The following is a 60,948-nucleotide window of genomic DNA, read 5'->3' on the forward strand; positions in this document are numbered from 1 at the left end:
TGACACCAACAGTGGGGCACTATTCCTCCCCCCCACTGACACCAACGATGGGGCACTATTCCTCCCCCCACTGACACCAATGATGGGGCACTATTCCTCCCCCCACTGACACCAGCAATGGGGCACTATTCCCCCCACTGACACCAATGATGGGGCACTATTCCTCCCCCCACTGACACCAACGATGGGGCACTATTCCTCCCCCCACTGACACCAACGATGGGGCACTATTCCTCCCCCCACTGACACCAACAATGGGGCACTATTCCTCCCCCACTGACACCAACGATGGGGCACTATTCCTCCCCCCACTGACACCAACGATGGGGCACTATTCCTCCCCCTGATACCAATGATGGGGCGTTATTCCTCCCACTGACACAAATGATGGGGCGCTATTCCTCCCACTGATACCAATGATGGGGCGCTATTCCTCCCACTGACACCAATGTTGGGGCGCTTTTCCTCCCACTGACACCAGTGATGGGACACTTATCCTCCCACTGACATCAGTGATGGGACACTTTTCCTCCCACTGACACCAGTGATGGGACACTTTTCCTCCCACTGACACCAGTGATGGGGCACTATTCCCCCCACTGACACCAATGATGGGGCACTATTCCTCCCACTGACACCAATGATGGGGCACTATTCCTCCCACTGACTCCAATGATGGGGCACTATTCCTCCCACTGACACCAATGATGGGGCACTATTCCTCCCACTGACACCAATGATGGGGCACTATTCCTCCCACTGACACCAATGATGGGGCACTATTCCTCCCACTGACACCAATGATGGGGCACTATTCCTCCCACTGACACCTATGATGGGGCACTATTCCTTCCACTGACACCTATGATGGGGCACTATTCCCCCCACTTACACCTATGATGGGGCACTATTCCCCCCACTGACACCAATGATGGGGCACTATTCCCCCCACTGACACCTATGGCGGGCACTATTCCTCCCACTGACACCAATGACGTGGCACTATTCCTCCCACTGACACCAATGACGGGGCACTATTCCTCCCACTGACACCAATGATGGGGCACTATTCCTCCCACTGACACCAATGACGGGGCACTATTCCTCCCACTGACACCAATGACGGGGCACTATTCCTCCCACTGACACCACTGACGGGGCACTATTCCTCCCACTGACACCAATGACGGGGCACTATTCCTACCACTGACACCAATGATGGGTCACTATTCCTACCACTGATACCAATGATGGGGCACTATTCCTCCCATTGACATCAGTGATGGGGCACTATTCCTCCCACTGACACCAATGACATGGCACTACTCCTCCCACTAACACCAATGATGGGACACTATTCCTCCCACTGACATCAATGATGGGGCACTATTCCTCTCACTGACACCAATGATGTGGCACTATTCCTCCCACTGACACCAATGATGGGGCACTATTCCTCCCACTGATACCAACGATGGGACACTATTCATCCCACTGACATCAGTGATGGGGCACTACTCCTTCCACTGACACCAATGATGTGGCACTACTCCTCCCACTGCAAAATTACAGTTATGAAGTAGCAACGAAAATAATTTTATGGTTGGGGGTCACCACAACATGAGGAACTGTATTAAGGGGTCACGGCATTAGAAAGGTTGAGAACCACTGCCTTATCAGTAGATAAGAGGGGGACACTGAAAGAAGGGGAGGATCAGAGAAGACAGGATCAAACACCTTTTTTTACACAATGCAGAGGATTAAGCCCCTTAGGTTCCACAGTGAGTATAACAAGCTTGCTTTACTGCATATACAGACTGATTTTATTGTTGTGGGTTTAGGAACACTTTCTGGACAGTGCTGATTGGCTCTGTGATGATCACATGAACCTTCCCAAAGAAAGAAAAGCTCTCTAGCCAATACACACCAAACTGCCCATGTGTAGAGTGACTGCTAGAGCTCTGTACTATCAGCAGATGGGTTGGGGACAGTAGAAGAAGGGGCGGATCAGAGAAGACAGGATCAAACAGCCTTTTTACACAATACGGAGGATTAACCCCTTAGGTCCCACAGTGAGTATAACAAGCATGCTTTACTGCATATACAGACTGATTTTACTGTTGTGGGTTTAGTAGCACATTAAAGTTGAACTTTAGGCAAAACTTTTTTTTAATTTTGGGTAGAGAAAGGGAGGGTTATAATCTCTGTCAGATTTTGTTCAACTATCTGTCTCCCATTGTGGACATTTTTCTTCACTTCCTGTCCTATAGACAAACAGGAAGTGAGAGGAAATCCCTGCAAATTAAGGGAGTTCCTTGGGGAGCCCCAGATCACCGGAACTAGTGTCCCCATTGGAAGATTTCCCCTCTGTTACTTTTCTGGGGACAACCCGAAATTCAGGATTTTCTTTTACTTTCACTTTCAATAATAATGGAGAAACAGGACAAATAGAGAGAGTGAACCTCCCTAATAGGGGCACACACTGCAATAAAAACCTGACAGGTATTCTAACCCATCTCAACTCTATCCAAAACTTTAGAAAAAATGTTACATTTAGTTACACTTTAAGGCAGAAACTAAACTCACCTATAGTTTTCCGCCAAGGAAGCTGCCATCTTAGCTTCTGATTGATCTGCAGTTGCCATGGTGCTGAACATGTGATCAGTGATGACACCAGACATTTGATGGCTTGACAGTTTGACAACACAAGTAAATATGACGGCAATTCTCGCAAGCGCCAGGAATATAACTGTTAAATTGGTGGGTTTAGTTCCACTTTAAGGCTCCATTTACATTTGGGCCTTTGTGATCTTGGGCAGAATCACTGCGATTCTGCCCGTGATCCCAAAATGCTCTGTGAAAATGACAAATCGCAAAACACCTGTTCGTTGCCATTAATTTTCATTGGCATCAAAGCTCGGCGCGATTGTCATGTGATAAATCGTGCTGCAATCATGGAAAACTACATTACACAAAGCTTGCCGCTCAAAAAGGAGCAGGAGCTTCACAATGTGGTTTGCCTCAATTTATCGTGCAACAGTTGCAGTAGAACCATACCGTGTTCCGGTGCCATTGAAAATGAATGGCACCCGTACAGGCGAGCAATTTGTCATTTTTGCAGAGCGTTTTGGGATCGTGGGCAGAATTGAAGGCATTCTGCCCAAATTGCAAATGCCCAAGTGTGAAGGATGCCTGACGCAGAACTAAACCCATCAATTTAACAATTTCAAAAAACAGTTATATTCCTAGCTTGTGCCGGGATTGCTAACCATCACATTTGCTTGTGTTCTCAACCAAATTGTCAGACCATCAAATGTCTGGTGTCATAACTGATCACATGTGCAGTACCATGGCAGCTGCAGATCAAACAAAGGCTAAGATGGCAGCTTCCTTGGCGGAAAACTATAGGTAGGTTTAGTTCTGCTTTAGGCTCCATGCACACGGGGCGTTTCAATAACGCTGGTAACGTTAGCTGTGTAAAGTCACATTAAAAACGTGAGTTTTTCAGCGTTTTTGTATTAGTGTTTAGTGGTGTTTTTTCGCATTTGCATTTTTTAGGGGTTTTTAACCAAAAAAAGCTATTTCTTTTAGTCACAAAAACATCCAAAAATGCTGGTTTGCTGCGATTTACCACGTTTTTCCAGCATTAAAGCATTTTTAAAGCTAAGAACTCCTCTAGAAACCCACTAGTTCTGGGGGGCTGGGGAGTTTACTGGCTGTAGAAAGAAATGTCAAAAGCCAAAAACAGCCGCTGTAAAAGTGTCCAGTGTGCATGAGGATTTAAAGTGTTACTAAACCCACAACAGTAAAATCAGTCTGTATATGCAGTAAAGCATGCTTGTTATACTCACTGTGGAACCCAAGGGGTTAATCCTCCGCATTGTGTAAAAAGGCCATTTGATCCTGTCTTTTCTGATCTGCCCCTTCTTCTACTGTCCCCAATCCATCTGCTGATAGTATTGAGCTCTAGCAGTCACTGTACACATGGGCAGTTTGGTGTGTATTGGCTAGAGAGCTTTTCTTCTTTGGGAAGGTTCATGTGATCAGCAAAGAGCCAATCAACACTGTCCAGAAAGTGTTCCTGCACATGAGCAGTTTGGTGTGTATTGCTACAGTTTGTTTTTCTTTGGGAGAGTGCATGTGATCAGCACAGGGCCAATCAGCACTGACCAGAGGTCAGGGGTTCTGCATCCTCCTAGAGCAGAAAGAAAACTCCTCCTACAAGCTTTAACCAGTGCTCTGCTGAAGTCACAAGACTGCTCTAACTGCTGATGAGAAAAGGTATTTAGCAGTTTATATTTACTAAAATAATTGTATTTCCATGTTGTGTGTACTGTGGGAGACCAGATATAGTGAATGCAGGGTCCTGGGTTTAGTAACACTTTAAGGGTTCTTCAGGGGTTCCTTAGCTAAATGCCTAAAAATTGCCCAAAAAGTGTTTACAAGCCAACAAGTGGATGAAGTCTGCCTGTTAGTTACACAAATCCACAGATTTTCATTGTGCACCATTACAACCTTCCAGATACTAGCATCCTGACAACCAATGACATTATCAATTTATAAACAGGACATCGGGCTCCTGCATTGCATCCTTGTTTGCCCCTACCCTGCCCCTCTCAGTCAGCACTGAGGTCACATTAGCTGAGCCAGGGAGAAGAGAAACATTGGAATACTAGCAGGGGCGGGCTGACAACTCATGGGGCTCCCGGGCAATAGGGGATCATGGGGCCCCTGTGTCCTTGCCCAAACTCAAAAAAGCCTATGAAAAAGGTACCAGGGGCATCTCATGGGGCCCCCTACTGACCCCGGGCCCTTGGGCAGCGCCCGAGTTTCCAAATGGTCAGTCCGCCCCTGAGTACCAGTGTGGAAATGTGTATTTGCTTTGGAAGAATAAATCACCTCTAATGTTGGCTGTTCTATGTATGTGGAAGTAAAATTATTAGTTTATTTTCTTTCATATTAGAATGGGGTGCCTCAAAGCTTTGCAGAATTTTAATGGGTGCCTTGACTGAAAAATGGTTGAGAAACACTGAGCTACACCAATCTCACAGCACAGCTCACTCAGTATGGGAGGAAATAGGTGGGGTGGGGTGGGGGGGTGCAGGTAAAAGGACAGCATGTGGTTAGCATGTCTGCCTAGCTCCCATATCTGTGGTCTACGAGTTCAAATACCAGCCAAGACACCATCTACAGAGGGATTGCATGTCCGCACAGTGCTTTTTGGGGTTTTAGGAGGATCTTCAATCCTCCCCAACAAAAAATAATTAATAGACAGCAGCAACAAATAGCTGCTGCCTTTTAATATAAGGACACTTACCTGTCCAGGGATCCAGCGCTGTCCTCACCCGAGCCGATTCTTTGCCGGTCTTTGGGTCTCCGACGCTGGCATGTCTACTAAGGGAAGCCAGCTGTGATTCCTTGTGTCTTCCCAGCTGGCTTCCCACTGTGAATACATGAGCCACGCCGAGCTTTGTGATTGGTCGCGCAGGATGTGTCCCAAAAGGCTGCAGGCAAAGGGGGGAGGGTACCTTCTGCTCAGACAGCCTATCCAATAGGTAGCAAACAGAAAACTGTGAAAACCAGGTACCAGCTCCCCCCCCCCCAAAAAAAGTGTCTAAAAGCGGTGGTGGTGGGGAGGCGATAAAACAGAACTTCCCTTTTTGGGTCTTCAACACTAGCTGTGATTCCTTGCGTCTTCCCAGCTGGCTTCCCACTGTGAATACATGAACCACGCTGAGCTTTGTGATTGGTTGCACAGGATGTGTCCCAAAAGCGGCCCAAATAGAAAACTGTGAAAAACAGGTACCAGCTCCCCTCCCCCCCCAAAAAAAAAGTGTCTAAAAGTGGTGGTGGTGGGGAGGCAATAAAGCAGAACTTCCTATTTTGGGTGAAGTTCCACTCCAATTGGATTCTCTCTAATATGGCCCTAGTGTGCACGTGGGATCAAGTTTTTCATTGTATGCTTCTTGTCCTCAGGGAGTAGTGTAAATGAATAGTATGTACAGCACTGCATACAATTGGCAATGCTATAAAGATAACTATAAAACATTTTTAAAAATGCCATGTAAGTAATGATTTCATTATCTGTACAGCTACAGAGGACTGATTGTTTCTACAGATAAGTATAACAAGTTTTACAGAGTTACATTGTCCCGGCTTAGACCAATTTAACTATGTATGTGCCATACATACAGTAGTTAAGATCCCTCTAAAAGCTGGAAATCACTGTAGAAGGCACTGTTACTGCAGTGATCTCTGCTAGCATCCAGGTCACAGTGCCCAGCAGCTGCCCTGCTGTATTCTGAACACAGGTCACTGACTGAGCACAAGCACCAGAGGACACATTGCATTCTTTTTGCAAAAGCAAAGCATTCTCTTATTCAGGGGTCTCCAAACGTTATAAATGAAGGCCAATTTACTGTGGGGTGGCCAGTGGGAGAAGAAAATGTCCTGGTATCAGTGGGAGTAAACAATGCCTCATGATTGGTATTAACGGGAGATATAGTGCCCCATTACTGGTATCACTGGGAGGAATTGTTTCCCCTTTTTGGTGTCAGTGGGAGGAATAGTGCCCCTTCATTGGTATCAGTGGGAGGAATAGTGCCCCATCATTGGTGTCAGTGGGAGGAATAGTGCCCCGTCACTGGTGTCAGTGGGAGGAATAGTGCCCCGTCATTGGTGTCAGTGGGAGGAATAGTGCCCCGTCATTGGTGTCAGTGGGAGGAATAGTGCCCCGTCATTGGTGTCAGTGGGAGGAATAGTGCCCCATCATTGGTGTCAGTGGGAGGAATAGAAACCTGACATTTTAACAGGGATGTATAGACTTTTTATATCCACTGTAAATGTATGCAAGTATACATTTATAAATAAAAATTAAAGTAAAAAAAAAAAAAAAAAAAAAATTTGCAAAGCATCCAGTCACCCCAAAAGTGTCCTGCAAAAGTTTTATAAATGTTTAACTGGTTTATTAAAATGGATACAAGCCTCCTCACCTTGGCTGACGTGTATGATTATAATGTTTTGCATTCCTTCATAGAATTACAAGGGAAATATGAGCTACACGTGGGTTTTTATAGGTTCCTGCAACTTCGACATGCATTGCATGCCCAATTTGGTACTGATACACGTAGTTTTTCTATATACCCACTAATAGGCATTCTAAAGTGTCAGGAACCTAAGGGAATGATTTCTGAAATGTATGCTACCCTCATTAACGATCCAAACTAAATGGCAAACACCTATTTCCAGCCTCTGATGAAAATTGGGAGGAAGCATATTCTTCTCATTTATCACTTAATCCAGCTGTTCATAATAAATTGATACAACTTTATATGCTACACAAATCTTATTTGACCCCAGTTAGACTTCACACTATGCACCGTATACCTACCCTAAACCAGGGCTTAAAATTTCAAGTCCTGAGCTACTAGCCAGGCCTTAAGATTTACTTGCCACCAACAAAACACACACAAACAGAGACACCTGTATACACACACACAGAAACATGTACACACACACACGTAGAGACACCTGTATATACACACACACACACAGACACATGTATACACACACACACACACACAGGCACGCATACACACAGACATGTACATACATACACACACACATACATGTACATACACGCACATACACAGACATGCACACACAAACACGCTGTTAAGTGCTCTCTCCTCTCCCCTGAAGCCACCACTGGCTGACGAAGAGGATCATGTGACCAGAGTGAGTTGAAATTAGGTACACACACACACACCCCTATAAAAAGTTGCAGTACTTCGTTGTTCACTCACAGAGCTGGGTACTGCACTCTAGGGGGAAGCAGAGAGCACAGCACACACTCCTTCCTTTGCTTTCACTGCGCTCAGCTATTGAGCAGTCTGACGGCTCCCAGTGCCACTGACAGATCTGGCCTGAGCTCCAAGCCTGCTCAGCAAGACGGCCCTGGGGGACACACTCGCCCCCACCATAATTTCCACTCGCCATTAGCGAGCAGGCGAGTGGAAATTTCAAGGCCTGCCATAAACTGTACTAGGTGTAAATGTCCTAGGGTAGTTTTTGCTCATGTACTTTGGCCATGTCCAGTGATTGCCAGATACTGGCAACAAATTGCTGATAGTCTCTCTACAATACTGTCTATACCAGTACCTCTCACCCTGGGAGGTATGTCTCCTAGGCATCCTTGATGAGGAGCACTGGTGGAGATATACAAGGATTTGTGAAACACTTTTCCTAGCCCGTAAATGTATCTTACTCTGCTAATGTTGAGCATTACCTTCTCTTTTACTGCTGTCTTTGCATCTTTCCCAATAACAAATGGATAAAAAAAAAAAAATAGTTGATACAAAACTGTCCTTCAGCTTTATCCAGAAAAACAACTGCAATATACACACATATTAAAAATTTAAGCAATGTGACAGTTTATTTTATAAAACAAACTAAAGGCACTTCATATTATGGAAAAATATAAGAACAGCACTTGAACAAAAGGTACATTGTCTGCAGCCAGTATAATCACCAGAAACTGATTAGCAAAAAAAAAAATATCTATTGACAAATATTACATATTCTGTCTATCGGTATCATTTATAACACTGGGTCAAGTTTAGTGTGTATAGTAAATCCTTCCTGAACTTATAGGAGAATGAGCTGTTTGTTGACAGCATGAACTGAAGATGGAAGACCTACATATATGGGAATATATACAAAACTGTACTGAGAGGGCTATTATGACGGACCTCCTGGAAATGCTGTCTATCCAGATGTTCAGGTGGCTCATTGTTATCAATATTTTAGGAGTCATTGACTCAGAACAAGTATGCAGATTTGGAAAGACCGATGTTCTTACCTGCATATTTGTTCCAGGTAAGTGATTCAAAACACTGAAGCAAAATGGTCAACATAACAGCCAAAAAGTTAGTATTTGCAGAAGGAGAGGTCAACATTGGCAGAATCCATTATGTTATTACAAGTTTCTGTTAAAAATTCTTCTTCAAATAAAACAATTTTTGTCCTGTGGTAATATTATTGTGCTCCAAAAGGATGGCATGAAACAAATATGCAGAAGTCCAGATTAAATTCCATCAACGTAATAGCTAAACAAGAGCGCTGTCTGTGTTACTGGTCTCCGGGGTCACCTCTTCCATAACCACATCCTGCTGAGGTTTCTTGGATTTCGTTTTTGCGGTGCTGCTTCCAACTTCCATGTCCAAATTGGCCTTTTGAGGTTTTGATTGAGGTTCAACTAAGGAAGAAAGAACAACAACTTGTTGGCAGCCCATCACATCTGATCAATATAACAGATGGTGAATTTATGACCATTCCGTACGTTTAGTAATTTTTACTACTCTAATGAACAGCCAAATTAAAATCAGTCTCCTATCAACATTCAGACAGCTGATTGAGTAAGAGGAGGGACAACCCTCATGTTTATTTGTATGGTGTGGAGGGTTGTGAACACTCATTTAGACAGCAGGAGTGTGAAAATGTTTGAAGAAAAAAAAAAAAATACTTGTCCAAGGGACTAAATCAATGTCCCAATCTACATGTCCCTCGTGACAACATTTTTTTTTAACCAAAACCATATGTAAAATCGGAGGTGATTTTTTTTTTTTTTTACTTAATTGTTTTTTCCATCACATAGGGGACAATGTCTCCTATATGATGAATTTTTGGCAACAGGTTCTCTTTATTGAGATATCCAAAGTCTAAAAGACCCTGGATGTCTCCCCTCTGCTCCCCTGAATGTAATGCGGTGCACATCGCACTGCATTACATTCTTTCCTGGGCTCAATTACCGGGAATGTCGTCACTTCCGGGTCAGGACAAGAAGGGGAGTGGAGTGGATGTGTCCGCTCTTCTCCCTCCCCTCTAGCCGCTGGCAGTGAGCCGGTCCCAGGCCCGCAGATGGGCAAGCGGAGCCTGGGAGACAGTGGGCAGGGGGGAGCTTCACACAGGGGTGGAGAGGCTGGCACTGTGTGGAAGCATTCGGGCAGTAGCACTGCCGCCCAAATGCTTCCACCTGACAGGTGAACCCTGCTGCTTGCCCGCAGCAGGGCTGAAGGTAAAAAAAACAAAAAAAAAAAAACTACCTGCCCAAAGCCTGGAACTGCATGTCGGGAGATAGGAATTCAACATCCCTGGAAAGGAATTCAATCAAAACCTGAGCATTCAATATATACTGTATGTACACACCCACTCTATGCTTATTTGTTGTGTGTGTAAGTGTTTTTTTACCTGTACTTTCCTATCTTTCAGGCATAATGACACTTTATATCCACTTAAGCACTCAATCTTTTTAGCATAAAAATTTAGCAATCCTTAACCCCTTTACGTCTAAGGGTAAAACAAATCGTATTGCCTAAGCAGAATTTTGCAACGTTGACATGTGTTAGTAAAACCGTACATATCATCACAACTACTTTGTACATTCAGGTGGATTATACCGTGTTTTTTTCAGGACAACTTGGGCTTTCATTTGGTGGTAAATGGTAATGGATATCTCCTGATTTTTTTTTATCAAAGGAAAACTGGCCCAAAATAGCTAAATTAAAAAAATATTTTTTTTTTTACTGAGTGTTTCTTGTTACTACCATAACCTACCACCAAAGAACAACCCAAAATAAATTTTCCAGCTCTTGACGATCGCAGCAATACCATATATGTGTATGTTATTTGTTGTTTGTACCCGTAGTACAGCCCAGAAACAATAGTACGCATTTTTTTTTTTTACCTAAAATACACTGATACCAATTTCTAAAAAAAAAAAAAAAAAAAAAAAAAGTCCTGACCTTTGACCCTGACCCAAACACTAACTCTGGCACTTAACTAGGTCAAACATTGATCTAGGTATTTTTTCTTTATTTTTTAATATTTGTTTATCTCTTTTTTTAACAAACATTTTCCCCTCCATGCAAAGAGCTAGAGAGATACAATGCATCTCTCTCCTCCATTCATAGAGAAAAAAAAAACAAGGGGGGCGGGCTATACAGTGACTGATCACTGTGATAGCTTATCAGAAGCTATCACAGAGATCATGTGACCCAGAATCAGGAGTCCCGGGTCCTGATCGTTAGAACGGGACCCAGGGCTCTCAGCGACACCCCAGTCTTTCTGCTGGGAGCGCGCTGTGTGGTGCGCTCCCAGAAGAAAGACAGGTACGCAAATATGCGGCCCCACAGAAAAAAAGCCCAATTCTGTGAGGCTGCATATTTGTGTGAAGTCGGCACGAAGGGGTTAATAATGCCTAGTAGGCATATAGAGGGCGGTTGCCGGGATGGGACACAACCCTAGAGGTTGAACTGACACAGGAGCTATGGTCAGAGCCTCTAGGTTGCTTTGTGGCATTGGAGTAGGAGGGTGAGTAGGTGAACAGAGTTCCAGAGGCCAAGGATTAGCCTTAGAACCTAATGGGGAAACTCTCTACACCTAAACATCTGAAAGGCATCCAACTCATGCCCTGCAAGGCTTAATAACCATCCCCTCCACTTGGCAGAGTGGGGGCACACCTTTCATGCTTAAGGTTTCTCCAAGGTTTTAGCAGGTTTGTTGCTTCCAGCCTTGCAACCTGTCTGAGAATGGCTTTGATACAACTGCTCTGGAAGCAAATGAAGGGAATCAGTAAACTTTTCTTTGGGCTTTTTACACTGAGGCATGAGAATGCTTTGGCCTCTCATGACATCCATGATGACAAGGGTAGCTCCAAAAAACAGCATCCCTCATAGACCCAGAGTCAGGTGCTCCTTGGATAAAGCATCTGCTTCCCAGCACTGTAACCAGAGTGCTCTGAGCAGTTCAATAGACAAGTTTCCCATATGAGGTACAAGTTTAGTTGCTTCTATTAAGCTACCACAACTGACATCTACTCTACTAAGAATAAGCAGTCTACCACAGTGTTTGAGAGATCTCTTGACCTCTTAAAGTGGTTCTAAAGTCTCATTCTCTGCATGAAGGTAAAAAAAAAAAAAATTCTGTGTAGCTGTCCCCCAAGCCCCTCCCTAATACTTACCTGAGCCTTCCTTTGATTCAGCGATGTCCACGAGAGCCTCAGTTCTCCAAGGACTCACACTCCTGATTGACTGAGTCTATCACACCCAGTGAGCCAATCAGGGGTGGAAAGGGGCGGGGCCGAGCCACAGCTCAGTGTGTGAATGGACATGCAGAGCCCCGGCTTGAGAAAGTGCCTGCTCGGGTGTCCCCATAGGAAGCTGTTTGCTATGGGGACACCCAAACAGGAGGGAGGGGCCAAGAGCGCCAGCAGGGGACCCGAGAAGAGGAGGATCCAGGCTGCTCTCTGCAAAACCACTGCACAGAGCAGATAATGTCACATCCATAGTAGGGTGAATGGTAACACCCATCAGTGAAACTGAGTGTCAAGGAGGGATTCCAACTGGTCAGCAGAATCCTTAAAAGGAAAGCACGTTCTCTACTGGTCTGGTAATTTTTCTGCTAGGGTGGATCAAGGGCCATTCTACAGCGGGTATAGGCCATTGTTTAACAAAATTCCCTCTCAATGGGGTTCTCAGTTCCAACACAAGCTAAGGTAGGATCCAGGACCCTTCAGGTTTCTTCCAGTCTGCATAGAATAAATATCAGGTGTAATGAAAAGGTGTTTGCAACCATAGGGGCTCTAAAAGATCAAAGAAAGGACACAGAAGGCTGATCCTCAAGATGCAGAGTAGTAACTACTGCATCAATAAGGGACAAAAAGGTCACTGGTACGTCTGAGGTAATGGCAGAAGACATCAAAAACAATCTCCTCAGAAGGAGACTGAGTTTGAGTTAGAGATAGTCTCTCCAACTGGTGGCACAGCCTATTCTTTATCTGCATGGAGATCAGACAGACTCTGCAGGGGTAGGTACAGAAGCGCTTAGAGCCTCTGTGTCACTATTCTCAAGGAATTGGATGGATCTGGCCATATGTATTGTATGACTGCAGTAGAGGCCCCTAACAAACCCATGTAATTGTAACTGTCACAGTCATCATGTGATCTCGAATTAATGGAAATGGTTTCCAAGCATGTGTGTTGGACAAGTGCTGCCAGTGCAGGTTCCTAGTTCCATAATAGAAAGTAAAGTCTAACTCCAGGCAGTGATATAATGGTTTAAACTATTGTCCTCCCTTCCCAGTTTATGAACAATATAATGCTAATTTTTCCAAAGATTGAGACAACAGAGTAATAGACTGCTCAAAATTTCTGGCGATTCCTGCTGAATCTGCTTGAGATTGAAATGATCAAATGGCCATGCCAGCGCTGCCAGGCTGGACAAACTTTAAACAAAAAAAAAAACAAAAAAAACAAACAAAAAAACAGAGGCCCGGTGAAAAATAGTCAGCCAATCAGTGACTACATACAATCAAACGCAGTCACAGATTGGGTATTCTGACTCAGGTGTTGCGGCTTTCTAAATAAAACAGCCGACAGGGAGATTCCTCCATCCACATTGTGAAAGGCTGAACAAGAGAAATCAAGGACTGTTTGGCTAGCCCTACCACATAACAGTCTTCTTTTATGCTGGGTCTAGTTGTGTTGAATGGTCTTCTAAATATGCTCTTTTGCTGGTCTTATTGTCCCTCTCTCTCACTGTGTACAATGCAGGATCAGTGGCCACTTACCACCCTAATGATGTGGCCTGAAGTCTTGCATTGTATGTGATGACACAGGATTGGTCACCTCTCAAAATATGCACTCATTACAAATACCCTATACTCTCTCATTAAACATAAATATAATCGTTGTGTGGATAAAAATCCTCAACAGTACCATCCATTTGCTCTTTTGCCTTTTGAAGATGCTGAAGTTGCTTCACTAATTTTCTTTTCTTCTTCCCGGACAGTGTGATATTTGCTCTTGCACTGGAACTAGAATAAAAAAAAAAAAACAATAGAACACACAGAGTGAGCCATGCTGTACAATATTAAAAGAATTTTGACAAAATAGCACAAAACACTAACAAAGTTCAAGGGCCATTTTTATAACATATTTATGCAGGCTAACCTTGTACTGCAGGAAAGCCAACATGTAGTTGTGTCTATAGCATACAATTCATCAAAACTAGCCAAATATGATGTGAATGTACAATATATATATATATGTATAAAGCCCTGCGAAAATTGACGGCGCTATATAAATACCTGAAATAAATTAATAAATACGGTTATCAGGTTACACACCAAACTCGTGTTTACTAAAATTTAATACATGTATTCAAAGGGATCTGCATGACAGCCAGGCAACCAGCATTTTCAGGAGAAGAGTCAATAGTAGTAGCCACTATGTTTCTCTAATTAGAGGATCCCTTAACTGGAGTTTTTTTAAACATGAAAAACACACAAAGTGGAACTTTAGTCCAGAATTAATAAAAGGGCAAACAGGCAGGAATTTTAATGCAGATGAGACATGCTTTGCCTGCATTAAAAAGAGAAGTACAGCCAAAGCTCCTTTGGCTGTACTCCTCCTGTGGATCACAGGAGTGAAGTTCGTTCTGCACTCCTGTGAACTGCTTTCAGCTGACGGCTGACACTGTCACTCAGCCAGTCCAGGCTGGGGAAAGATCCTGACTTTAAAGTTGGGATCCACCCCAGAGTCTGGAGCGGCCCCTGGCGATCCTCTGATAGCCTGAGCCAGCCGCTCCCTCCCCCTCCACAGCTCAGTGCTCTAGTGAGCACGGGCCGCAGGCAGAGCAGACTGACAGTCACCACTCACCTCAGAGCAGCTGTGAGAACGCATTGATTAGCAGTCATGTGATCACTGAGTTCTCACATTTAGACCAGACCGATGCTGCATCCACCTAGGTAAGTATAATTGGGGAAAAAATCCAAACCCCTACTTCTCTTTTAAAGTTACTCACCTGCAGGTGCACCCTTGTACAGTGAGCTGCGCAGCTTACTGTACAAATGCGCCAATGCTGAACCTGACTGAACTCCCGCGCATGCACAGGAGTGACATCATTCCCCCCCCCCCCCCCCAGAAGAGGTCAGTGGCCAGGTGGGGAGCTCAGGGACGCTGCACTGCTGGAGCCAAGGGGAGTATAGTTCCGCTTTAAAATCCCAAAACTTTATTTATTTTTACATTTTCCTGAAAGCAGAGAGCCTGCAGAATCAAATGGCGGTAGTATTTTTTAAAATTTCATACTATATTTGTGCTACTGCTGATCAAATCTACATTTATAGTAAAAAAACAAACACACTCAAATTACTTTTAATGAACTCAAACAATATAATTTCCAATTCCCAAAAAAAAAGCAAACAAACCCACAACTGTCCACAGCTTTAACAGCCTTTACAGGACATCATTTAAAGTTAACTGTGAATGACAGTTCTAGAAATATTGCTCCCACTTTAGCATGTGTGACAATACCTAATTTGCATTGCCCCTACAAGCTCAACAACCTGTGATCCAGTGCTGCATCTCTTCCGGGATGAATGTTTGGAGTCATTCAACCCATTTTGTGAACCCAGGTCATGAAGGACCCATCACCTAGGGATGTGTCATCAAGCTGCCCTGGGCTCATAGGAAACTGCTGCAGGGAAAGGTGCAACATCATTATTTCGTGCTATTTTCTGCAGGAGGACTTGTCTATCAGCAGAGGAAAAGAACCCGTAACCTCATGCGAGTAGATAAAAGACCCTTAGAGAAAAAAAAAAAAAAGTGTGTGTATATATAATGTTTTAAAAAATAAAGAGTGAAGGGGGTGTTCTAAAGAAAGTAGGGGCGGGATAGAGGTTGGTTTTAAAGCTGAATTCTGGGAAGCTATTCCAGTACAGTCTCACTCCAAGATAAGACAGTATGCTTTGTCTCCTACCAGGTCAATTCACACCTCTGCTATGTTCACTGAAAACAGTATGCTGGGGGCCAAGTTTAATTTTTGCGGCCAGCTCATCCTGTCTAGGCTTTTGTTGAAGGGTAATAGTGATCATAAAGCGTTAGGTTAATTGAAAATACATTTATCTTTTAATATGGCAATTTTTTGCCCCAGTATTGGCTGAAAACCAATCTACTGGCCTTTTCCTTGCCAGTAGATTTGGAGGAAAATGTGTATATATTGAGCTCTCTGTTTACCTTGTGCGGTAGCATGGTGCTCTGCAAACATTATAAAAAAGCCTCTAAAATAAAATCTGATTTAAAGAAATAGATGCAAAGTGTCGTATTTACCATTTTTTTTCTATTTCTGAACATAATAAAGTATATAATATTAATAACATGCTTTAGTCCTTTTACCTACAGCGAAGAGCACTTATCAGATATTTTGTACACCTAGTACACATACTCTTGTGAGAAGCAGTTTTGGGATCGAACTGTTCAATGTGTATGGAAAAAAAAAAAAAAAAAAACCCCAGCGATACGTGGATGCAAAAACACCTGATTTAGTGGTTTAGAAACTATACCTTCTCTTCCTGAGGTGATGAACAGTTATTAGTTCCTTGTCGACTATAGCTCCAACTATCTTGTGTTTCCTCCGCTTCTCACGTCTAATCAGGCGTCGCTGTTTTAGCAGATTTTTTTGCAAGTCCTGCAGAAACACACCAAAGGAGAACCATCAAATATACAGTATGTAAAATGTGATAATGACACCCTTCTCTTATTTGCTTCTTTTTTGGTCTGTTAAATTTACAGTTGGAAGCATTTTATTCTTTCTGTACAATAACTGCAAAAACCTGATTTTGTCTCAAATCCCTCAGACAAAAGAGACCTCCTAGTTCTTATCTTGGGTTACACATGGTACAGCAGGCACATAGCAGGAATATGAAATGTTGGATTTACATGTGTTAATTTTGTCATGTTGGCATCTTTCTTTACTATATGAATGTGCATGCCTCATAAACATTTAACTGTAGAATATTAGTTTGCTTTCTCTAATTTTAGCCCTGGTTCACATATATGTGGCCATGCGGGCTGCATTTTGCGCGGGCATGAGAGCCCATTCATTTGAATGGGCTCCCGTGCCCCCTGACAAGCAGGGAAGTCCCTGCACTTCTTCTGAAAACGCAGCCCGCATGGGAAGCTCGGTTCCCAGTACGGTTGCGTTTTCCAGTGCGGGCAACGTGCCAATAGAATAGGAATGCGAGTCCGCATTCCTCCGTGCTGGTGGTGCGGCTGCACGGATTTTCGTGCTGATCCGCAGTGGCACCACCCGCACATATGTGAACCTAGCCTTATAGAAGTACTACAAGTAAAAAAAAAAATCAATCAGAAAATGTAGTGTATGTGTTTGCATTTTTTCTTTACATTTACAGCTAGGTATAATGGCAAAAAGCTGGTGATCAAAGCTCAAACTTGTAATCACTCCAATACTGTGTACTTTCACCGCCTTCCTGGCCAGGCCAATTTTCAGTTTTCAGCACTGTTGCACATTGAACGACAATTGTGCAATCATGCAAAACTGTACCCATATTAAATTTCTATAGTTTTTTTCACACAAATAGAGCTTTCTTTTGGTGGTATTTAATTACCACTGGGGTTTTTATTATTTGCTAAATTAACAAAAAAAAAAAAGACTGAAAATTGGGAAAAAATACAAAACATGTCTTGCTTTGTTTCTGTTATAAAGTTTAGCAAAAAAGTAATCTTTCTTAAAAAATTTAGGCCAAACTGTATTCTGATACATTTTTTTGGGTTTAAATAGTTTTTTTCAATTTCAATTTTTTTTTAAAATACATTTTCTTTTACGATTTGTTAGCACACTATGACCTGAGAAATATGCTACCATAGTAACTCTGGAGAAGTGATCAGGATTTTATTTTATTTTTTTTTTTACACATTATGATTGCTTATACCAGTGAATTTCACTGGTATAAGAAACCATTTTTACTGAATTAAATTGATTCATTCAGTGTTTACTATTTTGGTTAGCTGTGCTTGGCACTTCAGCAAGGAAGCAAGAGAGATGGTGACACGGTAGCTCCTGAGACCCAGAAGATGACCACTTCAGAAAACCAGCAGGCTAAAGCGTTTTTTTTAGTATGGCTGCAGTAAAGGAAATCTAAAACTTACATTTTTATTTCAAGTCTGCTTTAAATGGAGTTCTACTTAAAGTGGAATTAAACTACAAAAATAAATAAATGCTGTCAGGAAGGATTTTTATGACAGAAGAGACTCTATTGATGTTGTTTGTCATAAATGCCATGTCTGTCTGTCAACGATAAAGTACACCGAGTTGTACATGCACAGCACAGCGTGCATTTATGCCGTGTGCAGGGAAGGGAGATACAGTGGGTATAGAAAAGAATCACCCCATTTAAAATAATCATATTTTGTTGCTTTGCAGCCTGACATGAAGACAGACACAGTCTTTGTTTCATCCAGTGCAACTTATAACATCCAAGCGAAAGATATAACAGCAATATGTCATAAAAAAAAAAAAAAAAAAAAAAATCAAAAACTGAATCACCAAGTTGAAAAAAGGATCAACTCCTTGTGTCAGTATTTTGTTGAACTACCTTTTGCTTTTATTACAGCCTTTTGTTTGTTGGGATATGTACACTATATTACCAAAAGTATTGGGACGCCTGCCTTTACACGCACATGAACTTTAATGGCATCACAGTCTTAGTCCGTAGGGTTCAATATTGAGTTGGCCCATCTTTGCAGATATAACAGCTTCAACTATTCTGGGAAGGCTGTCCACAAGGATTAGAAGTGTGTCTATGGGGATGTTGGGCCATTCTTCCAGAAGCACATTTGTGAGGTCAGGCACTGTTGTCGGACAAGAAGGCCTGGCTCACAGTCTGCGCTCTAATTCATTCCAATGGTGTTCTAACAGATTGAGACCAGGACTTTGTGCAGGCCAGTCAAGTTGCTCCACCCCAAACTCGCTCAACCAGGTCTTTATGGACCTTGCTTTGTGAACTGGTGCTCAGTCATGTTGGAACAGGAAGGGCCATCCGAAAACTGTTCCCACAAAGTTGGAAGCACGAAATTGTACAAAATGTCTTGGTATGCTGACGTCTTAAGAGTTCCGTTCACTGGAACTAGGGGGCCAAGCCCAACCCCTGAAAAACAACCCATGCCATAATCCCCCCTCCACCAAGTGTTACACTTGGCACAATGCAGTCATGGAAGTACTGTTCTCCTGGCAACCCCCAAACCCAGACAGAGAAGCACGATTCGTTACACTAGAGAACACATCTACACTGCTCTAGAGTCCAGTGGCAGTGTTTTACACCATTGCATGCGATGCTTTGCATTGCACTTGGTGATGTAAGGCTTGGATGCAGCTGCTCCGCCATGGAAACCCATTCCACAAAGCTCTCTACAAACTGTTGTTGTGCTAATCTGAAGGCCACACGAAGTTAGGAGGTCTTTAGCTATTGACCCTGCAGACAGTTGGCGACTTCTGCACACTGTGCTCTCTCATTTTACGTGGCCTACCACTTCGTGGGTGAGTTGCTGTGGTTCCCAGTTGCTTCCATTTTGTTATCATACCACTAACAGTTGACCGTGGAATATTTAGTAGCAAGGAAATTTCACAGATGGACTTATTGCACAGGTGACAACCTATCACGGTACCACGCTTGAATTCACTGAGCTTCTGAGAGCAATCCATTCTTTCACAAATATTTGTAGAAGCAATCTGCATGCCTAGGTGCTTGATTTTATATACGTGTGGCTGTAGAGGTGATTGGAACACCTGAATCAAATGATTTGGAGGGGTGTCCCAATACTTTTGGCAATATAGTGTATCTACTAACTTTGCAATATTTACCCACTCTTCTTTGCAGAACTGAATTTCAGTTAAACTTGATGGTGACCGTTTGTGGACTGCAGTCTTCAAGTCATTCCACAGATTTTCAATGGGGGTTAAGTCTGGGCCATGACTAGGCCATGCAAGGACACTCACCTCTTTCTCCTCCAACCATTGTGTGCTCATTTTTACTGTGTGCTTTGGGTCATTGCCATGTTAGAAGGTAAACCTTATTCCCATTGACATCTTTCTGGCAGAGGGCAGCAGATTTTCCTCTTGAATTTGATGGCATTTTGCTCCATTCATTTTTCCTTCTATCCTTACAAGTGCTCCAGTCCCTGCTGCAGAGAAACTCCCATGACAGGATGTTACCACCTCCATGCTTTACTGTAGGAATAGTGTTATTTGGATGGTATTAGATTTCCATCAGACATATCATTTAGAATTGAGGCCAAATAATTCAATTTTAGTCTCATCTGACCAGAACACCTTCCATGTGGCCTCAGAATCTTCAAGGTGCACTTTGGTAAAGCTCAGTCATGACTGCATGTGGCTTTTCTTGAGGAGTGGCTTTTTTCTTGCAACCCTCCTATACAAGTTGCATTTATGGAGAATGTGTGATCTTGTTGTTGCATGCACACAATGACCACTCTTTGTCATAAATTCCTGCAACTGCTTAAGAGTTGCTGCAAGCCTCTTGGTAGCCTCTCTGACCAATTTTCACCTGACTCTCTCATCCAGTCTGGAATGACGTCCTGATCCACAGAGGGTCTGTGTTGTACCAAACACCTTCCACTTCTTAATAATAGACTTCACTGTGCTTCTACACATTGATAAAGTCTTTGAAATTATTTTGTTTCCATCTCCTGATTTGTGCCTGTCCACAACTTTATCTTGGAAATCTTCTGACAGTGCCCTGCCACCCCTAGTTGATTGTTTGCTTCATTTACACTACCGGGACTGAAATACTCCAGGAAAGCTCTTTTCATGCTGAGCTATTCAAAATGTCCACAGCTGATCTTAGTTGACAGTCAAATTGCTTTGTATGCCATTGCAAGGTGATTAACTACACCTGATTGAGTTTACAAGTAATTTTTATGAGGGGGTGATCCTTTTTCAAACTCTGTGATCCTGTTTTTTATTTTTATTTTCTGACATTATGGTGTTATATCGTTCAGTTGGATGTTATAAAGTTGTAAATACAGCTGGATAAAACAAAAAACAGTTTGTCTTCATTTCAGGTTGCGAAGCAACAAAATGTGAATATTTTAAAGGGAGTGACTATTTTCTTTACCCACTGTATGTCATCGCAGCCTGACAAATAAGGCCTCCGAGGAGTCTAAACCTGGAAAGAATATTGGAAGAAGATGAAAGAACCAGCGGTAGAACTGACAGTGCAGCACTGAAGAGGATCATTTGGCAGGTAAGTCTGCCAAAGGAGTTGATTTACTAAAATTGGGGCAGCGGTGCATGGTAGCCAATCAGCTTCTGACTTCAACTTGTTCAATTAAGCTTTGACCAAAAACCTGGAAGCTGATTGCTTTCTATGCAGAGCTGCACCAGATTTTGCACTCTCCATAAATCAACCTCATAACATGCTAATACATGGTGCATAAGAGTACATTAAAGGGGAGCGCCACCCAAAAGGGGAAGTTCCGCTTAATGCTTTGTCCTTCGCTCCCCATTAAGGATTGGCACCTTTGGGGAGCGGGTACCCGAATTTGACAGGTACCACTCCCACTTCCGCTGCGATTGCCTTGGCGATCAGAAGCGGAAGTTGTCCTCCACCCCCTCCCTCCCCGTAGTTTTCTGGGACACATGACAGCTCCCAGAATACTACGGGGCCATTCACAATGCACAGCGCTTCTCGCGCATTGTGAAACCGCAAGCTGCCACAGCCAGGTGCCCACACTAAAGATGCCGGCACCAGGGAGAGAAGATGGCCGGTGAAACCAGCTGTGGTGAGGACACCACTGGACTGAGGGACAGGTAAGTGGCTGTATTTTAAAAGTCGACAACTACAGTTTTTGTAGCAGCTGACTTTATTTTTTTTTCCAGCTGGAATTCCGATTTAAGACTAACACCTGTTGGGAGACTATTTAAAAAAAAAAAATTTGCAAAGCTCAACTCTGCTTTAAGGCCCAGTTTACCACAAAAACACACTCCGGATGCGTTTTTGCTTACAGTTAACACCACACTCTGTTCCGGTGCGTTTTTGATTCATTTTGCGGTTTTCCATCGCAGTTCTGTGCAGAGAAAATACAGCTTGTTCTACTTTTTTTTCTGCACCAGAAACTGACTGGAACTGCCGGCACTAGTGTGAACTAGGGCTATTAGAATACATGGAAAACACAATTCATGCATTTTTGATGCAGGATATAAAAGCAGTGGACTGCATCTGGTGTGAAACCTGAAAAATGGCCTGGGCAGGAAGGGGGTAAAAGTGCCCTGTATGGAAATGGTTAAAGAGACAATATAAAAATACATTTTTTATTTTATTTTATTTATAGAGCTCCCGTGCTTGAATGCACACTTCAACACACCACACGTGAGGTATCATGGTGAATGTCAGAGCGAGAGCAATAATTCTAGCCTCAGACCCCTTGTGTATCTCTAAACAGGTAACCTGTAAAGATGTTTAACCGGCTCCCGTCTGCCATATAGTATAATGATGGGTGCAAGGTGGTTCTCTCGTTCTGGGAGGACGTCATATGATGTCCTCCCATTCTAACTGCGCATGTGCGGCTCCCGGAGTGCGCAGTGCGGCGATCGGCGGTGCACTGTGTCCCTCGGACACAGCGGATCACCGATCCACTGAAAGAGCCGAAGATGTAGGCTCGGTCATGTGATCAGCTGTGTCCAATCACAGCTCATCACATGTAAACAGGGAAATGCCGGTTATCGGCATTTCTCTCCCCACGAGCTGTCACGCTGACAGCTCAAGAGGAGAGGAGAGCTGGTAATCGGCATTCCTCGGAGGGGACATGTACACAGATCATCAAAGCACTGATGATCTGTGTAGCCCCAGCAGTGCCACCTGTCAGTGTCCATCAGTGCCTTGTGTCAGGGCTCACCCATGCCACCTGCCCATCAGTGCCACATATCAGTGCCTACCAGTGCACATCAATGCCACATATAAGTGCCCATCTGAGCTGTCTTTCAGTCTCATCCATTAGTGCCAGTCAGTGCCACCTATCAGTGCTGCCAATCAGTGCCAGTCCATGCCGCCTATCAGTGCGCATCAGTGCTGCCTATCAGTGCCATATATCAGTTCTGCCTTTCAGTGCCCATCAGTGATGCATGTCAATACCCATCAGTGCCACCTACCAGTGCCTTCTTATCAGTGCCACCTATCAGTGGCCATCAGTGGCCATCACTGCAGCCTCATTAGCGCACATCAGTGAAGGAGAAAAATCACTTATTCTCAAAATTTTATAATAAAAACTAAGAAAAAACTTTTTTTTTTTTTTCACAATTTTCAGTGGTTTTTGGTTTGTTTAAGAAAAAATAAAAAAACCCAGAGGTGATTAAATACCCCAAAAATAAAGCTCTGTCACAAAAAAAATATAAAAATGTCATATGGGTACAGTGTTGCATGACCGCGCAATTGTCATTCAAAGTGGAACAGCGCTGAAAGCTGGAAATTGGCCTGGGCAGGAAGGGGGTATAAGTGCCCTGTAGGTGAGTGGTTAAATTGTCATCTATAGAGATTTTTTAGGTACCTTAGTTGTTTTTTGTTTTCAAAAAAATTGTGTTTAAAAAAACTGGTGCGCAAATACTGAGTGACAAAATATTGCAACACTCACCATTTTATTTTCTAGGGCCTCTGCTTAGAAGAAAAAAAAAAACATATAAAATGTGTTGGGGTTTTGATGATGATTTTTAGACGTAGGAGAGAAGTGTCAGAATAGGCTTGGGAAGCAAGTGGTTACGTGGATCCTGCATTTTAGGGTCACCATACACCAGCCTCTCAACAAGGGTGCTCAGGGGTTTCTTCAGGGGTGCCTTGGCAAAATGTCTAAAAATTGCCCAAAACTTGTATACAAGCCAGCAGGTAGATCAAGCCAGCCTTTAGTTACACAAAGCCACAGGTGTTCATTTTGCACCATTACGACCTTCTAGCACCGGCATCCTGACAACCAATGACATCATCAGTTGATAAGGAGGATGTCAGCTGCCTGCACAGCATACTAGTTTTTCCCTCCCTTGCCCCTCTCCATCAGTGCTGGGGTCACATTTGCTCCGTGATGGAGAAAAACTGGAGGGAGAAGAGAAACATTGGTATACTAGTCAGTAGCAGTGTGCAAACGTGTATTTGCTTTGGAAGAATAAATCACCTCTAATGTTGGGTGTCCTACATGTGTGGATGTTGTTGATTATATTATTATTATACAGTATTTATAAAGCGCCAATAGTTCGCTCAGCGCTGTACATTACAAAGGGGGACAGAACATGTGACAGAAGAATATCAATGCAATGCAAAACATGAGGGGATTGAGGGCCCTGCTCTTTCGAACTTACAATCTAGGTATATATAAAACTTTTTACAGTTAGAATGGGGTGCCTCAAGACTTTCCATAATTTTAAAGAGTGCCTCGCGGCTGTCAGTAATTTTTAAGGGTGCCTTGACTGAAAAAAGGTTGAGAAATTCTGCCATACACCATACAACCTGACCATACAATCTTTGAACAATCAACTTTAGATTCACGAAAACTATGTGACAAGAACCTACCTAAACTATCCAATCAGTCAGTATCCAGACAGCCCCTCACACTACTTAGTTGTTGTTAGATCTGCAGGAGATTGTATTGTGTGTGGTGAGTGATCCTAATGGCAGAAATACGAAGTCATTCCACAATCCCAGAACCTCTGCGGTTGTTACTAAGTAATGCAGAGTACATGTACATCACTGCCCTTAGTAAACATGTCACCTTCCCCCTCCATATGAAGGACCCCCAGTGATCCCCAGTACCGTCTTTGGTCGGTTGATTTTTCCTCCTGGAGCCATGCTGTTCTCTCATGTACTCCCCAGCAGCAACACTTCCGCCTCATTGCGTTCCAAGCCTCGTTCTCATCTTCTGGCAGGAAAGGGCGTAACTAGCCTGCCCTATAAAAGCATTGGTCGCGCCCAGTTCGTCCTCTGTTCTCGGTGGAAGGTGAGTGTGGTGGGTTTGAATTGGGGGAGGGATGGTGTTCGCGCCTCCATTTCTTGGCACGCTGGGTGTTGTCGGTACCCCAGTGTGTAATGTACGGAGGGAGAGTATTCCCGGTGCTATGTCTTCGGTGCCAGCTTTTACAATGGGCTGGTTCTATCCTCAATCACTGGGACAAGCGGCAGCCGTGCGGGAGAGAGCTCTACAGACGGAGAGCAGCGCTGCTCCTTCACCAGTAGGGGGAGCATGTCACCCAATCCCGGAGCTTCTCTCGGCTCTGTAGAGCATGGCGGCGGGAGGTTAGGCCAGGTTATCCCGGGGGGAGGGTTGGTGGTGTGTGCGCTGATACTTCCGGTGTCACTGAGCAAGGAATCAAGTGTATTACCTAACTGGGGACGCAGTAATACGGCTCACGTGATGGATGGTAAAAATAAGTTTTATTGACCACCTCAAGTACAAGAGGCAGCTCACATGCTGTCCAATGCTTTGTACTGTGGAGGCCCTGCCTGTCTAATATGACCATTCAGCCCCTGTGCTGCAGATGTAAGAAATGCTTGGCTCATGGTGATGGCTCAATACATCCTCCTGGAGAGAAAAAAAAAAAATTCCAGAAGATTGCTTCCTGAATGTCTGGTGGCTGCTTAGCCACACTCTGAAAAGTAATCCACTGCAGATTGCTTTTCAGGGAATTGAGTACAATCTTGCTAGAAGGACCTTGTGAGCTGCCTTCTGCTGTGTACTGTCTGGGACATTATAAAGGGGATTGAAGGGTTAATGTGTGCTGCTGAGCATTTCAGGCTCCATTTGCACCTGAGTGATTTGTAGCCCAAAGCTTGAAGAGAGCATCATTTCTCAATTGAGATGGTCCACTCCAAGTCACCTGAAGCTCAATGTTCTGGGGGTTTTTTTGTTGCTCAAATTGGGCCGATTTGTGTGTTTGAGCACTTTTATTTCCATGGAACTGCATGGTTCATGCATTTTGCCACATGTTTCTGGGCCATTTTTCTGCTTCAATGAAAGATGTTTAAAAACTTTTTTTTTTTCTTGGCTGTAATTCATTGTATTGTTAGGGTGTTTATTATGCCATAGCCAAAAAAATGAGATCATAAATAAAATATTAACCCTAAAGATTACTTTCACGTTTGAGGTGTTGTTTACATGACATGAGACACAAACTCAATGCTGGTGCGCCTTTAATTTTTTTTTTTGTGATCTGCACTCAAAATGCAGTAAGCAGAATTTTAAATTGCACCGATTGCACTCAATGGGTCAGTGAGACAGTTCCATAGGAAAGTTGATCAGTGTGAAAGCGGCCTGATGACTAACCTCAAGGGCTGGCCGGTTCACACTATAGAAACGCGGTCTGGGTGCATTTAAGTGTCTGTTTTTTGGCATTTACTGGTGTGTTTTGAATGCTTTCCAGTTAATTGTTCCCCTCTTTCTTCAAATGAAATGGGGACATCTGTGTTTTGCTGCATTCCAGTACAATTCTGTACAGAAAAAAAGCAGCATGTTTTACTTTTTTTTTTCTTCCCCCAACTGCAAGCACTGATTTACTTTCTGTGCATTTTGGATGCAGAAAAAAGCAACTGAAATGCATGTAGTGTGAACTGGCCCTAACTTTGGTCCATTACCCTAACAAAAAATGAATGCACAAAATTAAAGCTGGAAAACTTGGCAAAAACGTTTGTGGGTTTTTTTTTTTCCCCTCTATTGGCCACTAAACTGCTAAAGCTCAAATTGGATGTGACACTCAGGTGTGAATGCAGCCGCATGCAGATGTCCTCCTGTGTGGGGATGCACAGGTAGTCCAGTTCATGTCTATTGGAATGCAGGGGTGGCTTCCTTGACAGCCATGCGGGTACACAATCCCGAATACAACCTGTCCATGCTTGATGCCATGTACCTGCACAGCTGTTAATATGGGAGCAGCGGCTCCCATGCAGGCAAACGTGGCTCTCACACAGGTGTCCGCTGTAGTATGCCTGTATGAACAAGGCCTTAGTGAGCAATACATATTGCAGAGAACCTGGAAAATGATGAATGGAAACACTTTATTTGGGCTTCCATGTGCAGCCTCAATTTTGCTTGAGGTGATTGTAGCCGTATCAGTGCATTTGCGGCAGAAACAATTGAGTACTGTCCGATACTTTTTTTATTCACACTAACAATTTTGAGGACAAGCTTTTGGGCGCGTCACACTGCGGTTTTAGATCGGCCGGTCCTTCGGTCACGAGTTTGGTGAGAAGGTCCGGGGTCTGACGCTGCGGGCGTGACGTATTGTTGGTCGCGGGATTGTCGCATGTTGAGGGTGGCGATCGTGTGTCCGTGATACTTTTTTTTTTTTTTTTTTTTTTTTTTTTTTTTTTTTTTTTTTGCACTAACAATTTTGAGGACAAGCTTTCGGGGAGTGTCCCCTTCCTCACCAAACTCGTGACCGAAGGACCGGCCGATCTAAAACCGCAGTGTGACGCGCGTAACAATGCGAAGCGCTTTACAAAATGAAGGTCGACATTACAGTTCCAATACAATTCAGTACAAGAGGAAACAGAGGGCCCTGCTTGTTACAGCTTACAATCTAGGAGGAAGGGTTGAATGATACAAAAGGTAATAGCTGTGGGGGGATGAGCTGATGGAGGAAATGGCGGTTATTGGGTAGAAGCAGGATAGGCTTCTTTTAACAAGGTTTTCAGGGATCATGTAATGAGTTTTTGGAGCTGTGGAGAGGGATCACTTGGCTGTTGGTGCCAGCTTAGCTGGTGCCTCTGTCTGAAGCTGCCAATTTGCCATGTGATGAGGAACAGTCTCAGGTGTTGATGGCATGTACAGTTTCTGGAAAATGCCTGATTGACATGGTCAGCTAGTGTAAGACAAAAGGACGTTGTGCAGGATTGTGACCCAAAATATCACTTTTCTCATTCCAGGTTACCATCCTGTGCAATATCTTTGTCTTTCGGTCAATTGAACTTGTTGACCATGCTTATGCCTATTAGACTAAATTTCCCAGAAACTGTATATGCCATCATAACCTTTGATACTGTACCTCGCAACACAGCAAATGGGCAACTCCAGTCAGAGGCACCAATAATTTGCTCTCTTTAAAGCTCAGTAAGCTCTGACATGACTCTGTAATAATAGCAGAGCACACGCATCACCTAATGGTTGAGGTGTGTAAAATCTGATTCTGGTTACAAAACTCAAGGCTGTGACTGTATTGTGCTACTGAGCACCCTGCTACGATAGTGTGCATGTTTGTAAACGCAGTAGAGCGCTCATCCATGCTATGCTAGGGGCACACTAAATGGTCGGAGGGTCCCAGCTTATATTCAGGATGGAACAGATCTGTCAGGATAGTAGCATTCAGCCAGCCCTTAAAGTGGTTATAAAGTCACAGCTATTGAATACTTGGGTTACTTTCACACTGATCCACTGCAAAATTGCATAGGTGGTTTTTGCTGCGCTTTCTGAGGTTTTTAAAGGACATGTGACTTAAAAACTGCACCCAAAATGCTTCTCAGAGGCATTTTTGAGGCATTTTTCAGGTGGTTTCCATTGATTTTATTAGGAAGAGGGCTTTTTTTCTTTAAAGATGAATGTTGCTTGTAAACTTAGTTGATTTTAAATGCTGTAACTTGTGTGAGATGGAAGGTTAAATTTCTCAAAACATTGTGTTCTCTTTCAGGGCTATTTGAGGTGAGAAAAACAAATGAGAGCTGCTGGCTGTTGTGACTGGTTCTACAGTTGCACTTCATACTCTTCTTGAAAGCAGCCTGATGAAGACTAAAACACAGGCGCTGTGTGCACTTCTATGAAAAGCAGAACGGATATCACACAAGCAAGAGTTACGAGAAACCTAGCTAACAAGTGGGAAGCCTCACTTTTGTCATTCACTGCATGTGCTGCTAGTAAGTCATGTCAGAGCTTACAGAGTTTCAAAAAGGGCAAATTGTTGGTGCCAGCATAGCTGGTGCCTCTGTGACTGAAATTGCCAATTTAGTTGGGGTGTCACCAGGTACAGTGTCAAAGGTTATGGCAGCATATACAGTTTCTGGTAAACCATCGTCTGATCATAAGCGCAGTCGACATGGTCAAGTGACCAAAAGACAAAAGGACACTGCAGGATTGTGACCCAGAATAAACTGCTAAAGTGACTGCAGAGCTCAGTCTTCCAAAGCAAAAACTTAATGGACAAGTTGCAATTGCCAAACCACTAATAATATGAAAGAGGTGGTGCAGCACTCTAAATTGTGGACTGTGAATGGAAGACTCTAATATGGTACAAATTGAGCTTCACACAGTTTCCAGGTGTGGGTTTTTTTTTTGTCAAAGCTGAAGAAGCTGGCTACCATGCACTTTCCTTGGACGCAACAATTGCCTAACCTAAATCTCATAGTTGATATTGTCTAAACCTTGTTCTCCAAAATTGACCATAGTGGCACTTTCTTTCCTTTACTTGGTGTTTCCATGACTTTGTATGACCCCTGTACCTTGTAACTGTCTTTTTAAATAAACTTATTAAAACTGTCATCCTGGCTTTTATATATTGAAAGTTCTGTTAGACTAAATTTATTTGATGCTGATCTGTTGAAAGTAAGGGACATGGTCACATGTGGGCTTTGTTTAGATCATGGCTCTGTTTGCACCACAAGTAGTAACTTAGTTGCTGTGTAGGGGCCCAAGTTGTGCTAAAATGTTGTGGCTAGACTAAGTGATGCTAAAGATCCTTTAGCATGCTTGCTCCTGAGCCACATGTGTCTGGTGCATGGCTTGACCCTGACCCTAACTCCCTTCTTTCTGGCTGTGATTTGAAAGCAGTGAGGGGGAGATACCTGGAGAGCTGATGTGCTCAGGTAAGTGTAAGGGGGGGGGGGGGGAGCTGCACACGGAAAACGTTTTTACCTTCTTGCCTAGAATGCATGAAGGTAAACAATCAGCCTTTAGAACTGGTTTAACATCTGGTGGCTGTTGCAAGTGTTTAACTTAAGGGTCGGTTCACCTTTAATAGATCTCTACGAATGAGGGAGCTTTATTTTATAAAAAAAACTGCAGCTTTGTCTAAAGTTAAATGCCCTATAGGTACAGCTCACTTGCATACCTCATGAAGCCTGATTGGGGGGAAAAACTCCCAGGTTGCTGAGTGAGGCCTAGTCATTACTGGTCACCTCCACCATCACAGGGTGAGCTTTCAAACCCTGAGCTCAGAGCTGGGGGGGTGAGGGGGAGTGAATGAGGAGGTTTGAATCAAAGATAATTACTGGTGGTGGTGGAGGAGAGTTGTAGTGACTGTTCCTTTTTGCAACATCCTGGGAGTTGAGGTTGACTAGGTATGCAAACTACTTGCACCTATAGCAAAGGCATTCTGTTTTAGTCAGAGCTGCACAAATTGCTTTTAACTAGGGCCATTTACCAGAATAGGCAGTTTTTTTGTTTTTTTTTGTTTTTTTTCCTTAAAGCAGTGTGACTGGCACAGAACTTCAGCACTGGCCAGCCACAGACTCCTACAGTAGACAGCTTACATCAGCAGAGTATTGTAGCCTCTGCAAATATTCTCTGCATCTTCCAAATTACAAGTTATCATGTAACTACACAACAGCTGCAGGAAAAAGGCACTTGGGATTAAAAAAAAATTAGTGGCATGATTTATGTGAATGAAGTATAATTTTAACACAGCTTTGTTTAGTATCACTTTAACATCTAATACATAATTCCAGGTCTACCACCACATATCAATGCTCTTGCTTTTTGACCCTATTGGCACAGGTTTCCCAACTTTTTTGGTTCCCACCTGGAACCCATTCCCCCACAACTTACTACAGTCACACTCTTGCTTTATTATATCTTTAACTCATGTTTCCTACCCACTGAAGCATGTACTAGTCATCAAATTTGAGCAGCCTAATGCGGGCCATAGATGAGATGAAAAACGACCGAAAATCAGCCAGTTTTCGGTTCATTAGTGCGGTAATCGGTAGGCCAATTTTCGTGTGGGGTTTTTTTTTTTTACCTCTTTAGATTATTGGTCCTGCTGGAAAATAATTGGCCAAATTTGTCATTCTGACTATTTTCGTGGCAATGATGAACAAATTTGCTGATCTTTTTCCGATATTTAAAAATGCGCATGAGCAGTGACATGAAAGAAGGAAAGGAAAAATAGAATATGAATGAAAAGAATTTCAGTCCAATATTATATTTGACATTTAACAGTATAGCAACTTTGTATCTGAATAGAAACATCTGTATCTGAAATGGATACAATGTTGAAACTTTTTCTTTGCATATTCGATTTCTTTTTATTTGTATTCTATCTTCATACTATTTCTTCTTCTGCATATATTCTATATAATTGCCGGCCGTAGACGGGACGAAAATCAGCTAGTTTTTTTTTTTTTACCAATAGTGGTAATGTCGGCTGCTTGAACGACCGATTCTTCTTTTTTTTTTTTTTTTTTTTTTTTTCAAAAAAAGGCTGGTTTTCTCACTGTCTATGGCCTGCTTAAGACTTATTTTGCTTCAATAATTTTGGAGGTAAATAAAACATATCTGCAACCTTCTGATCTGCTACCCTATGACAGCCAGCAGTATTCTCAACCCCTTAGCAGTCTGGCTACTGCCTGCTTTGAAACTGTCCTTCCAAAACTCACAAATTGAGTTGCTAACTGCTAAAACCAATAGCTAATACTGTGTACTCATGCTCTTACCCCTTGTTCACATCTATGCGACTGTGCGGGCCACATTTTGCACAGGCACGAGAACCCATTCATGTGAATGGACTCCCCTGTCCGTGACACACAGGGAAAGAAGTTCCTGTACGGTAACTTTGGTTCCCAGTACGGTTGTATTTTCCAGTGCGGGCGATGTGCTATTAGAATTAATGGCACCTGTCTGCGGGGGGTGTGGCTGCGCTGATTTTCGTGCAGATCCGCAGCGGCACCACCTGCACAGATGTGAACCTAGGGTTATGCCTTTAATATGGTTTACCAACTGCTCCTCCCAAAAAAAATAGCCTCCCCAGCAATGCAACGGTTTTAGATGTAACTCTAGACCCTAACTTCTCTTTTGGGCCCTAGATCCAATCACTGCAAAGCTTCCCACCATGAAGTGGTTGTAAACCTCAGTCATGAAATCTGAGCAAAGCATATATCTGTACTGTACTTGTCTATCTCCAAAGCTCTACATGTTCTGTTATTGGCATGAGTCACTTCTCAGAAGTTTTCCCAACACGTGAGAGAAATTTGTGTTGGGGAAGGGTGTTGAGAGCTCAGCACACAGCTTAACTGTAAACAACATGTAAAGCACTGAGCACACTGTTGGCGCTATATGAATCCTGTATAATAACAGCTCCTGTGTGGAGGGGGTGGGTTCCTTTTCTTCAATTAGCTCTCACAGAACTCTAACTGCAGCTCCCTGCCCCCACCTCTGTAACACTGACAAATGCAGAAGGATTTTTACCTAAAATCATCCCTTTTAAAGGGCTTATGTAGGAGGATTAGTTTCAGCTCTGTGTACTACCTGAGGCTATTGACTTCACTGGGTATATGAGAGGGTTTACAAGCACTTTAGGCCTTGTTCACATCATATGTGCAGAAAACTGAAGGAAACGTGCAGATTTCACTTGCAGAGATCAGATTTCATGCACACTTCTGAGTTTTATACACTTTGCAGATTCCTGCACAGAAAAAAATCTGCACGATACTAGTGTGTGGTGTGTGAACAGGGCACATAGAGAACAGTTGATTTCATTGTGCCCTTGCAGAAAAAGGGACATCTCTGCACCATGGTGTGAACAAGCTCATTAGTGACAGCTGGTGTCAGTTAGTGTTAGTGACAGAGCCTTTAGCCTGGGATCACACTGATGCGGTGTGTAATTTGCAGCGGTTTTTGTGCAAATTCTGCGCTGCATCACAATTGCCCCCCATTCATGCGAACCGCTGTGGGTGTGTATAACAACCCAAAATCAGTCCACAAAATGTAGTCCAATGTGCAGAATCTGATCGCATGGATGTGAAAACCCATGCAATCTGATTCTAGAGTGGATGAGAAATGGAGGCCTGCACCTTTTTTGGTTTGATTTGAGCCATACAAAATTCATGGCTCAAATTGCATGTGATTTGCACAGGAATGCGGTGTGAACACACGCGGTATGTCACACAGGCTAAGTGTCAACCCAGACTTAAAGTGGAACTAAACACTCCTATTGGTTTCAGCTGCCCTCTTAGCCTCTGATCTGCAGTTGTTTTGGTGCTCCATCTGTGATCTGTTATGACACCAGCCAATTGATAATATGACAGTTTGGTTGAGAGCACAAACAAATGTCAGTTACATTCAGGACACTTGCCAAGAATAACTTTTTTTAAACTGTTAAATTGATGGTTTTACGGGAGTTCCACTTTAAAGTGGAACTCCCATATCTGCCTCCAGGACTTCATTCACCAAAGACAGAACTAACACCTGTTGAACTTGTCAGAAAGGCTGTGTCCTTGACACTTCCTGTGAGCTGCATAAAAGGATGTCTTCATTCCTAGCTATCTTCTGTAAACTACCAATTACCCTGTATGTAATGGAGATTAAAGGAGAAGGACATGTTTGTAGCTCATATCAGGAGGGTGATAACCATGGTTCCCTCCATAGATACTGTGGAGTAGTGATATAGCCACCTACGGACAGGAAGTGTGTTATTTGCAGGATTACTAGGAGAAAATAAAGCAAGAGAAGCTTTAAAAAAGAAAAGGAATGCAGCCACTGCACCAAGGACTATTTCAATGCTATACATTAAATTTTTGGTTCTGGGCTTAGATACACTTTGCTTACCATCAAGCAGATAAATTGCTCAGAACACACATTTAAAACTGCCAATAATAACCATTATAATGAACTGGAACTGATTAAATCTAAAGCTGTGCCTGAATGAATCTCTGCCTGAATCAGAATAATGTGAATGGAATGAAAGAGACAGCAGTGTAGGAGCTTTGTAATCAGCAATTGCCACCTCTGAAACCACCATAGATTGTGAAATATTGGGGTTGATTTAACACATCAAACCTACCCTTCTTGGTACATCACACCCCCAATGCTTAGAAAAGAAGGGGAGCCACTCACCGTAATAAATGGACAATAAGATAAAATTCTGGCACAAAAAAGGTTAAATGGGCATACAGGTAATAACACAAATAATGCCTATAAAGTCCATATGTATACGTTTTTAGGGCTCTGTGTACACTGCAGCTGATAAACTCGCGTTCAGGAGCTTTTCTGCGTTTTTTTTTTCAGCAGCCCCTGAACTCTCACTAATGTTTTCTTATGTGTCCATGTACACAGCGTCGTTTACAGTCGTTTGTTTGCGTTCAGGAGTAGATTTTATCAGCATTTCAAATGCGTGTAAACGCGGCTAACCGCGTTTATAAGCTTTTTTTTAACTGTTCCATATCCAAATGCTGTCCAGAGTTTTTTTTCATCATTAGAAATGCATGCAAAGCGTTTTCCATGTATTCAAATGGACCCGGTACACCAGCGCAGTCATTCCAAGTTTTGCGTGAAGGAAAAAATGGTAGAACGTGCGGCATTATGCTCATGATGGGATCCATAGTGTATACAACCAGGAAAGATAGGTAATCTCAACACATACTGCTCTCTGCTTCTGCTCTCTCTATTTCTCTCAAAATGTCTGAAATAGTTAAATTTTTTACTGTTTTCAGTGCATTCTGGGCATTTTGGAAGGTCTCCTGATGTTATCTTTAAAAAATGCTTCTAAACGCAAATGCGCATAAACGCGGTATGCAAACGTGGCTAAACATGTTTTTTAATCTACATTTTCCAGCAGTCAGTTTCCATCATTAAGAAGTGTTTTCCAAATGTCCCGTGTACATGGAGCCTTATGCAGGCCATACATGGCTTGAATTCCGAACAAATTTTTGTCCGAAAATTGAAAACGTTCGCTCGGTAATTCGATGGTGCCATCAATGATTTCGAAAATCGGCCAACCAAGTCATAAAGTTTACCCCATATAACAGGTGAAACATCTATTCCTTCCAGGTCATGGCTCATGCGCATATTCTTTTCGGAAAAACGATCGTACGATTTGACCATCATTGAGATGAAAATCGGTTGTTTTTCACGAATTTCCCAACACGCCTGATCACCGAAAAAGGGAGGAACCACGAAAATCGGCTGATGCAATTGACCCACTAACAGTGCAAAAATTGGCCAATTATTCTTAGGTCCAATTTTAAAAAGAAAAATCAGTTGAATTTCAACCCATGTATGGCCAGCATTAGTGTGCTTGAAGGTCACAAAGCGGCTGCCATCCTGCAGAATATGCCAGCTCTGTGCAGTAGGAAAGATAGAGAGGAAGGAGGCGCCACTAAGTGCAGTATTTAGTAGACTTTAATATCACACAATAAAAATGCACTCATAAAAGTAGGTGAATAACAAGGACATCTGCATATCCAAGGGGGGGAGGTCTCTCCATCCCACGGGAGCCACCAGAGGGTCTGAAATTGGGGATGGAGATCAGCTGTTGCTTCCGTTATTGAGAGAAGGAGAAGAAGCGCCTCTAAGTGCATCATAACACTTTATTAAGGTTGAAAGGTAAAAGCACTAACATGGTTGAGGTTAATATAAGCATAAAAAACCGTAGTAAGTTGTAACATCGGTCAGATGGGTGTACAGGGTGAAGAGCTGTCATCAGAATGGAGGATGGTGTAGTCAATGTGCTGCTGGAGCAGTGTAGTGGCTGGAGGGAAACAGCTGAGGAGCAAGCTGGTGTACACGTCCTCCCTTCAGAGCCGGGTGGAACGCAGCGGCGTTGTGGCTGTGATGACGCCAGATACCCAGAATGCACTGCGACGCATTTCAGAGCATGCGCTGGCCTGCAAAGGCGGAAGTGCGCTCCTTTATCAAGCAGGGCTACGGTTTTTTATGCTTATATTAACCTCAACCATGTTAGTGCTTTTACCTCTCAACCTTAATAAAGTGTTATGCTGCACTTAGAGGCGCTTCTTCTCCTTCTCTCACCCTACAGAGTCTGCTACAGTACTTGTTAGAAGCATTGCCCTTAGTGCCATACGAACCAACCCAAGTTCATCCACAACACCACCAGCACCCTACACCAGGTTAGCCCAGGACTTTGTACAGTTTTGCGCTGATCATCCCCTTCATCTTTCCTGACTTGTTTGCTGCTTCTGTTATTGCCTTCCATATAAATAAACAGCCACAGGAGTATCATGTCAGGCCTGTAGAAGGAGCTAGAGGCTCCAAGTGCGTAGCCTCTTGTCTCTGCTATCCTCTTCTGGTCCTCTGTGTTCCTCCGGTGACATCATGCTGGTTTGGCGGGGCTGTTCCTACTTTACACCAGACTACCTCCCTGGCTCCGATCCCCAGCATCAGCATCGGACTCTTCCACTGGCGGCTCCCAAAGGATGGAGAGGAACCCCCCCCCACCACCTTGGATATGTTGATGTGCTTATTAGCCACCTACTCTTGTGAGTGCATTTTTATTGTGTGATATTAAAGTCTACTAAATACTGCACTTAGTTACACCTCCTTCCTCTTTCTCTCACCGTAATAAAAGCCAAATTGTACGTTTAATAAGTAGTCAGATCCACAATTATGCCACCTGGTACTTCAAACTATAAAGCATTTAACTCCTACACTGAATTTATTCATAGAGTGAGTCTACAAACAAGCTCTGTGTGGGAATGAAACATGTTAGTGTTTAGAAGTACCACTAAATTAAAAGTTCTACTAAACTTAGGCAGCCCATAGATCAGGGGTGTCAAACTGGCAACCCTCCAGCTGTTGTGAAACTACAAGTCCCATCATGCCTCTACCTGTTGGAGTCATGCTTGTAACTGTCAACCTTGCAATGCCTCATGGGACTTGTAGTTTGACAACAGCTGGAGGGCTGCCAGTTTGACACCTGTACCATAGATAATTCAATTATTTTCACTTTCACTGGTGGAAGAAAAGAATATCGCTTTATTTCCCCTCAATCAACACAGTCACTGTTGATTGGGGGGGATGTCTATTGAATTCTGTGGCAGGAGGGGGGTGCAGGGAGCCTTCCTGGGTAGCAAAACACAAAGATTACTGACAGCGGCTATAGTTGCTGGCAATAATCGAATATAAAAGAATCCGACAGCCTGGTTGTACCGAAGTCGATCAGCTGCATTTCATTTGATCCATGTATGGTTGGCTTTTATTACGATGAGCAGCTCCCCTTCTCTTCCAAGGATTGGAGTGGCTAGTGACCATTGGGATACATTTGGCATCGGAGGAACAGAGTGTTAAGTTCACTTTAAAAAAAAAATAATAATTTGCATATTTTTTTGCAGGTAAAAAGGTGAACGTATCCTTTATTATGCCTGCAGCAATTTATTCTTAAAATTTTGTTTTCTTTTTTACTCATGTGAAATTGTTCCGTGTTTCCTATGTACAATGCTTCTAATATTGGTCAGTATTTGTGTGTGGGTATCATAGGTATGAATTTGGCTTGTTCAGATATCTATTATCTAATGCCTAAGGCCCCTTTCACATAAACGGTCCGATCAGGTTCACCTATCAGTTTTTCAGGTGGACCTGATCGGACCCTCTATCTGCCCCATGGACCAGCAGATGTAAACAGACTTGTGCCCATTTACACCCGCTTACCTCTGAGACGTTCCAGTCCACTAAAAAAAATGTGAATGGGGACCCTTCGATGGATCGGAGGGCAGTCGGGTGTAAACGGTCAGCGGAGTCTGTTTACACCTGCCAGTCCATAAAGCAGAGTGGGCTCTGTCCATGTCCACTATGCATAAACTGACCTGTCGTCTGCCCACTCTGCTCCAATCAGCAGGGGTTCCATGGACAGATCCCCTGCTGATCATAACAAAGTCCATCCCATGTGAAAGGGGCCTAATGCATTAAACAGTGACTAGATCAAAACTTTCTAACCCACATAATGAAAGTGTCAATGTTTAGATTTGCATGTTATGATCATATTCATATTGTACTTTGTCAAATTTTGTACTCTTGAGCAAAATTGTCCCTACTGTTTGACATATTTTTTTTGCGAAGGTGTAATTTAAAGTATACTTGCAGCCATTTGTTTTTATTTTTGTTTGGTTTTTTTTTTTTAAATATTGGTTAAACTGAGTAAAAGTTAGAACCTTTTGTCATTTTTTTTTTTATTGGTAACTGTTGTCCAGTGGGGAGATATGTTAAAAACAACTGTCACTGGGACAGTATGTAAGGGCTGATTTTGCTGGCAGGGACATAACCAATAAAAATGTTTTAGTAGAAGGGTTGAAAGCACAACCTCTGTCCATTTTGTTGCTGTCTTTGGTCCTATTCATAAGATCTCCTCTGCCAGTGACAAATTCATATCTAGGACAGAATTTGAGAGGAAACCTATAAGGGCTTCAGACAGCAACAAAAACCTGGCAGAGATTTTAATTCTTTACCACTCTATCCAAAACCAAAAAAAAATAAATTTTTGGCTGGAGTTACACTTTAAGGCACAAATGCTATATTGTATTTGTGACTGTAATACTAACTAGAAAAGCTATAATTTCTGGGGAAATTGTGGGAAGTGTTCTTGCCTCCTCCAGTAGTCTACTCTAGCTTTTGTCACTCTGCTGCCTGCTCACACACCTGGGTTCCTATGGCAACTCACTCTACAGCAAGGGCAGAGAAGAGCGGTTAAAAACAAACTGCTCCAACTTGCTCACTTCACTGGCGGTTGCCATCTTCAAATGGTTGTAGTTTAAAAATTATAAATCCTACACTGAAGAGCTTTATATTGTGAGAATCACAAGACCCAGACCTACATTTTGATGCATAGTATGTCTCTAAAATATTAAAAATGAAGGCACAGTCGCAGTTTAGAAATTGCCCTTCAAATTTGAGGTGGCTAGAGTGGAGTTTCAATGAATGTCAATGGGAGGCGTGAGTTGCAAACAAATGGTCATATTGTGAAAACTATCAGGACTATGGCTTAGCCGTGGACATTTTTAGTGGCAGCAGGGATAGCTGAACGTTTTGATATAAGATTTGTGTAGGTGGGCTTGAAAATGAGGGAGTGATGGCAGTTTAGAAATCATGTCCTGATTTTTCAGCTCACACTCTAGCTTTTGTCAGGTCCCACTCTAGTTTTGAACATTCCGACATTCATTCCTATGGGACCAATTTCACCACAAAAACGCTGATATTTCATGAACCATTCAGCAAAATGTTCCACAAAGTAATAGCACACCAATCGGGAACAATCCGCACGTTTCGGTTTATTACTGTGTATGTAGTGTAAAAACTGTGGGAGGAGTTAGGGTGGTAAATTTGGCTATAATAATAAGAATATATATGTGAGATAACAGTATGTGGTCTTGCCATGCAAGAACATTTAAATAAAAGGGAAGACAACATAAATGTTATGAATTTTAATTCAGGTTGCAAAGTTAAAAGCCATGTACAAACATTTTAATATATCTGTACCCTTTCACAGCAGATCAGTCTCTGTTCCATTGAAGATGTTCAGAATTCATCGATTGTGGTTATCTCTTCGCCAGCCAAGAACACAACATTTTGGGACAGATGCTGGTACCAAAGGGAAGGGAGGTAAGTATAAGTTTATTATGGGGGTTCTTTGTAAAATTTACAAAGGCTGAAAATCTAGCATTTTTCTATGGATCGTATTGTAATATTTAAAGTGTTACTAAACCCATGACCCTGTATTTACTATATCCAGTCTTGCACAGTAGACAAAACATGGAAAGTAAATATAAACTGCTAAATACCTTTTCTCATCAGCAGTATATAGCAGTCTTGTGACCTCTATCAGTGTCCGGCTGAGCATTGGTTAATCTTGTAGGAGGAGTTTTAATTCTCTTCTGACTGTCCTATGGGGCTGCATGACCCCTGACCCTCTGCTCGGACAGCGCTTAATGAACCTGCGCCGATCACATGCACCCTCCTGAGAAGAAAAACTCTAGTAATACACACCAGAGCATGTGGAGACTTGCCATGCTGCTCTGTACTATGGCAGATGGACTGGGGACAGTAACAGAAAGGGAGGATCAGAGAAGACAGGATCAAACAGCCTTTTTACACAATGCAGATTATTAATCCCTTAGATTCCACAGTGAGTATAACAAGCATGCTTTGCTGCATATACAGACTGATTTTACTGTTGAGGGGTGAATGGTTGCAGAGAAAAAGTTAATGTAGTAACAGCTGTCAGTAGGTATTGGGAGATCTTGACCATAGGTTCCATATGCTTGAAATTTAAAGTGAACCTTAATTAAAAAAATAATTTGCTCTGTTATAGGCGGCATCTAGAAATGCTAATTGTGCCTAAACAGCTCCCTAAAATATTTACCTTTTTGTCTTTAATCCTACCTAAAACATAGCAGTACAATTCCAGGAAAGTGAGGGTGCCTAGGCACTCCTGTACCTACAGCTATGTCTATAGTCTGAATCCCAAGCAGTGTGTTTGTGACTGCTAGTCTCAGGAGAGTTGAAGTGAGATTTGTTGATGGCAATACTGTGCTGATCACTGTTCTTGTTGGAGAGGAAGAAAGTCCTGCCTCTACCAAGATGGCCACCTCAAAACAGAGTAGAGCAAGGTATGGTGAGTCAGTATAGATCAGCTGCAGGGAAACTATAGGCAATGCTGATGACTAGTCCTTTGTCTTTGGCTTGGTTGTTTTGGGCACAATTCCAGCTTTACAATTAGCTGCAATCCTTTTTTTTGTAAGGCATGACTTGGATGTATAATGTAAGCCATATTAGGAAAACATATAAAGAACTAATTAGAATTAAATAATACAGATAAATATTTAGATACCATCACCACCAAAGAAGTGATACTGCTCAACCACTTCCCCTTTGGGGAAGGGAATCCCTCCATTCACAATGCCAGCTTCGGATTCACACTGCAAATACACAGCTATGAGGCTATATGCACAGGAATGCCTAAGCACACCACACATACAGTCAGGTCCATAAATATTGGGACATCGACACAATTCTAACATTTTTGGCTCTATACACCACCAAAATGGATTTGAAATGAAACGAACAAGATGTGCTTTAACTGCAGACTGTCAGCTTTAATTTGAGGGTATTTACATCCAAATCAGGTGACCGGTGTAGGAATTACAACAGTTTGCATTTGTGCCTCCCACTTGTTAAGGGACCAAAAGTAATGGGACAGTTGGCTTCTCAGCTGTTCCATGGCCAGGTGTGTGTTATTCCCTCATTATCCCAATTACAATGAGCAGATAAAAGGTCTAGAGTTCATTTCAAGTGTGCTATTTGCATTTGGAATCTGTTGCTGTCAACTCTCAAGATCAGATCCAAAGAGCTGTCACTATCAGTGAAGCAAGCCATCATTAGGCTGAAAAAACAAAACAAACCCATCAGAGAGATAGCAAAAACATTAGGCATGGCCAAAACAACTGTTTGGAACATTCTTAAAAAGCAGGAATGCACCGGTGAGCTCAGCAACACCAAAAGACCCGGAAGACCACGGAAAACAACTGTGGTGGATGACCGAAGAATTCTTTCCCTGGTGAAGAAAACACCCTTCACAACAGTTGGCCAGATCAAGAAAACTCTCCAGGAGGTAGGTGTATGTGTGTCAAAGTCAACAATCAAGAGAAGACTTCACCAGAGTGAATACGGAGGGTTCACCACAACATGTAAACCATTGGTGAGTCTCAAAAACAGGAAAGCCAGATTAGCGTTTGCCAAATTACATCTAAAAAAGCCTTCACAGTTCTGGAACAACATCCTATGGACAGATGAGACCAAGATCAACTTGTACCAGAGTGATGGGAAGAGAAGAGTATGGAGAAGGAAAGGAACTGCTCATGATACTAAGTATACCACCTCATCAGTGAAGCATGGTGGTGGTAGTGTCATGGCGTTGGCATGTATGGCTGCCAATGGAACTGATTCTCTTGTATTTATTGATGATGTGACTGCTGACAAAAGCAGCAGGATGAATTCTGAAATGTTTCGGGCAATATTATCTGCTCATATTCAGCCAAATGCTTCAGAACTCATTGGACGCCGCTTCACAGTGCAGATGGACAATGACCCAAAGCATACTGCAAAAGCAACCAAAGAGTTTTTTAAGGGAAAGAAGTGGAATGTTATGAAATGGCCAAGTCAATCACCTGACCTGAATTCAATTGAGCATGCATTTCACTTGCTGAAGACAAAACTGAAGGGAAAATGCCCCAAGAACAAGCAGGAACTGAAGACAGTTGCAGTAGAGGCCTGGCAGAGCATCACCAGGGATGAAACCCAGAGTCTGGTGATGTCTATGCGTTCCAGACTTCAGGCTGTAATTGACTGCAAAGGATTTGAAACCAAGTATTAAAAAGTGAAAGTTTGATTTATGATTATTATTCTGTCCCATTACTTTTGGTCCCTTAACAAGTGGGAGGCACATATGCAAACTGTTGTAATTCCTACACCGTTCACCTGATTTGGATGTAAATGCCCTCAAATTAAAACTGACAGTCTGCAGTTAAAGCACATCTTGTTTGTTTCATTTCAAATCCATTGTGGTGGTGTATAGAGCCAAAAATGTTAGAATTTTGTCAATGTCCCAATATTTATGGACCTGACTGTACTAGGAATTGCACTGCCATTTTTCAGGAGAAATTCGAGAAAAGGGTACTTTTTTAGAGTACTGCTCATGCACAATAAACATTTTCAGATGTTGCTTCAAAGTGGTTATAAAAGCCTGCTAGAAAGGTGTGAGGCAAAGTGCATTTGGTATCACTCCACCTGAGAGGAAGCATTGGCTTATGTGTTCCTGCTCCCTCGACCTGCTTCCTCCGCTTCCGGCACCTGCTCGATGCATCCTGATGTTCTGGGATGGCAAGTCTGCAAACCCAAATTGCAATCAATGAGTTTCTGACCCTAGGCATGTTCTTCCCTGGTTTGAGGTCAAAGACCACATCAGAGGGCCACAGGTTGAGCACCCCTGCTTTAGAACCACTTTAAAACTGTAAATGTTCACTTTTTGAGTCCAGATCCACTTTAACACAATTTACAATATTAAGTTAGCAAACTGATAAAATTGCTCTTTTGTCTCATAACGTTTTTATTTTTTAATTAGAAAGTCTTCGACATGGTATGGGTGACAAAATAACTTGGGATAACATCTACTCCAAACATTCCCACAATGGATTTTCACATTTCGACTGGTTTTTCGGTTATGAGCAACTGAAAGGTCTTCTACTCTCCCTTATTAATGAAATTGCTCTGGATGAGCACTCTGGGTCACCAATACGTGTGTTGGATTTGGGTTGTGGTACTTCAGATGTCGGAGTTGGTTTATTTTGTGACTCTCAGCTTCCACTTCTAATATCCTGTATAGATAACTCTGCTCCTGCAATTCACACTATGAGAAAAAGCCTTCTAACAGAAACACCCATTGTGCCTGCACATCAAGATTCCCATCTAGAATATTTAGAAAGTGATGTTACTCACCTCCATGCTTTTCTGTCTGGCAGTGTGTCACTTGTCTTGGACAAAGGGACCTCTGATTCTCTGCTGCGATCAGGAAGTGAACAGGCTCAAAAACTGGTGTTGGAATCCCTACGGGTTCTGAAGAAAGGGGAAAAACTGGTTCAATTCACTGATGAGGATCCAGATGCCAGACTTCCTTTTTTGGAAAAACTTGGAGCCCAACCAAATGTGACATTCCATGACCTAGGACTTAATGATGGAGTGACGTATTATGCATATATTGTGACAAGACCCTCATAAGCAACACTAAATCAGTTATTTTGTTTGTTTATTGTAAAAATAATGACTTGGTATGCCATTTTACATTAAAGGAAATCTTTATAGAGAGAACAAGTTGCTTTAATAATTTATGTTTGCGTTGATATGAACTAAGCTCGTAGATCGGAAGTCAGTAAAGAGTCAGAATTTGTATTGCATACTTCTTCAGTGACTCAGAAATGTATTGAAAGAAATTGTTTATTTTGTTTTAATCCCTTTTATATAATCAAACAAAGGCATTGATTTACTAAAGGTAACTAGGCTGTTTAGTTTGCAAGAGAAAATTGGCCCAGAGTTTAGTGAATGTAAAGGTTCTTTGTTTTGCAAAGAATATTCAATTCAATGCAAGAAAAATGACAAAACAACACTTTTGCTTGCACATGACTGGATGATGGAAGTCAGCAAAGTTTCACCTCATTCACTAAGCTCTGGGAAAAATTCCATTGAAAAGCACTTACAAAGTGAACAACCTCAATGTATAGGGCACTTTCACACTGGCAGCTGGGTTGTGGTTTCACTGCACTGGCTGTCCAACTGAATTCTAACATTACAGCCTGGCTAGGCTGTTCACATGTCATAGCTACGATGCTTTGCTTCACAGCTGCGGAAATTTTAATTTGGGCTGCGGAATTTGATGAGCGGTACCACCTGTCAAACTCAGTCTTTGTGATCAGTGGGTTCACTCCACAACCAAGAGCCCAATGCTTGGCACGCAGTTGCAATGCGGTCCTACAATGTAAAACTGCCGTGTGGCAATAAAGTTGACCACAGCAAAACAGGCCTCATGAGTGCTTCCCGAATGCCTACCAGCTGCTGCTATACTGCCCTCTGAAGAGAAATCCACCCTGGATGGCTTTTCAGAGGGTAGTAAGCATTACTGCCTGTCTGAAAGAGCCCCAAATGATCCTATTGTGGATCACCCTGGCTGTTCAAATTCTATTCTTCTGCAAGCTTGGCGCACCTCCCATGAGGCCCTTAAGGTGAAACTAAAGTTAAAAAATAAAAACCTGCAAACAGGCAGGCTCTTTGCAATATGCAAATATGCAATGTCTCTTCTGTAATAAAATACATTCACCTGCCTGTGCACAGCCCCTGTCAGGGCTCCGGGTATGACCAGAGGTGTGTGTACTGACACAGGAAAACGCAGGCTTCAGATATGGTATAAATAAGACACTTTATTAAGACTAACAATACAAATATAAACGCAGTGCACCAAACCCCAAGCTAACACAAATACATACAACAAGGTGAAACAAACCCAAACCTAAACTGATATAGATACACAGGTCCATACACATATAGAGCACAACGTAGTCAGGCAGGCCGGGTCGATAACTATCGGGCAGGTAGGTACAGGAGGAGCAGGCGGAGAGTAGTCAGGTCACGAGCCGGGTACAGCAACTAACGGACAGGTAGGTACAGGGGGTCAGGCAGAGAATGGTCAGGGTCACAAGCCAGGGATCAAACAGGAGAAGTCAGCAGAGTTCAGGACCAGGCAGGGTCGGCAACAAGTCAGGCAGAAACAGGAACAGGAATGCAGGTTACAAGATACAGGGGCCCATGGAAAAACACACACCAAGGCACAGACTGCAGGTCTGGCCATCCCTTAAATACACCTGCAATCAGCCCCAGGTGATGGCTAATTGCCGAAGTGAACCTCTGGTTGTTGAGAGCACCCGCTGGCCAGCCCTGGTACTGCAGCCCACAAGGCAGGTGAGTCCCACCACTATTGGTAAGTCCATTCCTGACAGCCCCCCTGTATAATGTACACTGAGCTTCGCATGCCCAGGTCAGCTTAGATTATGGCACACTGCCTGTGCGTTAGGATACCTATACTCCTTTGCGTGCACGGGAATTACGTCATCCCACGCCAGCCAATCAAGACCAAAAATAGCCGAGGAGAAACTGCCGGTGCCTGCGAAACACTTCAAGGGTATCAGACCGTTGGAACTAAGGTAATATTTTTAACCTTTAATTCTGCTTTAAAACACCATGCAGCTTCGGTCTTCTAATCAAATCTGTGTTCAAGTGGAACTCTAATCATAATAATACCAGATATGATGCCGTTTTTTTTTAGTCCACTTTACTAAGTGTTAATTCTGCCAATAGAAATATTATTTTTCCACTTCCTGTAACAGACCAAGCTGTGAAACCAATGTAACAGTTACAGGGGTTGGGACAAACCATGACAGAGGTGCTTACAAAAGTCATTATATTTTTTTTTATAACCAGTGGCAAAAAAAAGTATGTGAACCCATTGGAACTAACTATTGAAGGAATTTATTGCAGTTCACAGGTAAAAAGTAAATCCAATGTGTTTCAAGGAAAATGCCTCCCCCTTCATCAGGGCTGAAACAGTGGATAGGCTTGGAATAGTGGTGTGATGCAATTTGAATGCCTATAATGAGTTCAATCATTTAGGGCCCATTCACATTATATGTTGTGACTATCTGCACCTAATCAACACCAGTCATCACAAGGATACAAAGAACACAATTGTTTTTTATGTCCTTTGTTCACACTACAATGCTGGTGTAATGTGTGGTGCAGAAAAATGCTGCATTTTTTTCACAGCGCATTGAATGGCGTTACAGCACAATGCTCTGCAGTGTGAGGGACTTGAAAAGAGTGTAACTTTGTACACTCTCAATAAAGTACAAAAAAAAATTTAATTTGTGCGTTTTGCTGAAACAACAACATCAAGATGCCCCCTCTCTGTCTAGCAAAATGGGCACCATCCAGAGGGATTTGAACAAACCCATAATCAGTTCTGCTTTAGAGCATTTTTTTAAATTTGCACACATATAAACAGCATTATTTACTTAAAACCCACAGAACTTGATATATTTTCTGAAAGCAGAGGCCCCATAGAATAAAAAGATAGCAGTTGTGCAATTGTTTATCAAACGCATATTTTCAAGGGGAAAAATATACAAGAAAATATTTTTAGTGCAACTACACACATAATATATAATACCCACATTTTTGGTAAAATATAAAAGATGAGGTTGCGGTGAGTAACTAGATACCAAACATACCAAGTCTTAAAATTGCATACACCTGTGATATAAAAACTACGGTACCCAAAAATCTCCATAGGCAATGCTTTAAAAGCCTTTACTGCTCAACAGTTTAGAAATACCTTCAAGCTACAGTGCTAAATACTGCTCTCACTCAGATATTTACAGTGATACCTGCACATGCACTGCACCACACGTGATACCTCACATGTGTGGTGCAGTTGTGGTTTACATACAAATACAAACCCTATGTGTGTGTTTGCACTTGTGGGTGTGTGCATGGCAGGGCAATTATAAAACATTTATCTCTTAAAAATTTTTTTATAATTCTATTTTTTTCATTTAACTTCTTACATTTTTTAATTTATCTTTATTGCTATCACAAGGGGGTTAACAAACCCCCTGAATTAGAATATGAGAGTAGTTATTTTTCTACATGGGGATTATGGGTGGATTTTTGTGAATACACATGCCAAGGACCATACTTGACCTATTTCTGAAAGGATTATGGGTATAGTTATTGTTCTACATGGGGATTATGGGTGCATTATTGTGGATACATATGCCAAGGACTATAGTTGACCTATTTCTGATAAGAACATGCATGTAATTATTTTTCCACATGGGGATAATAATAGGTGGAATATCATGTTTTCACATCCCACATAATACAGTTTACCTTTTTAGATAAGAATATGGATAAAATTACTTTTATTTATGGGGGCAATATCATGGGTACACATCCAGCATAAAATATGTAACCTTTTTCTTATAGGAATATGGGAATTATTATTATTATACAGGTGCTATATTGCGCGAACAGTTTGCACAGTATTTTACAACATGAGGGCGGACAGTACAGTTAGAAATACAATTCAATACAGGAGAAATCAGAGGGTCCTGCTCGTTAGAGCTTACAATCTAAAAGGGAAGGATAAGTGATATAAAAAGGTAATAACTGGGGGGTATGAGCTGATGCATAAAATAAATTTACAGTTGTTAGTTGGAAGAAGAATAGGCTTCTCTAAAGAAAAAAAAATATTTTATCAGGGATTGCTTAAAAGTGGAAATTAAATATTTCAATGAGTTTCTTACACCTCTACTGGAATTTTGGACCCCTCTTCTTTCGCCAATTGCTCCAGGTCTCTCAGATTGCAAGGGTTCCTTTTCCCAACTGCTGGTTTGAAATCTCTCCACAGAGGCTTTTTGGGATTGAGATCTGGACTCATTACTGGCCAGCTCATTATTCTCCAGTGCTTTGTTTAAAACCATTTCTGGGTGCTTTTTTGACGTGTGCTTTGGGTCATTGTCCTGCGGTAAGACCCATGATCTCTGAAGAAGACCCAACTTTCTGGCACTGGGCTCTACATTGCACCCCGGAATTCTTTGGTAGTCTTCAGATTTCATAATGCCATGCACGCGGATAAGACATCCAGTGCCTGAAGCAGCAAAGCAACCCCAAAACATCAGTGACCCTCCACCATGTGTGTTGTAGGGCCTGTATTCTTTTCTTTAAAGGCCTTGTTGCTTTTTTTGAAAACAGTAGAATGATGGGCTTTACCAAAAAGCTGTAATTTTGTTTTGTCTGTCCACATTCTCCCAAAGGGGTTTTGGCTTCCTCAGGTAAGTTTTGGAAAACTCCAATCTGGCCTTTTTAGGTTTCTATGACAGCAGAGGGGTCCTCCTGGGTCTCCAACATAGTGTCCCTTTTCATTCAGATGGCGACGTATAGTACCCTCAGCTTGAATTTGTCTAGAAGTTGATCGAAGTTCTTTAGTCACCATTCAAAGAATTGTTTGTTCAATCTTTGATACCTTTTTCTCTTTTGTCCATGTCCAGGGAGGACACAGGATCATTAAAATCTCTGGAGTTGGACTTGTAACCTTGAGATTGTCCATGCTTTTCCACAATTTTTGTTCTCAAACCATCAGACACCATTTTAACTGGTTGCTGGTGAGATTGCTATATTGTCAGCACCTGTTAATTGATACAGGCGAGTTTAATTACAAATTACAGGAGCATCACAAACATGCAATTATTTATTACAATTTTGAGAAGGTACCAATAATTTTGTCCAGTCTATTTTTAGGGTTTTGCGTGGAATGTGTAAAACTTGGCTTTTTGTTTCTCCACTTTTTTGTGTCATACCAATACAAACAAAAGAAATAACATGAGAATGCCTAAACATTTGTAATTGCAATGATTTCCTGGGCGAAGTGGTACATTATCTGACAGAAATGCAGGGGTGCCAATATTTTTGGCCATGACTATATGTTACATGGGATGTGTAACCATGATACTCTACCCATAATCCCCACATAAAAAAAATATTTATACTCCACTTTTAGGCGATCCCTGAAAAAACTTTTTTTTTTTTTTTTTAGAGAAGCCTATTCTTCCTCCACCTAACAACTATACATTTATTTTCTGCATCAGCTCATGCACCCCCCCCCCCCAATTATTACCTTTTGTATTACCTTTCTGTCCCTTTTCGATTGTAAGCTCCAATGAGCAGGGCCCTCTGATTCCTTCTGTACTGAATTGTATTTCTAACTGTACTGCCTGCCCTCATGTTGTAAAATACTGTGCAAACTGTTGGCGCAATATAAAACCTGTATAATAATAATAATTCACATATTCCTATAAGAAACAGGTTACATATTTTATGCTGGATGTGTACCTATGATATTGCCACCATAATCACCATAAATAAAAGTAATTTTACCCATATTCCTATCTAAAAAGGTAAAATGAATTATGTGGGATGTGTAAACATGATATTGCACCGATTATCCCCATGTGGAAAAATAATTATATGCATGTTCTTACCAGAAATAGGTCAAATATAGTCCTTGGCATGTGTATCCACAATAATGCACCCATTATACCCATGTAACAAAATAACTATACCCATAATCCTTTCAGAAATAGGTCAAATATAGTTCATGGCATGTGTATACACAAAAATTCACCCATAATCCCCATGTAGAAAAATAACTATTCTCATATTCTTATCAGAAACAAGTCAAATGTGTTGCTAGGCATGTTTAAACTTTATATTCCACACATTATCCCCATGTAGAAAAGGAACTATACTCATATTCTTATCAGAAACAGGTCACATGTGTTCCTAGGAATGTTTAATCATGATATTCCACTAATGTTCCCCAAGTAGAAAAATAACTATGCGCATATTGTTATGGGAAACCTGTCAAATATGGTTCTTGGCATGTGTATCCACAATTATCCACCCATAACCCTCATGTAGAAAAATAACTATGATCATATTCTTATCAGAAATGGGTCAAATGTGTTACTAGGCATGTATAACCATGATTTTCCACTCATAAGCCCCATGTAAAAAATACCTATACCCATATTCTTATCAGAAAAGAGACAAATGTATTCCTAGGCATGTTTAACCATGATATTCCATCCATAATCCCCATGTAAAAAAATAACTATACGCATATTGTTAGCAGAAACTGGTCACATATGGTCCTTGGCATGTGTATCCACAAAATTCCACCCATAATCCCCATGTAGAAAAATAGCTATTCTCATAGTCTTATCAGAAAAGTCAAATATGGTTTTAGGCATGTGTATCCACATTATTCCACCCATAAATCAATTGCAGAAAAATAACTATTCTCATATTCTTATGGGAAAAAGGTCAAATACATTCCTTGGCATGTGCATGCACAATCATCCACCCATAATCTCCATGTAGAAAAATAGCTATTATCAAATTCGTATCAGAAAAAAGTCAAATATGTTCCTATGCATGTTTAGCCATGATATTCCTCCCATAATCTCCACATATAAATATAACTAAACCCATAACCATTTTATATATAGGTCAAATATGGTCCTTGGCATATGTATCCACAATAATCCACCCATAATTCCCAAGTAAAAAAATGCTATTCTCATATTCTTATCAGAAATAAGTCATCTGTCTTCCTAGACATGTTTACCCATGATATTCCACCCATAATCCCCATGTAGAAAAATTATTATGCCCATAATCTTTTCAGAAATAGGTCAAATACGACGGTTTTTGCAATGTGCATCCACAATAATACACCCATAATCCCCATGTAGAAAAATAACTATTCTCATATATATATATATATATATATATTTTTTTTTATTATTAGTTTTCAATGTATCACTTTACACCAATAAAGTATCAAAACATTCAAAAATAAACAATTTCCTTATAAATCTTCCCTCTAAAAACCCCACCCTCCCATTCTTCACTCCCCCTCTTCCCCATTCTACTCCCTAATTTTTTTCCCCTTTATCTCCCCGAGCCTCCTCTCTTCTCTTCCCTCTCAAGGCACCCTTTTCCTTCTTCCTTTCTTGTTTATTCTCTATTTTTCCCATTTCAGCTATTTTGTTTATTCTTTAAATTGCTTTTTAAACGTATCCCATTTCTCCCACCTTTCTCTGAACCTCTCCATTCTATCTTCTTCCAAGTGGTAGAGTTCCTCCATCTTATACACATAGTCAACCCTATTTATCTTATACACATAGCCAACCCTATTTATTTTTGGTACTTCCTGTTCCTGCCAAAATTTAGGTATCAATCCCTTTATTTATGAAATTAAATACCATCAAGTTCTTATATTTTTCTACTGTAGTCTCAGTTTTATGGAATAAACATGTGCCTGGCTCTTTTGGGACATTTACCCCCATTAACTCCTGAATTTGATTAATTATTTCTCCCCAATACTCCTGAATTTTGGGACACACCCACCATATATGTGCCACTGTGCCCTTCGTCCCACATCCTCTCCAATAGAGATGAGCGAATCGAACTCGGCGAAGTGGAATTCGTTTCGAATATTAGGAAACTTTTTCCAAAAATGGCGGCGACATGTGCGGCGACGGAGCAGGGATCTCTGGGAAGGCGTGCAGACAAGGCGCGCTGACCCATAATGCATTCATTCATGACATGTGATCGCATTAGCCAATCAGCAGCCAGCCAGCCAGCACTGTGTAATGGTGGAGCTATAAATTGCGGCCATCTTACAATTCTCCATTTGCCTCTGGTCATTCAAGAGAGACAGATCTCTCTGTATTAGGGACACAGAATCGTTACTTAGGGACACAGAATCGTTACTTAGGGACTCAGAACCGTTACTTAGGGACACAGAACCGTTACTTAGGGACACAGAACCATTACTTAGGGACACACAATCGTTACTTAGGGACACAGAACCGTTACTTAGGGACACAGAACCGTTACTTAGGGACACACAATCGTTACTTAGGGACACAGAACCGTTACTTAGGGACACAGAACCGTTACTTAGGGACACAGAATTGTTACTCAGGGACAGACACAGAATTGTTACTCAGGGACAGACACAGAATTATTACTCAGGGACAGACACAGAATTGTTACTGAGGGACACAGAATTGTTACTGAGGGACACAGAATTGTTACTGAGGGACACAGAATTGTTACTCAGGGACAGACACAGAATTGTTACTCAGGGACAGACACAGAATTGTTACTGAGGGACAGACACATAATTGTTACTCAGGGACAGACACAGAATTGTTACTGAGGGACACAGAATTGTTACTGAGGGACACATAATTGTTACTGAGGGACACAGAATTGTTACTCAGGGACACAGAATTGTTACTGAGGGACACAGAATTGTTACTCAGGGACAGACACAGAATTGTTACTCAGGGACACAGAATTGTTACTGAGGGACACAGAATTGTTACTGAGGGACACAGAATTGTTACTCAGGGACAGACACAGAATTGTTACTGAGGGACACAGAATTGTTATTGAGGGACACAGAATCGTTACTCAGGGACACAGAATTGTTACTCAGGGACACAGAATTGTTACTCAGGGACACAGAATTGTTACTCAGGGACACAGAATTGTTACTCAAGGACACAGAATTGTTACTCAGGGACAGACACAGAATTGTTACTGAGGGACAGACACAGAATTGTTACTGAGGGACACAGAATTGTTACTGAGGGACACAGAATTGTTACTCAGGGACAGACACAGAATTGTTACTGAGGGACACAGAATTGTTACTGAGGGACACAGAATTGTTACTCAGGGACACAGAATTGTTACTCAGGGACACAGAATTGTTACTCAGGGACACAGAATTGTTACTCAGGGACAGACACAGAATTGTTACTGAGGGACACAGAATTGTTACTGAGGGACACAGAATTGTTACTGAGGGACACAGAATTGTTACTCAGGGACAGACACAGAATTGTTACTGAGGGACACAGAATTGTTACTGAGGGACACAGAATTGTTACTCAGGGACACAGAATTGTTACTCAGGGACAGACACAGAATTGTTACTGAGGGACACAGAATTGTTACTGAGGGACACAGAATTGTTACTCAGGGACAGACACAGAATTGTTACTGAGGGACACAGAATTGTTACTGAGGGACACAGAATTGTTACTCAGGGACACAGAATTGTTACTGAGGGACACAGAATTGTTACTGAGGGACACAGAATTGTTACTCAGGGACACAGAATTGTTACTGAGGGACACAGAATTGTTACTGAGGGACACAGAATTGTTACTCAGGGACACAGAATTGTTACTCAGGGACAGACACAGAATTGTTACTGAGGGACACAGAATTGTTACTGAGGGACACAGAATTGTTACTCAGGGACAGACACAGAATTGTTACTGAGGGACACAGAATTGTTACTGAGGGACACAGAATTGTTACTGAGGGACACAGAATTGTTACTCAGGGACACAGAATTGTTACTCAGGGACACAGAATTGTTACTGAGGGACACAGAATTGTTACTGAGGGACACAGAATTGTTACTCAGGGACACAGAATTGTTACTCAGGGACACAGAATTGTTACTGAGGGACACAGAATTGTTACTCAGGGACACAGAATTGTTACTCAGGGACACAGAATTGTTACTCAGGGACACAGAATTGTTACTCAGGGACAGACACAGAATTGTTACCGAGGGACACAGAATTGTTACTGAGGGACACAGAATTGTTACTCAGGGACACAGAATTTTTACTCAGGGACTGACAGAATTGTTACTGAGGGACACAGAATTGTTACTCAGGGACAGACACAGAATTGTTACTGAGGGACACAGAATTGTTACTGAGGGACACAGAATTGTTACTCAGGGACACAGAATTGTTACTGAGGGACACAGAATTGTTACTCAGGGACACAGAATTGTTACTCAGGGACAGACAGAATTGTTACTGAGGGACACAGAATTGTTACTGAGGGACACAGAATTGTTACTGAGGGACACAGAATTGTTACTGAGGGACACAGAATTGTTACTCAGGGACAGACACAGAATTGTTACTGAGGGACACAGAATTGTTACTGAGGGACACAGAATTGTTACTGAGGGACACAGAATTGTTACTCAGGGACACAGAATTGTTACTCAGGGACAGACACAGAATTGTTACTGAGGGACACAGAATTGTAACTGAGGGACACAGAATTGTTACTCAGGGACACAGAATTGTTACTCAGGGACAGACACAGAATTGTTACTGAGGGACACAGAATTGTTACTCAGGGACAGACACAGAATTGTTACTGAGGGACACAGAATTGTTACTGAGGGACACAGAATTGTTACTGAGGGACACAGAATTGTTACTCAGGGACACAGAATTGTTACTGAGGGACACAGAATTGTTACTGAGGGACACAGAATTGTTACTCAGGGACACAGAATCGTTGAATTAAAGAGTATGTCAGACAACATGCAGAGGAGTGGCAGAGGAGGCAATGTTTTAGGAGCGAGCAGACGTGGCAGCAGAGGAAGGGGTCGAGGCAGCACTAGTCGCAGCCAGAGGCCAGTGCTCCCGGTGTCATCCAGCGGTCGTGTCTCCACCGACAACCCTGCCGTCATCGATTGGTTGGCTCGGTCGTCTTCCTCTTCCCAGGTCACCTCTGACACCTACAGCCAACGGTCGGTGGGTACGTCAGACACAGTTGGCATGGCCCGGGAGCAAGCCCACTGAAATCACGTGTCCTCTACCTGCCCCTGTCCTTTGGTGTTCCCTCACCAAGCGAAGTATCGCATGCTGTGGGCTCAGCCCCACTGTACAGTGAGGAAGAGCTAACAGAGGGCGGTCAGGAATGGGGGGAGACATCCGCCTCTTCAGCAGCCAGGCGAAGAAGTACTGGCGAGGAGAGTGGCTCGGTAGCCGGTCTAGAGACAGGTCTGTCTCCTGACCCACACGCAGCCGAGGGGGCTAGTAGTGAGGCGGAGACCCTAATTGATGATGATGAGGCTGATCGCACTTGGCAGCCTCGTCGTCATCAGGCTATTGCTTCCGCATCATCAGGAGAAGAGGGTGCCAGCTTGGCAGCGAGCAAAACAGTCGGTGGGTTGCCCAGGAGGCAGCAGGGTCGCAGCAGTGTCAGTGGAGGCAAACGGCCACGGAGTAGAGCACCAGCTCCACTGCAGCCTACCACCACGGCCAGTAGTGGTGCCGGTGTGCACGGAGGAAGTAGCAGTCAGCCAGTGAGGAGTAGCGGGGGCAAAGTTTCCTACTCGGCGGTGTGGCAATTTTTCGTCAAGCCGCCCGAGGAAGTAAACGTAGCCGTATGTCGACTATGTGGCCAGAAAGTCAAGCGTGGCCAGGGGGCCCATGTTGGGACTACAGCGTTGCGGCAGCATATGCAGCGTCGCCATTTGGTGGCCTGGGAAAACCGTGATAAAGATACGGCGGTTCTGCCTGCCCCAGCCCCCGCTCCATCACCCGCTCCGTTACTTGCTCCGTCACCCGACGTCAATCGCCCTCTATCAGCCAGTCAAGGCTCCAACACCTCTGCTGAGGGGAGTTGTCGCTCGTTGGCATCTTCCGCTCGTTCAGATGCTCCTTCTCCTGCTACTCCTCTTCACGGATTCCGTCAGCAGTCTTTCTTGGAATCCGTTTCCAAGAGACAACAGTTTGCGAGCACGCACCCGACGGTGCAGAAGCTGAACGTCCTCCTGTCCAAGTTGCTGGTGCTGCAGTCCCTCCCCAACACCTTTCCGAGAAATGATGGCTTGTGCCGCGCCGCGGTGGAGAGTGCCAAGCCGGAATTTCTTCGCCAAAAAGGCAGTGCCAGCCCTGCATTCACATGTAGAAGAGATGGTGGGCCAGTCTTTGAGCATGTCGGTCTCTGCCAAAGTGCACGGCAGCGCCGACGTGTGGAGCTGTAACTACGGTCAGGTACAGTACATGTCATTTACGGCCCACTGGGTGAACGTGGTGCCGGCACAGCCGCACCAGCAACTTGGACAGGTCACGCCGCTTTTGCCTCCACGTTTGCACGTCCTTGGTCCGGCAAAGATGTCCACCTCTACCACCTCTTCTTCCGCCGTGTCCTCAGCCGCCACCCCCGTGCCAAGTCCCATTACCCGACCGGCATATCACATGTGCAGGGCGCAACGGTGTCACGCTGTGCTGCACCTGGTATGCCTTGGCGAACGTAGTCACACAGGGGAGGAACTTCTGAGTGTAATGAACAGAGAAATCGACAGATGGCTGTCTCCGCGCAAACTGAAAATCGGAACCATGTTGACCGACAACGGAAAGAACATGGTGTCTGCTCTGCGTCAAGGAAGGTTGTGCCATGCGCCATGCATGGCTCACGTGTTCAATCTGGTTGTCAAGCGGTTCCTAAAATCCACCATCCCACTGCAAGACATCCTTAAAATGTCACGTAAACTTTGCATGCATTTCAGCCATTCCTACACCGCAAAGCACACCCTCCTTGAGCTGCAGCGGCAGAACGGAATTCCACAGCATCGCCTGATCTGCGACGTTGCAACAAGGTGGAATTCAACCCTACACATGTTAGGCCGCCTTTACGAACAGCGAAAGGCCATCACCGATTTCCTGATGTTACAAGCGGATAAAGGTACTCCCCTGTGTAACTTCGATGTCAGCCATTGGCAGCTCATGCGTGACACCTGCCGCTTGCTCAGGCCCTTTGAGGAGGCCACGCTATTCGTGAGTCGGCAGGACTATGGGATGAACAACGTCATTGCTCTGTTGCACGTCCTGGAACAAATGCTGTTAACAATGGCTGGTCAGGGTGCGGTAGACGTGGCGCACAGATATCAACGCCACATGACCCCTGTGGGGGCAGGACAGGAAGAAGAGGAGGAGGTAGAGGAGGACATTGGTGCTCAGGAATTATTGAGTGAAATGGGTGGTTTTTCCACTCAGCGGACAGGAGTGGAGGAGCAGGAGCATCTGGTAGAGGAGGAGGAGGAGACAGAGGACCCAGACGCACCGTGGCAGTATGCTGTGGAGATGGAGGCAGGGAGTCCCTCGCATTCCTTGGCACAAATGGCCCATAGCATGCTCGGTTGCTTGCGTAGCGACAGCCGAATAATAACCATCAGACAGAGGGATGACTTTTGGCTGTCCACCTTTTTGGACCCTCGCTACCGTTCAAAAATGGTGGCCTTTTTCACACCTGCTGAGAGGGAGGCCAAAATAACGTGCTATAAAAACCACCTATGTAGTCAGTTGGTCTCTGCCTTTCTGCGCCATCATCCATCCTCAGACACTGTGGGCCCTGTGCGCTCGCGTTCCGCTGCCATGGCAGCAGGGGAGGGGTGGGGTGGTAGGAGCAGTGGCAGCTCCACCAGCAGCGGCTGCCACAGTCTGCAGTCGATAATGAGTAGCTTTCTTCACCAGCGCAGTGAGGAAACTAGTAACCAGCCGCAGCAGCATCAGGTGGACCTGGAGCAGGACCTGAAACAACAGACTTGGGCCTACTTGGACAGCACCCTGCCAACCGAGGTAGACAATCCCCTTGACTACTGGGCAACGAAACTTGACCTTTTGCCCCAACTAGCTGAATTTGCCCTTGAAAGGCTGTCATGCCCGGCCAGTAGCGTGGCATCGGAGCGCGTGTTTAGTGCGGCAGGAGGTATTGTAACTCCGCGGAGGACACGACTGTCCACCCAAAGTGTGGAGAGACTCACGTTTGTGAAAATGAATCAGGCGTGGATTAGTCTGGATTTCAAACCACCAGTTCCTGACACAACTGACTAAATCCGCCATGAATCATGCCCCAAACATGTGCCACTTTCAGGTCTCCTCACACTGCTGGTGTGTTCCATTTTGTCATAGGGTGCTGGCAGATTACGGGCCTCCCATTGCTGCTGCCAGGCCTGTAATCTGCCATGGGTCCCTGTACCGCCTCCTCATGCTGCTGCCAGGTCCACAGTGTCTAATGGGTCCCTGTACGGCCTCCCATTGCTGCTGTCTCCATCGCCACACTCTGCCATGTGCCACTTTCAGGTCTCCTCACACTGCTGGTGTGTTCCATTTTGTCATAGGGTGCTGGCAGATTACGGGCCTCCCATTGCTGCTGCCAGGCCCGTAATCTGCCATGGGACCCTGTACCGCCTCCTCATGCTGCTGCCAGGCCCGTAATCTGTCATGGGTCCCTGTACGGCCTCCCATTGCTGCTGTCTCCATCGCCACACTCTGCCATGTGCCACTTTCAGGTCTCCTCACACTGCTGGTGTGTTCCATTTTGTCATAGGGTGCTGGCAGATTACGGCCTCCCATTGCTGCTGCCAGGCCTGTAATCTGCCATGGGCCCCCGTACCGCCTCCTCATGCTGCTGCCAGGTCCACAGTGTCTCATGGGTCCCTGTACGGCCTCCCATTGCTGCTGTCTCCATCGCCACACTCTGCCATGTGCCACTTTCAGGTCTCCTCACACTGCTGGTGTGTTCCATTTTGTCATAGGGTGCTGGCAGATTACGGGCCTCCCATTGCTGCTGCCAGGCCTGTAATCTGCCATGGGCCCCTGTACCGCCTCCTCATGCTGCTGCCAGGTCCACAGTGTCTCATGGGTCCCTGTACGGCCTCCCATTGCTGCTGTCTCCATCGCCACACTCTGCCATGTGCCACTTTCAGGTCTCCTCACACTGCTGGTGTGTTCCATTTTGTCATAGGGTGCTGGCAGATTACGGGCCTCCCATTGCTGCTGCCAGGCCTGTAATCTGCCATGGGCCCCTGTACCGCCTCCTCATGCTGCTGCCAGGTCCACAGTGTCTCATGGGTCCCTGTACGGCCTCCCATTGCTGCTGTCTCCATCGCCACACTCTGCCATGTGCCACTTTCAGGTCTCCTCACACTGCTGGTGTGTTCCATTTTGTCATAGGGTGCTGGCAGATTACGGGCCTCCCATTGCTGCTGCCAGGCCTGTAATCTGCCATGGGCCCTTGTACCGCCTCCTCATGCTGCTGCCAGGTCCACAGTGTCTCATGGGTCCCTGTACGGCCTCCCATTGCTGCTGTCTCCATCGCCACACTCTGCCATGTGCCACTTTCAGGACTCCTCACACTGCTGGTGCTGTCCATTTTGTCATAGGGTGCTGGCAGATTACGGGCCTCCCATTGCTGCTGCCAGGCCCGTAATCTGCCATGGGCCCCCGTACCGCCTCCTCATGCTGCTGCCAGGTCCAGAGTCTCTCATGGGTCCCTGTACGGCCTCCCATTGCTGCTGTCTCCATCGCCACACTCTGCCATGTGCCACTTTCAGGTCTCCTCACACTGCTGGTGTGTTCCATTTTGTCATAGGGTGCTGGCAGATTACGGGCCTCCCATTGCTGCTGCCAGGCCTGTAATCTGCCATGGGCCCCTGTACCGCCTCCTCATGCTGCTGCCAGGTCCACAGTGTCTCATGGGTCCCTGTACGGCCTCCCATTGCTGCTGTCTCCATCGCCACACTCTGCCATGTGCCACTTTCAGGTCTCCTCACACTGCTGGTGCTGTCCATTTTGTCATAGGGTGCTGGCAGATTACGGGCCTCCCATTGCTGCTGCCAGGCCCGTAATCTGCCATGGGCCCCCGTACCGCCTCCTCATGCTGCTGCCAGGTCCAGAGTCTCTCATGGGTCCCTGTACGGCCTCCCATTGCTGCTGTCTCCATCGCCACACTCTGCCATGTGCCACTTTCAGGTCTCCTCACACTGCTGGTGCTGTCCATTTTGTCATAGGGTGCTGGCAGAAAACGGGCCTCCCATTGCTGCTGCCAGGCCCGTAATCTGCCATGGGCCCCCGTACCACCTCCTCATGCTGCTGCCAGGTCCAGAGTCTCTCATGGGTCCCTGTACGGCCTCCCATTGCTGCTGTCTCCATCGCCACACTCTGCCATGTGCCACTTTCAGGTCTCCTCACACTGCTGGTGCTGTCCATTTTTTCATAGGGTGCTGGCAGATTACGGGCCTCCCATTGCTGCTGCCAGGCCCGTAATCTGCCATGGGCCCCCGTACCGACTCCTCATGCTGTGACGTTGCAACAAGGTGGAATTCAACCCTACATATGTTAGACCGCCTTTACGAACAGCGAAAGGCCATCACCGATTTCCTGATGTTACAAGCGGATAAAGGTACTCCCCTGTGTAACTTAGATGTCAGCCATTGGCAGCTCATGCGTGACACCTGCCGCTTGCTCAGGCCCTTTGAGGAGGCCACGCTATTCGTGAGTCGGCAGGACTATGGGATGAACGACGTCATTCCTCTGTTGCACGTCCTGGAACAAATGCTGTTAACAATGGCTGGTCAGGGTGCGGTAGACGTGGCGCACAGATCTCAACGCCACATGACCCCTGTGGAGGCAGGACAGGAAGAAGAGGAGGAGGTAGAGGAGGACATTGGTGCTCAGGAATTATTGAGTGAAATGGGTGGTTTTTCCACTCAGCGGACAGGAGCGGAGGAGCAGGAACATCTGGTAGAGGAGGAGGAGACAGAGGACCCAGACGCACCGTGGCAGTATGCTGTGGAGATGGAGGCAGGGAGTCCCTCGCATTCCTTGGCACAAATGGCCCATAGCATGCTCGGTTGCTTGCGTAGCGACAGCCGAATAATAACCATCAGACAGAGGGATGACTTTTGGCTGTCCACCTTTTTGGACCCTCGCTACCGTTCAAAAATGGTGGCCTTTTTCACACCTGCTGAGAGGGAGGCCAAAATAAAGTACTATAAAAACCACCTATGTAGTCAGTTGGTCTCTGCCTTTCTGCGCCAACGTCCGTCCTCAGACACTGTGGGCCCTGTGCGCTCGCGTTCCGCTGCCATGGCAGCAGGGGAGGGGTGGGGTGGTAGGAGCAGTGGCAGCTCCACCAGTAGCGGCTGCCTCAGTCTGCAGTCGATGATGAGTAGCTTTCTTCACCAGCGCAGTGAGGAAACTACTAACCAGCCGCAGCAGCAGCAGCATCAGGTGGACCTGGAGCAGGACCTCAAACAACAGGC

At 43.7% G+C, this 60,948-nt stretch overlaps 2 protein-coding genes and 1 non-coding gene across 4 annotated transcripts; 2 read left to right on the forward strand and 1 right to left on the reverse strand.

Moving 5' to 3' along the window:
• Positions 1-8,408: 8,408 nt before the first annotated feature.
• On the reverse strand, positions 8,409-24,815 carry CUNH11orf98 (chromosome unknown C11orf98 homolog). Its single transcript, XM_089652887.1, has 4 exons — positions 24,668-24,815; positions 16,400-16,524; positions 13,776-13,873; positions 8,409-9,256 (listed from the first exon to the last, which is right to left on the reverse strand). The coding sequence occupies exons 1-4, from the start codon at positions 24,701-24,703 to the stop codon at positions 9,108-9,110; spliced, it is 408 nt and encodes a 135-aa protein (XP_089509013.1). The 5' UTR covers positions 24,704-24,815; the 3' UTR covers positions 8,409-9,107.
• Positions 24,816-24,894: 79 nt separating this feature from the next.
• LOC149446247 (small nucleolar RNA SNORA57) lies at positions 24,895-25,028 on the forward strand. Its single transcript, XR_016306251.1, has one exon. It is a non-coding gene; the product is annotated as a small nucleolar RNA SNORA57 (small nucleolar RNA).
• A 3,434-nt stretch (positions 25,029-28,462) lies between these two features.
• Positions 28,463-43,700, forward strand: CSKMT (citrate synthase lysine methyltransferase). 2 transcript variants are annotated; one of them, XM_089652889.1, is made up of 3 exons: positions 28,463-28,753; positions 39,328-39,437; positions 42,955-43,700. In XM_089652889.1, exons 2-3 carry the CDS (start codon positions 39,350-39,352, stop codon positions 43,605-43,607), a joined length of 741 nt encoding a protein of 246 aa, XP_089509015.1. In that variant the 5' UTR covers positions 28,463-28,753; positions 39,328-39,349; the 3' UTR covers positions 43,608-43,700. The 2 variants fall into 2 exon arrangements, with proteins under 2 accessions (XP_089509015.1, XP_089509014.1); XM_089652888.1 differs by having other exon boundaries at positions 28,467-28,753; positions 39,325-39,437.
• Positions 43,701-60,948: the final 17,248 nt, after the last annotated feature.

This window comes from Staurois parvus, unplaced genomic scaffold (assembly GCF_062004578.1).
Source record: "Staurois parvus isolate SC_StPar_1 unplaced genomic scaffold, SC_StPar_1.0 ptg000694l, whole genome shotgun sequence".
In the NCBI taxonomy this organism is placed as follows: Eukaryota; Metazoa; Chordata; class Amphibia; order Anura; family Ranidae; genus Staurois; species Staurois parvus.

Excerpts from the sequence above, each read along its gene's own strand:
- CUNH11orf98 (XM_089652887.1), bottom strand. The coding sequence starts at position 24,703 with ATGGCTCCAGGAGGAAAAATCAACCGACCAAAGACG. Across the intron at positions 16,525-24,667 it reads AAATCAACCGACCAAAGACG|GACTTGCAAAAAAATCTGCT; the intron begins GTACTGGGGATC and ends GTGTTTCTGCAG. Across the intron at positions 9,257-13,775 it reads GGCAAAAGAGCAAATGGATG|TTGAACCTCAATCAAAACCT; the intron begins GTACTGTTGAGG and ends TTTCTTCCTTAG.
- CSKMT (XM_089652888.1), top strand. Across the intron at positions 39,438-42,954 it reads TGGTACCAAAGGGAAGGGAG|AAAGTCTTCGACATGGTATG; the intron begins GTAAGTATAAGT and ends TTTTTTAATTAG.